The 69,837-nt window shown below is 37.9% G+C and overlaps 8 protein-coding genes across 12 annotated transcripts in view; 2 read left to right on the top strand and 6 right to left on the bottom strand.

The window, feature by feature from the left end:
* LOC146484028 (uncharacterized) overlaps positions 1–2,088 on the bottom strand; it is a 3,977-nt gene extending 1,889 nt beyond the window's left edge. Inside the window, exon 1 of the mRNA XM_085105363.1 lies at positions 2,025–2,088. The gene's annotated coding sequence lies outside the window, so the exon portion shown is untranslated. The remainder of the gene's footprint in view (positions 1–2,024) is intronic.
* Positions 2,089–10,713: 8,625 nt separating this feature from the next.
* LOC146484027 (uncharacterized) lies at positions 10,714–12,496 on the top strand. Its single transcript, XM_085105362.1, has 2 exons — positions 10,714–11,457; positions 12,088–12,496. Exons 1-2 carry the CDS (start codon positions 11,127–11,129, stop codon positions 12,258–12,260), a joined length of 504 nt encoding a protein of 167 aa, XP_084961488.1. The 5' UTR covers positions 10,714–11,126; the 3' UTR covers positions 12,261–12,496.
* A 1,321-nt stretch (positions 12,497–13,817) lies between these two features.
* Positions 13,818–20,298, bottom strand: LOC146484026 (uncharacterized). Its single transcript, XM_085105365.1, has 5 exons — positions 20,079–20,298; positions 17,573–17,648; positions 15,765–15,825; positions 14,667–14,790; positions 13,818–14,422 (listed from the first exon to the last, which is right to left on the bottom strand). The coding sequence occupies exons 3-5, from the start codon at positions 15,823–15,825 to the stop codon at positions 14,203–14,205; spliced, it is 405 nt and encodes a 134-aa protein (XP_084961491.1). The 5' UTR covers positions 17,573–17,648; positions 20,079–20,298; the 3' UTR covers positions 13,818–14,202.
* Positions 20,299–21,022: 724 nt separating this feature from the next.
* Positions 21,023–22,900, bottom strand: LOC146484025 (uncharacterized). The gene has a single exon (XM_085105104.1). The coding sequence runs from the start codon at positions 22,266–22,268 to the stop codon at positions 21,390–21,392; it is 879 nt and encodes a 292-aa protein (XP_084961230.1). The 5' UTR covers positions 22,269–22,900; the 3' UTR covers positions 21,023–21,389.
* A 3,924-nt stretch (positions 22,901–26,824) lies between these two features.
* On the bottom strand, positions 26,825–43,456 carry LOC146484024 (uncharacterized). Of its 4 annotated transcripts, none has more exons than XM_085105101.1 (18): positions 42,915–43,456; positions 41,635–41,800; positions 41,238–41,311; positions 40,386–40,436; positions 39,486–39,542; positions 38,562–38,627; positions 38,419–38,481; positions 38,043–38,105; positions 36,912–36,974; positions 35,284–35,355; positions 32,632–32,682; positions 31,481–31,543; positions 30,503–30,574; positions 29,916–29,966; positions 28,575–28,625; positions 27,705–27,779; positions 27,117–27,203; positions 26,825–26,971 (listed from the first exon to the last, which is right to left on the bottom strand). In XM_085105101.1, the coding sequence occupies exons 1-18, from the start codon at positions 43,111–43,113 to the stop codon at positions 26,898–26,900; spliced, it is 1,398 nt and encodes a 465-aa protein (XP_084961227.1). In that variant the 5' UTR covers positions 43,114–43,456; the 3' UTR covers positions 26,825–26,897. The 4 variants fall into 4 exon arrangements, with proteins under 4 accessions (XP_084961227.1, XP_084961226.1, XP_084961228.1 ...); XM_085105100.1 differs by lacking the exon at positions 38,043–38,105 and adding an exon at positions 37,648–37,710; XM_085105102.1 differs by lacking the exons at positions 31,481–31,543; positions 38,043–38,105 and adding an exon at positions 37,648–37,710.
* A 2,232-nt stretch (positions 43,457–45,688) lies between these two features.
* On the top strand, positions 45,689–48,075 carry LOC146484023 (uncharacterized). Its single transcript, XM_085105099.1, has 2 exons — positions 45,689–46,339; positions 46,461–48,075. Exons 1-2 carry the CDS (start codon positions 46,240–46,242, stop codon positions 46,973–46,975), a joined length of 615 nt encoding a protein of 204 aa, XP_084961225.1. The 5' UTR covers positions 45,689–46,239; the 3' UTR covers positions 46,976–48,075.
* An 11,634-nt stretch (positions 48,076–59,709) lies between these two features.
* On the bottom strand, positions 59,710–61,594 carry LOC146484022 (homeobox protein HMX2-like). The gene is made up of 2 exons (XM_085105098.1): positions 61,241–61,594; positions 59,710–60,919 (listed from the first exon to the last, which is right to left on the bottom strand). The coding sequence occupies exons 1-2, from the start codon at positions 61,362–61,364 to the stop codon at positions 60,423–60,425; spliced, it is 621 nt and encodes a 206-aa protein (XP_084961224.1). The 5' UTR covers positions 61,365–61,594; the 3' UTR covers positions 59,710–60,422.
* A 2,042-nt stretch (positions 61,595–63,636) lies between these two features.
* The window catches only part of LOC146484021 (homeobox protein ceh-19-like), an 8,811-nt gene continuing 2,610 nt past the window's right edge, over positions 63,637–69,837 (bottom strand). The window contains exons 1-3 of one of the 2 annotated variants that reach the window (XM_085105097.1): positions 67,353–67,967; positions 66,413–66,606; positions 63,637–66,033 (exon numbers count right to left, since the gene is read on the bottom strand). In XM_085105097.1, the coding sequence (XP_084961223.1) occupies positions 65,615–66,033; positions 66,413–66,596 (603 nt within the window). In that variant the 5' untranslated portion in view covers positions 66,597–66,606; positions 67,353–67,967 and the 3' untranslated portion in view covers positions 63,637–65,614. Of the gene's footprint in view, positions 66,034–66,412; positions 66,607–67,352; positions 67,968–69,837 lie in introns of those variants that run through there. The other variant, XM_085105096.1, reaches the window with a different exon arrangement.

Here is a 69,837-nt window from a genome sequence, read left to right as displayed (position 1 = left end):
CGAATATCCAGGGATAAAGTTTCCATTCTGTGATTAACATGATTTAAATCGGTCGTCATCCTTTCATGCATGTAGGCACGGAATATCCGGAAGTTAAACCGACGGGTAAATAAAATGTTTAACGCTCACTTTACGGCCAGTTTTTGACATGGAACATCCTTACAAATGTTATAAGGATGACAGCCATGAAAAATGATGGATGATTGGAATTGCATAGGATTTGTGCACGTCGCGCAGAAAATTTAAGTCTATTTAAATAAGTGAGCGATGTCGGAATGGCCTAATATCGGCCCCTGATAAATGCCATAACGTTTTGACGCAGGTATTCTTTTGTAAAGATATATGCGGTCAGGAAAGTCGTATTCGATTCATTTGTGTCTTTTTTGATTCACAAAAGGGTCTCTGCGCAGTCCTTTTTTCCTGCAACAGAAGCACGTTTATAATCACGCACCTGGGGGGCAATAAAAAAAACGCGTTACAAACATGGATAAAGCTATCCAAACTATTTATCTTGCTGCCAGGAAGTAAAGCTTCTTTCGCTCCTTCCCTTCGTCAGTTCCAGCCAAGGTTGGAAAGATCATCCTTAAAATTTTCTTTTATCAAGTTTTCAGGACACAGAAAATGACACTAACAAAGTTTCACGGGTGTATTAGATTGCCTAATTTGAGATCACTTCACTCTCGATTTGAAACAAGTTTCTATGTTGGAAATATCTTTCAAGTAACTGAGAAGTTAGACAGCGGTTACGAACTACCAAGCGGTCGTTTTGGAATTTAGTAACGTAACTTACACGCCCCTCAAGTCACGTGACATAAATTAACTTTTCACTTTCTTGAAAAATGTGCCCCAAAGGAATCGAAAGCTTGTAACACTTCAAATTTTTTGATCCTGAAAGCTAATTTTATTTTTCAATCTCAAATGACAGGAACAATTTATTTTCTCATAGTGTCTTTGTTTTTGACACTTTTACAACGTAATGCCGGAACTTATAGGCCCTATGCAAAAATGGCTGACATTTTAATATTCTTTTGTTTGCATTCAAACTAGCATCACTAACCTCGTTCTTGGGTTCAAAAATCAAGAGAATATTTCGCCGTGAACGAGGCTAGAGAGGCTAATTTGAATGCAGACAAAAGGATATTAGAATGTCAGCCATTTTTGAATAGGGTCTATTTCTAGAAGAGTTTGATGGAGTGGATGGACGACCATTAATCCGTCTAGGAAGTATAGGCAAGTATTGAAAGGATGAAAAGAAAGATCTTAATATTGGCGCTAGCCGCCAGGGCCGGGTTCATGGAAACGCTGGCCAGTTTGAGTGAACCATTCATGAAAAGGGTATTTTGTGACTGCAATAAAGCTCAGTTACACAATGAAACACACAACTTGGATGATAGATCTTAATATTGGCGCTAGCTGCCAGGGCCGCGTTCTTAGGAAAGCTGGGCAGTTTGAGTGAACCATTCAAAATGAAAACTTTCCATCTGAAACCCCTAATTTACCTTCGAGGTATCAAAGAGAAGTGAAATTGAAGAATTGAAATGACAAAATCATGATCATGTTTATAAATATACAAGTTAAGTATAAAAGGGGCATTTCGTGACTGCGATAAACCTGACACAATGAAACACACAACTTGGATGTTGGGCTTATTCTCAGGATAACAGAGATCTTTAGAAATTGCAGTAATACAAAATATCAGATAATACAACGTCCATAGCACAAAAAAGTATTCTATTCTGAGCATGCACTAATTTACGATATCTATTTTTGCTGTTTTTGAGTTTCATCCAAGAATACATGTATACGTTGTTTATACAAAGAGAAAGCTTAGTTGTTTTATTTACATCCAATATTGGGTATGTTGAGCATGCTGTTCTTATAAACGTTTTATCAGATAAAAATCTCTTTTAGAACACTCGTGATGTGTCTCAGTGCTGGTATAATCTGAGGGTATTTTCTGAGTCAATGTCAATTTTGAGTTTCTAAGCCTAAGAAAAAAATTACCTGAAAAACACGAGACTTACCTTCAAAAACGATATTTGACTTGAAGTCTTGTTACTGAAGATGTTGCCCCAACGCGACTGTTTGATAGTGGGAGTTACAAAGTAAGTGGTTGGGCAGTTATACACAAAATATCACCCAATATCACCCGCAAAATATTCACACGATTAAGTCTATGAAATAATGATTACGATGATTATTGACGTTTAATTTCAGAGTAAATTTATTGTCTCACGATGATGCCACATTTTTTACCCTAAAATACATCTAAATGCTGATATTAGATGTGTGAAAAAGGTTTGAATAGACAATAAATGATACCGTGAAATTAAACCTGTTACAGGTAATTTAAATTCGTGATGTATGATTACTTTACGTTTTTCGCATGAACAATTTTCACCCAGTGTTATAAGAAGTATAGTTCTTGGCAATTTAAGAGAACGAATTTTGCAAGGTAGTCCTATCGCCAAATTGGCGACATTTAGTAGATTAAAGTTTGTCAAAACTGTGATAGGTGATGAAGGCAAAGCGCTGTAACAGTTTACATACTGAAATACGTCATTACCAGAAATTCTATTTTTAATCTCAGTTTTGAAAGGTCTGAAACGTTGAAACCTTATCAACATTAAGAGAAAATACATTGGGCTATTTTGCACGAAAAACAACAGGAATAGATAGATTAATTCAATAACAAGCATTCAGTAAGTTAGTATTTATTCAAACATTATTTTATCTTTGCTGCAGTACTGTTGCAGTGCTCGAGTAAAACGACGCAGGTGAGTATCAAAGAACGGTTCGTCTTTAATGTGTGAGTGACGTGCAGACAGCAGTGTTGGTTAAGACAAAACAGACACTCGAATTTGCGTCAAAAGAACTCAGACCAATGCGTGTCAATTTCTAATCCAGTTTCTTTAATTCAAGCAAATTCGCAAAAGGAACACGAGCGGGCTTGGGTTGATTCCACTTTATTAAAGTTTATTTCAGGTATATCAAATAAATCAAAGACTTGGCATATCAGCTGGCCCTTTTAAAATGGATTTTATTGCGGTTTCCCACGCTAAATTATTATACCTACGTTCGTGAAATTTCGTACCTTTACCACAAGACTTAATATTATTGCCCCTTCCTGTGACAAAGAAAATAGGTGATTTTAACGATGACGTAATTTTACTACGTCTACCAGAATCCTCTTCGTTTTTCCTTTCTTATATAAATTTTGTAATCCCAGTGAGCTTTAGATAACAATATCCCTAATTTGCAAAACAAAACAAAAATCTGAAGGATTCTTGAGAATGATGTATTGTTCAGTGAATGACACAGGCATACTCGGAAAAAGGAAATCTGAGTGTTCCTATCAAGAGTCGAAACTAACTACCTTCCGATTACTAGTTCGGTTGCTCTACCACTTAGCTACATGAGACTCGTAGGAGCTAAGGCCATTGACTAGGTTCATGGACAAACATCCTATATACTGCTAGGATTGGAGTGTCAATGTGTGTCAATGACGCCGTCGTGAAAATGACCTATTGAGAATTTAATGAGTATTAAATATAATGGACTTTCTTTGCAGTTAACACAAAAGAGTCAACAGTAACCCAATTAGTACATTACTAAAATAGAGTCATTACATGTTAGAGAAGATGCTTTACAAGATTAATGTTCCGAATATTAATCAAGTAGGAGGAAAAAGAGAACACTAAGCCATTTTAGAACCAGACATTGTAAGGAGGATTTTTTTGTTTTTGTTTTAATCATTTATTAAGGAGGATATAATGTCATTTTATGTCAAGTCATTTCTTTAGACAATAGCCCACAAGATCAAAGTAGCCAGTGCTCTATTCCCTCGCCCAATCAGTGGCTGGGCGTGTCGACCGATAGCATACCGATAGCTACCGTTTGCATCGTACACCGTCACACTGTTCACATCTTCAGGTTTTAATTGAAACTTGCTTGTGATAAAACGCGTCACTTCGGTGATCAAATTCACGCCAACCAGATGTGGACTTATTACTTTAGCAAATTGGTGGCTTAATATAAAAGCCACTTTTGAAAAGCGTGCAGTGCGTCATCTATTGCTAAACAACGTCTCAGCTACGATATTGTTTAAAGAAATACACAAATAGCTTCAGGTAATTATACTTCAGGAAATTATTGTAATTACTTATCATCCCCGTGAAGATGCGATGTAAGCCTGATTACCCATGTCTTGCCATAATATGCACTTAGTGCACTCAAAACATGTTTTGTAACTGAAGAGCCAAACAAGAAAACTTCAGAAGGATTACTGAAATATTATTGAGAACATAAATTGTTTCCTGATCCTGCCATATTGAAGATTGGAAAACAAAATTTGATTTCGGGATCTAAAGAATTTTTTAAGCGTTGCTTGCTTGGCTTGATCACGAATAAGGACCCTGGACAATCGTTCATAAAAAATGTAAGCATTCTGAACAATGAAAGCGATTTGTTGCACTCCGAGAAATAACCATTGCACGCAAAGACGCAATCAAATGGAAGAACAACATAAACATACATGTACATAAGGGAAACTAAATGTGTAATTCGCGAACGCTTCAAAGAACACAGACAAGCTACTAACAATCTCATTTACTCCAACTCCACACTCAGTAGCAGTTCCTACACACTTCATCTTGCCGGGTCACTGTGTTATTTTTATAGACATGAGGTTAATTAATTCCTCTGGAATTTCAACGGCCCAACAACAACGGATCCCGGCGAAAAGCGAGAGGGGATAAAAAACGTTATCACAAGACGGCCTTTTAAAACCAACCAAATGAACTATAGTTATTAATCCTTTCTAGTATTTTGGAACATGCTTCTTCACATGTATCTTATGAACCGTTACATACGCTTTAATGCCATGTACACTAGTTAGTTCACCGTTAACCATTTCCGATCTGTCTACCGTTTATGTAACTCATTGTAACTCTGGCCCTGAAGAAGACTAGTTATACCAGTTGAAATATTTTGGCCCAAATAAATTGCCTTTTGCCGTAGTGTCAGCCCTGCAATCAGTTTGACACGTAACGTGACGTCTGGCACGTGCATTTCTACTACAAGAGATCCGGCAACGGAATGTATTCAGAACAGTTTATTTATGCGTCATGTGGTCCCCTGCATTCAAGTATCGTAGCACAACCTCATATGCATATGGGGGAGGCAGAAAGCACCCACGAATGACTTCAAACATCAAGCAAAAATCATTAAAGTTTATAAGACTCCCTACTTGACTTAATGGCACAACTTGGATGGTATAACACTGGAATAACACGTCACTGTTTCCATGACTTGATGTTTCCATGTCAACCAGAACCGTAGCCAGACTTTCAAGAGACGAGGCGAGACAATGGTTGTGAGCGTCCGGGGCACGAGTCTCTAGGGTGCTCTAAAATCTCTGCTATATTCTGCACTTTTTCATGGATGTTTCTTCAAACAATCAGTCTCACTTAAGCATAAATGGTAACCTTTTTATTGCTTACAAGTCAACATGACTTACACTTACTCATAAGCCGTGTGATACTAATCAGTAGCTGGTTTACTGAGGCTAAAGCTGGAATTGGAGAATTTGATACTGACTGAATAGAGCCCTCTGTTAAATCGTCCCTTGTTTCAGCTAAATGAGCTCAAATGCTTTTGCATAATCCGTTTTATTTTTAATATTGGACCTTTTGTTTTGACTGTTTTTGCGAGAGAAAAAGCGGCACGATTGAGTAGGAGTCATGCAGATTTTTCACCTTTTTTAACAAGAACTTATGGCTGTTACTTTGCGTGACGGCAAAAATGGGACAGGACCGGGTTTAGATGTCTCCGAGCTCATGCACCATTTCGAGCTTGTTTAAGTAATTCCCGCATTCAAGCTGAAGTTGAAGAATTTCCCTTGACGCATGTTTTTTTAAAATTTTCAACAAATTGCCCTCTGGAATCATTTGAATTTTCCCCTAAATTTTCTCACCTTATGAAGGTTAAACTTTCCAGGCCGAATCGCAATTTCTATTTAAGATTATGTTTCACACAACAGTATTATCTTGTAATTTCGGCTAAAACTTAAACGAGGAAAGTGTCTTACGTCGCCTTATGCTAGCTACTGCCCTATTTTGAAAGACATGTTGTTTTACCAGATTTTGAGTTTTGTTTTGTGGTTGCTGTTTTTTATAACAAATATTAAGTTTTTTATTACCTTTTACTGTTTTATATATTTTAACCTTTCTAGCTTGATTTATTAGGATCACTTCTGAATCAAATTGGAGGACGGTTTTTGGACTGGGTATCGACAATTCGAGATGTCAGATCCAAATGGCGCCGTTTCGTCATGTAACGTCGTCATTTCATTTTACTGACCTGAAACTAGAAACAGTTTCCACAAGATAACACAAGACGCACAAGTAAGGTCAATGCATTCTTAATTTTTTTTCTTGGCACACTTTTCAAGTAAATATTGCGTTAGAACACAAATATTGATGGCAAGAATAATTTCACCCAACATGCAAGGGTTTGCCATATCACAGAAAAGCAACTCGACGACGCATTTTATCACGGCAAGAACAAAGACGATGGAAAAAAAGATAAAACAATGCACTTGTAGGGCTGCGACCACTGGATAACTGCGTTCGTGATCATTCTTATCAAAATGTTAATCTTGAGAGTATTTCTTATTGGCCTCTATTTTTTTGCTCATGTACGTGAGAAAAGCACTTGTTGTTGAACGTGCAGAGATTCTCGAAGGAGAAACGTGCCGCCTGGCAGACAACGGCAAATGTAGAACGTTATCACATTTCATTGCCATGGTTATATTTGCCCTTCACATGTTGGCTCCTAAAAATATAGTAAGGTAGCCGACATCGGTTTCTAGCATGCACTTTCCAGCACTTATACTTTGACGGATCAGTAATATTACTCGTTATCAGCTGATGCATTAATAACTGTATCAAACAATTTAAATGCCTAATCATTGAAAAACAAGTTATGGAGTCTTGGCCACGGTATAACCTGTTAAAAACACCTTTAATGTTAGCTTGCTTTTAGTGAATATAACTAAAAAGCGAGCTTTGCATTGTGAAACAAATTTGTTATTATAGACCTATGATTGGCATGTTCAATTACTACTTTTTGCAAAGTGTTAAAAAATATAGGAAGGGATTAAGAGCCACCTTAAATTTAAGAAACGTTAACATTATTGAATTTAATCAACAATGATTTAGATAAACACTTACAGGCAAAAACTAACGAAAGAAATACGTTTCGGCGACATCTTGGCGCCATTGTCAAGGGAAACTAAAATTAAACTAACGATGTATTAAGGGCATTTTGTTACACTTTTCTTCCATAAAAGACCTGATTTATTTGTATGCCGAATATATAACAATTATTCCATGAGCGCACGTTGGATATGAGATGGAAAATAGCCAACGAGGCGCGAAGCGCCGAGTTGGCTATAACCAATCTCATATCCAACAAGCGCGAATGGAATAATTGTTTTATTAAATTCTCCCCGGTTGGATATTGATGTTGAACTTTTAAGAATTTTATTTTAAGTAAAAATTTCTTTTAAATTAAACGACCGGACGTTGAGACAACTTCCGACGAAAGCGCACGAAACTTAATGATCACATGACACGCGCAGCTCATTGCGAACGAAGTTGAATTAAAAATCGAAAGCGAAGTAGATTGGACAAAGCCGGACATCTCAAATTCAAGATACGTTCAAGTGTACAAGTAAAAACCTATCTGAGACAAGTATTTAAGTGCCTTTGAAGTTCCAGCTAATCGAGAAGCGTAATAGTTGAGCACATTCGAGCAAATGTTTTGCTGTGTGGTGCCGAGCGAAGGAAGGGATCAAGGACGGCTTTTTTTATGCTGAACTGAATTCCTCGCAGACGTTTTAAAACACTTAAGGCAAGCCGAGTCCAAGTGTACGAGGTACAACCTCACTGAGGCAAGCATCCAGTACAAGTTTTAAACTTCAAGCTTATCGAGAAGCGTAACTGAGAACTAAGCACATTTGAGCAAATGTTTTGCTGAGTGGTGCCGAGTGACGTAAACGAATATTATGGCCGCCGCTCGTACGGATTTCATGGATGAACTTTTGTAACTGGAGTCCTCGTAAATGCGTAGAAACAGAAAGGCAGGCATTAAACTCTTCTTGAGAAATTTCTTCGATCGGTTTTAACCCATTACCGCCAGGATTTGCAAGCCATCCTGAAATTTTTGGAGGTAACCGGTTGTTATTGTTGTTGTTGTTATGTAATCGTAAAATCGTACAATTTTGAAGATTTTAAAGGAAACTTCGGAGATACGTACCATTAAATAGTGTCATGCCGAACTTTGTGGCTTTTATTGTTGTCATTGTCCGGTATTTCTTTTCTTTTCTTTTCTTTTTCTCCATTTTTCCGAAGAAACTTTCGCTTCCCGCCGAAAAAGTCTTTAGCTTAGCGACACCTCGGGCAATCGTTTTCCATATAAGGTCAAACTACGGTATATGAGCTGATAACCAGGATTTAGTGAACCAATCAGAACGCTAGAAATGCAATATCTGAGTCTGAGAATTTAATAATGGCCCTTAAACCTAGCACACGTAAAAGTAATTTAAAAGAGAAGTAAACATGTTATTTTACACCCTGGCGCGAAAAAAAAAATTGTATTGGGAAGTAATTTAAGGTCGTGCTCAACACTTTGATTTAAGTATTTTCAAGCCAATAATTTTGCTCAGATATAATAAACTCTAAGGCCGTGAATCAAGCATTTGGTTACCAAACCATCGCCTTGTTTCCAAATGGATTGCAAAGCAAAACAGTACCAGGAATTCAGTGGGTTTCGCTCAATGTGAAGGAGACAGTTTGTTAATAATAACGATAATGTATTTGTTGAGTACATTCTCTTTATAAATTCGAATGCGTTTTACATGATTGAAACCAAACTTAGTAAAAAGTATAAAAAATACTTAATGAGATAAATAATTGATTGGTTGAATAAAAGAAAGTATTAAAAGATGATTAAAATTAGAGAACTGCTTGAATGTCACTTAAAAGAACTAATCTCAATATAGAAAAGTTTTAGTTTCGATTTTAAAATGTCATCAGAGCTTGAGCTGTGCAGATCTTGAGGAAGAGCACTCCAGAGCTTTGAAGCAGCACGTGAAAATGCTCTCTCACCAAGTGAGTTGCACACAGGCCACTGCCCCCGTCCACAGACAGCAGAAATAGATGAATAAACGCAGTTGGGGCGTTCATTTGTGTTTAGGACATTAGTTTTTTTCTAACTCGTTTTTCTACCGCTGTCTCCAGGCGAAACGTTTTCGCTTTTTTCGGAAAAACTTAAATTACTTCGTTTAGGCTTTACTTTAGAACTTAACATTACCACAAGCCAGTGATTTCTGCCATGATTGAACACACCCTATAAGCGGCGTATGGGCTAAACAGAAATATTTGAACTTAACAATTTTAATGACGGACAATGACTAAACCAAGTCCATAATCAGTATTTGAAGATAGGGAAGCATTCTTTGCAGGGTGGTGTAAATAGAAAGAAAAGAATTTCTTTAGTAATGATGGTTTGCTTTAAAAAATGTTTTAAGTTTAATTTAGCAACTGAGGAGGGAACGTGTCTCTTTTGTGTGCGAGGTGGCACGTTACACCTCGATTTCACTGATAGCACTGAAAAAATTAGTTCTAGAACTAAACGCAAGTGAGAACACAATATCTAACATCTCAAGATACCCAGTAAATTGCCCGACCCTTTAAGCATTTAAATTGCCGCCACGTTTCTAGTAGAATAAACATTGTTTTTATAATTGTAAAAGGGCCAAAGAACTACTCAACAGTCAACTGGTCTTGAGATTCTTTTTTGTTTGTTCTTTCTTTCTTGTTTCTTTATTGACGTCTTCCGTGTTCAGGTGGGAGTTATCTCACCTTTATCTCTGCTGTGAAATATACCAATCAATATTTTAATGTTTTTAACGTGCACTCACGTTTTAGGTAACGTAACAGTTATAAACTGCAATAAGGACACCATATCTTATCTTTTTGATTAACAAATGAAAAATTTCTGCTTTTTAGCAGGCAATATAACAGATTTTATTGAACGAAGCAAGACAAACTACGAAGGTAAACAGCAGATTGGAATCGAGCGAAATTATTAAAGTAATGGTGCTACAATTCACTGAGACAAAAAAGAGGAAGGAGACGGCTCAACGAAAAAAATGCATATATGAAAAATGTTTATGTATAACTTTTCTGTGAAAACATTTGCTACAGAAAGGTTAGACGATATGTCCCTTATCAATCAATGTGTGTGACAGAAGCTGATAGAGGGCGTTTCAAGTTAACACAGTCAAGTAGTCTTAACTAAAACTGATTTATGTAAAAGGTTTCTATTTTTGATACGTACAGTGGCCCCAAATAATCGTGTGTGGTTTAATTATTGCTTTCTTGTGTTCAGTGAAGTGCTTTTAAATGTCATTTCGCTTAAGTGGCATCAGATGTAACCGATTGCATTGGTTTAAACTGACTGACATAAAAGGAACTCTGCCCTCGCCAAGTTTGCAGAAGAAACATCTCAGCTAGTGAAACGGTTCTTCTACATCTTTGGAACACAAGAATACTTACGCTACTGAGTAAGTGAACCTGATATTTTGAATTCTGTTTCCCGTGTTCCTACCTGTTTTGTAACCAGTTACTTTTTCAACTTTTTGCCAGTTCTCGTATTTTCTTCTTTTGTAGAGCTGGCGAATTGGTTTAACTTAGGGTGTTTGTTTGGAGCTTTCGTGTTTTATATATCTACGTGAAGTAAAAATTACCACGCAATCAGTAAAGTTTTGTTAGGAGAAGATGCAAAGTTGTAACCAACTCCGGACAGTTAAACTTCAGGTTTGGCTCAGTTAGCTGCACAAGTTAACTAATTGTTCACTTTTCTTTACATTTGATTACCTCTCACCGAAAAACCCCATTGCTTAAAGAAATTTGATAGGATTGCAATTACGTTCTCACATATTCTTCACTACTGAGCAGTACAAATCTCAGTCCGCAATACCTTTTTTGTGACAAGTACAGAGTAATTCACTAATCTTGTTTGTTTGTTCTTACACACTGACTTTTTGTAAAACCTAGAAGATGCATTTCTTTGAGATTCTGCTATTCCTGGGTTTCGTCTTGGTTTTTGCAAAGGCTCGAGAGTTAACTGGCGATGAAGCTTTCTCTGATGAGGAACCTGGCATGGCAGTAGAAGGAGAAGCTGTCTTGGAGGATATGAATGAAGAAGAAGACTCCAAAGAATATGAATTCCTCAAACAAGATGATGAAGATATCAAACCAGAAGAATCTGACTCCAAACGCCAATCCCGCAGTCCGCGTCCGAGCTCTGTGACTGTTCCGATCCTCATTCCACCCTATGCAAATGGGGTCACCTTCAGACTGTGTTACTGCTTCAGACGTCGATGCTACGGTAATTAATAGTTTTTTTAATAATATTCAGCCATTTAAACCCCCTAATGAGAAATGTTCAAATTTCTTATCAGTGTAAAGTTTTTTGTTTTCGTTTTCAACTTTATAACTTTAGCTTTTTTACTCATATCTACTTAATTGTATTTGCAATTTTTAAATTGCAACGTCAGTTTCTTAGTTTTTGTAACTTAAGCTATTTTGCTTAAGCTTTGTTATTATCAGGTATAACTGCATCCCTTCTTGTTTTAAATTGTTATACTCTGAAGAAGAAAGGCCATGCCTTTCGAAATATTGGAGCAATATATTTCCCAACTGTGAAATCAGCCTTGCTTTTTCACATTCTTTATTAAACCTCACTGACTTACTCTGATGTCCTTATGCTAATGGCTTTATGTTATATTTACTTTTTTAAGTGGAGTTTTCTACAATTTCTCTTTACCACTCATTTTTATATGAAATATTTAAATCTTTATTTTGAATTTAACCAAGCTATATGACGAAAATACTTTCGAGCAATTTTTTTGTTTTTAAAAATGAATTAACCTGGCATTGTTAATAAACTCCAAACGCTGTGCAATGCACTTCAGAGTGATCCTTTACTCACTCTATGCATTGTTTTTGTTTTTCTTAGTTCCAGGGATGTACAATGGATTTCGTGGATGGGCAACATACTACCAATCTGGTTATATTGTGCATCGTAATTGGCTGTACTATTTCACTATCTGCAAACCTGGTATTGTTCCGACCAGGTCTACACCTTGGCCAACCAGTTCCCGCCTACTACGCGCGGCTTCATCACAGTGAAATGAAAAGCTATTCGAGCTTAACTGGTGTCCTCCATATATAGACACCTTGTGTAACAACAGCAAAACGTAATAAAAATATAAAATAAGTTAACTTTTAAGCCTCAAGAGGCTTATCTTACATCGTTTTATTAAAAGAATTATGTAATATGCACCTGTATGAGGCTTTTGTTAATGAGGAATGATTAAAACCAGTGATTTGCTAATAAAGATCAAGCAATTAAACAGTCAAAACCATATCTTTGTCGTCTAATCACATGCCGAGTTGATATATTACAGTGAATATTTTGCTAATACTAAGATGCCGGTTTGAAGGGATAAAATCGAAAACCCGGCTTTCCAAGTTTTAAATCTCTGAGTTTCACTGAATTGCGTTCAATCACCTACAATTACCTTAGGATTCACTCTATTGAAAAGAACGCTTTTTCCTTCATTGTGTAGTATTAGAGGATCTATTTCAATAAGAAAAATACGTCTATGGAAAACGAAAAAATTAACATTCTTCCTGTAAGCCGCTTTCAAGAGGGGTGGGGAGTGATATTACTTTTATCGATTTGTCCTGATTCTCGTATCTACATGAACTAGGGAATGGCCTGGTGTCCCCTGAAACGTTTTAACACCTTTCACAAAAAAGCGTGGCAATTGGAAAGCGGTCATTTAAAGAACACTGATTTTGCACCTTTACAAACTGATGCGAAAACATGAAAAGTGGAAGACGCGACTTGGAAGAAACAGTGAAATGTTTGTTGTATTGTAATGTTGTAGTCAATATAGCAGTTCAAGATGATTTCTCAAACAATAAACGCCGAACTCAAATTTGGTTTTCTCAGTACATTAGGTAGACAAATAAAGAAGACTGGCGATATTTTTTTTATCGTAAACACTAATAGGCTTAACAAGTTACAGTTGATTTTAGTCTCATTTGTTGATCCTGACTTTGAATGGATTGCCCAGTTTTTTTTTAACTGATAAACTACACTTTTACTCTGTGCAAATGGTGCAAGTGAAACTTCAGTTCCAAATCACCGAAGTCAAATTTATCGCCATATCTCATTTTCAACGGTATAACTCTTATAAAGTTGAAAGAAAATTAATGTTAGGGTTGGTAATCATGCAATTGACAATACTGCATAACAATTTAAGTACTTTTGCTTTTTACCGGACTGTTTGATGTCCAGACTTACACTATACTTTAGAACATGATTTACAATGGTAATTGAACTGAGTGGAGTGCAACTTGGTCTGAAATCATACGCGTGATTTCAAAATCAAACGAGCGCGCAGCGCGAGTTTGATTTGAAATCACAAGTATGATTTCAGACCAAAATTGCACGACACAAAGTTCAATTACCGCTTTATTACACCTATTTTGAAATCACAGAGTATCATTGTCAATATTAATATTCTATTTTTGTTACTTCATTTCCATTTTGATGGGCTAAAGAAAGGATGCGATTTAGAGCAAGAAATGGTGCAATTTGGGAGTAAATCGCACTGTTGAGAGCCAATCAGATTGCAAGGATCACCAGTGATTTCAAAATGGGTGTAATAAATCGAGATATCGTCCTGTCCTGGTTCTAAGCCTTTCTGCCCATAAATCCTTTCCCAATTATAGAGTGCCGCTCAGCGGCTACAAACTTTAAACAGCACTCTTAGCTTAAACCAACAATACACCTTTTTCTTCACATTTTATTGTTTTAACATTCCGATATTACATTTGTTTATTAGTTTGCAGGGCTGAAAAGGATTACCTGTAAATAACTATCCTATTTTCTTGTTTTCTAAGAATTCTACCTTCAGTATTTTACTGATATATAATTTACCGGCAACAGTGAAAACGTTGCGCTGGTTACCATCCTTGGGGCTGTTTCATTTTAAAATTCATGTGTATCAGTACTACTGATATCTTCCCCTTGTTCGGTGTTTGTATTTCCTTAACCAGGTTATTCTTCAGGTTCTTTTTCTCCAGATTCTTCCCCGCTGCCTTTATTTTCCTCTTCATTATTTCCCTCTTCTTTTCCAGTTTCCTTCTCCTCTTCCTTTTCTTTCTTTTTTTCTTTCTTCACACCCTTCTCAAGAAAAGTGATAATATCCAGCAGAATTGCGACTGGGTCCTTACTTTCTTTAACACCCGTCAAAATCTTTCTTATAATCGGTAATAACCTTAATGGAAAAAAAAATACAAAAAGGATTTTTTTAATTCAAAAATGCATTGATCCCTTTGACCACAAACTATTGTATCCTTTTTTAAATGAGAATACTCAATGCTCCAGAAAAGAGAAAATAACCTAGCGATCATTGATTTCAAGCTCTAAATTTGCGTTTTGGCGAGTTCTGAATTAATCCAGTGTTCCGTGTATTGATAAAACGTTTTCCTCAATTAAATTAGGCTAAATTAATTGCTTACCATATTTTGACAAGACCAGGAAGATGCTTTAAAATAGAATGCCAATCGTCTTGCTTCGAGAGCAGGGCGGACACATCCTCTTGGGTGATGGAGGTTTGCACTCGGATATCCTTCGGAAAGCAGGCTAAAATAGATAAAAACCAAAATATAATTTCCATATTCTAAGTTACCGAAGGCAACCAATGTTGTCAGAATGTCAGTGCAATTCACTAGATATACTGTAATCTTCTTTCTATTAAGGTAAACAAATACAATCTTAGATCGTCAGGTACACTGGATATGTCCAAGACTGCTAGGAAGGCGCTGAGCGACGGAGCTTTTGCCACGACAGCTCCGGCAGCTAGACAGCCTCAACGAGTTTAAATGTTACCTATAAAAGTGCATCTTTTCAGCCAGGCGTTTGGCTTATAACCAATTTTATTAAGATCAAGTAATGATTTTATATTATCATGCATATTTTATATAAACATGAATTTTCTCATCGTTAAATTAGTTTTGCAATTGCTTATTATTTCATTTTATATGTTGATATTTGTAAGTAAATTATACATTTTAGTTAAGATGTCATGCGCAATACATCATTGACATGCTTTTTGCACAATATAAGTATAATAAATTATTATTATTATTATTATTATTATTATTATTATTATTAGTTTACACGCCTTTGTGAATTAATAGACCGTTGAGTGCCGTGCCGGGGGCCTCCGGCTTTTAGTTCTTCAATCTGTTCGGCAGCCATTTTGGTCTTGCAAATTCGTTTTTTCTTCTAAAATAAACCGTCTTTTCTTGAACTCTGTGGCACGGAACCACTGCTGTTTTGGCCATTCTACTGTCGAAAACAATTACGTTTATTTACCAGAGAAATGCAGACACCGGCCGTTATAATGTTAAAAAATGAAACTAATATTTCCCCAAATAAAATATTTTTAAATAAAGTGAACGAATAGAAGGCGGGAGCTGCTTGACGGGGGATATGTTCCAAGTGTGGGTACATGGATTATTATGGGAGTAAAGTTCATTGTCCCAAATTTTAAGAACTGATATCATCTCACTACAAGAGGGTCTTGTAAGACAGTTTTTCACTACAGCACTAACCAACTTCGCCAGCTAATATCATCGAACAGATCACCAGAAGTAATCCTCGCTTGGCTTCCATCTATGGTGTGACAAAAAAGAAACTTTTATTGTAGTTGCAACCTTAATAAGCTTAACAACACTCATTCAGGGATAGAGCAATGGTGATAGCACTCGCCTCCCACCAATGCAATGTGGCCCGGGTTCGATTCCCGGACTCGGCGTCATATGTGGGTTGAGTTTGTTGTTGGTTCTCGTCCTTGCTCCGAGATGTTTTTCTCCGGGTACTCCGGTTTTCCCCTCTCCTCAAAAACCAATATTTCTTAATTCTAATTCGATCCTGAAAGCGTACCCAATTAGTGCTCTGCGCTAAATACGAGATTGGCACTTAAAAAGAGTGATTTTTTACTCCGCCCACCGTTTATAACCGTTTTGTAACGACTTGGTGATACAATTTGCAGAGCTGCAACTCGCTAAATAAACGTTTTGTTGTGAAATCAAAGCGCCATGAGGATTATCTGTCTAACGCACGGAGGATCGGGGATTCACATGTGACGGCTATCTTCCTGTGAGAAACTTACTTAATTTACGTTAAATTTTTTAACGTAAAGTTCTGCCCTCACAAACTTTAATAATTAACAAGTTAAAAAGCAATCATTTTGAAATCCAGGAATGGCGGGGATCGATCACTACCTACAGTGAAGCAACCGACCAGCGGTTATTTGTTAGAATGACAAATTTCCTACTTGAGTAAATTAAGGTTTGTCAAACGAAAAATGTTGTTTGACTGGAATCTTCTTTCCAATTACTAACTTTGTTTTAGGTTTATGAAAAAGCATAATAGTTGAATAGTTAAGGAGACGCTCCCTTGCGAAATGTCAATGCTGTTAAAAACGCATCATTCTTAATTTGGACGTGGGCGGGAAATAAACCAACAAAGGAACACTAGAAAGAAATATTAATTTGCCGGCTAGCTTTGGGTTTAGCTAAGAAGAACCCTTCCTTGGCATTTAGCCTCTGTCTGATATATTCGCTATTTTGCGAAAAAAAAAATGGTGTCTGCTTCGCTCGTTTGGGACTTTTACCAGATGTTGTCCACACACAACTGGATATTAGTTACTGCGTTATCGTTTATTTTCGAGCTAACCGTAGAAGTAGGATTCCAGTTGACTAAACATATTTCTATACTCTTTTGTGTGTTCATGCCACGCTACTTGCAAAAATTAAAATTAGTATTTTTTGATCATCGTTGGGCAAAGAACAGAATCAAACAACTTGAACTGAATGCGAGATTTACTAGAATTAAAAGAGTTGCCAGGCACCTTCGTAAGAAAAAAAACTAACCTTCCTGACCACAGGTTTATCTTGCCGCTGATAAAAAATGTTTTGTTTAGACGAAATATTAAGTTCTTGTTTAACTATATGTTTGCTGTTGGACCACCGTCTTACAAGCTCTTTCATTAAGTCCATTATTGAGCCTAACTTTCATGAAGATTCAACTACAAATTGTCTCTGTTTCTTAAAGTGGTCCTTGCAAAGATCAGGCCCCAGTTGTTCAAAGCCCGATTAGACTAATCCTGGGTTAACGTGAACTTTAATTCGAGTTTAATTACTAATCAATTAAGATTTTACCAAAACATTTTTGTCCTTCATTTTTTACTTCTACTTTTCTTTGGTATTAGCTAAATATTAGATTTTAAAGACATATTCAACCTCGATTAACTTTTAATCGAGGATTAGCGTTAACTGGCTTTCGAACAACCCGGCCCAGAAGAGACAGAGAACAGTGTGCTTATTTCAAATAATAGTTAAATAAGTTTGATACTCACCTTTACAGTGACAAAGCTTTCAGGAGGGCTAATTGACTGAGATTGATTGATTGAGGGCTTCTTCTAACCTTTTAGACTAAACATTTGCAATTGATAAATAATTGATATGCAACTGTAAGCCACCCGCCAGAAGACAGATGGTGCTCTCATGGGTGAAACTATGAGTAAAAATACAATTTAGGTTAAACAATATTTTCCCCGTTGGGTGGCTTTTTAAGTTAAAATGGAACCATTTAATTGTTGTGAGATGAAAAAAATAAAAAACTATTTGCCAGTGTTTCGTCGGCGGATCGGGGATTCCAATTTGACGGCCATGTGAGAAACGGGAACTTAATTCTTTTTTAACGAAGTAAAGTTCTGCTCTCACAAACTTTAATAATTAACAAGTTAAAAAGCAATCATTTTGAAATCCCGGAATGGCGGGGATCGATCACAACTTACAGTGAAGTAACCGACCAGCGGTTATTTTTTGGATTACAATTTCCAACTGGAGTAAAGTTTTGTTCAACGAGAAAAAGTAATTCACAGTAAGCTTCTTTCCAGTCACTAACTTCATTAAGTTAAAGTTTTTTGCCAGTTTATGAAAATACTTATTGGTTGAATAGTTAAGGTAATGCTCACTCGAGAAATGAATAAGGCGAATAGATTCCATTTCGAAGTGGGTCTGTTCTGTTATGCATAGTAGCCTAGACGTCAAAATTTGATAACAACATCGGTACCGGTCTCCTATTGTAACGGCTCGTTTGCCACCTTCTTATTCTTATATACTGAGGTGGCTGAACACAGTTTAGTAGAACACACGTCTCATTTGTAATAGGCCATTTACGAGTTGCTGTGAACCTCACTATGAAAGCGAGGCTAAGAGAAAACTTTTCATATGAAAACTACTTTTCATAACAAAAACTTTGCACTTCACCTCGCTTTCATAACGAGGTTCAAAGCAACTCAGAAATGATCTATTACTTTCAAGCTGCACAGTTCTGAGCGTTCAAATTGGCAAATGTAAGTTAAAACTGATGGCACTGTTATTTTTGTAGTTAACCCTATCTAGACCGGGCTTTCTTTGTCTTCTGGGGCCAGGAGGGATGTACAACAACAACAGAGACATCTTGGGCAATTTCTGTATTTAGTGTTTTCGTGTTAAATTCCTAATAATTACAATTTTTTCTATTAAATTCAAAGGTTTTTAATTAGAACACTTCCATGTTTTCTGAAGTATTCTTCTGTGTAAATTTAGAAAATTCTGTTTTTCGACAAAATAGCGCCCTTATATAAAAATAATATAAATGCTTCTAAGTTTTTTTTAACTGCGCATGCGCTGGTTTAGACTGATCTCAGGGACACAACGGCAAAATGAGTGCGCATGCTCCGGAGATTTGTGATTCAATGCTCCACTTCAATGGCAAAATTCACACCTGTTACTATGATATTTTTTTGTTTAATAATTAAGATATGTGATGGAGGAATTTCGAAGGAACCTTTCCTGAAAGCGACAACCTTATCTGTCTTGATTTGGGGTTATCCACGCGAAATGAGAACAAGCAATAGGAATTTTAAAAATGCTGCCATTTTGCCGAGAAAGATTGCTCACGCGTGACGAGCATGCGCACTCATTTTGCCGCTGTGTCGATCTCAGGGCAACAAGGTTGGGTTTCTTGCGACGTGACTGTCTCTTAAATGTTGGTCTTACAGATGAATTCGTAAACTACATGCACAGCCTCAGGGAATTTAGGAATTTATCTACAGGTAACGCAGGGAACAAAGACTGTTTTATCCGCGCCATATTTACTTTTCTCACTTCTTGAGCAACAACAAGTGTCATAAGCAACAACAAGTGTCATCAGCTTTCAATCACAGAACGCGCGCAAAAAAAAAAATACAGCCATCTTAACAGAATTTGACATCATCTGTGTTCTATAACTGAACAGATGCACAACAAAATGGAATCAATTTTTAAATATTAATCATAGTACGCAGTGGAAAGTAAGCTAGGGAAATAAATGAACGGACAAACAGCGTTAATGACAGCATCTCAGAAATTATTTTTCTAGCAAAGTTAAAAACGCACCATTCTTAATTTGGACGAAAGTAAATCAACTAAGGAACACTACAAAGAAGTATTTATGACATTTGCTATAGCTTTCGGTTCATCGTTTGGAAAAGAACAGAATCAACAAATTGAACTGGATGCGAGGCTTATCTTCTACAATTAAATGCGTTTGCCCAGTGTATTGGTAAAAATGTTTGGGAAAAAAAACACTAATCTTTCTTACCATGGGTTTTCTTGCCCCTGGTAACAAAAAGTTTTGTTTAGCTGAAATTTTAAGTATTTTAAAAAATGCGTTTGCCGTTGGGCCAGCGTTCTCGTCTTACAAGGTGTTTTATTTAGTCCATTCAGCGATAAATTACCCACTGTTTATTGAAGTGATTCTTGCAACTGATGATTACAGGAGTCAGAGAACACTATTCTTGTTGTAAATAGTAAATGAATAAGTTTGATACTCACCTTTTCAGTGACAACTCTGTCAGAAGGGCTTACTGACTCAATAACTCAAAATGAAGCTTCTTCAAACCTTTTAGACTCAACATTTTATAATTAATGGACATTCGACAGTAAGCCACCCGTCAGATGGCAAACTTGAATGTGTTGGGGGCACTACGCGTAAAAATATAATTTAGTTTAAATGATGTTCTTCCCCGGTGGATGGCTAGCTCAATTATTTGATACATTTGATACAATTTGGATGCATATTTTTCTTTTTTAAACATCAAAATAGGGTTTTGTTTCTCTCTTAACCCAGCAAATCTCATATGATGCACTCCATTGCCCTCGGGGTAATGAACTTGTGACCTATTTGGGTCACAAGCCGTCACTGATGATAGAATAGAAAACAGTTAGCCATCATGATCTAAAATGAATACTGTAACGGACAACCATTCGATTCCCTCATGAAATCACCGCCTTGAGTCAAGTGACAAATCCTATCAAATCCTGCATGTGCATGAGAGAATCGAAAACTTGTCCGTTGCAAAATCCATTTTGGATTCTGACAACTAACTGGAACACCAGTTGGAACATCAACTTTCGAAACTCCATTTTCCCAATCCTCCAAGCAATAAAATTACTTAATTTCCCGCTTCTTTCGGCGCGTGCTGATGATTTTAAAACTGGTAAATGCCGTTGAAAAAGTAAAGACCCGTAGTCAAATTTCTTTCTTTCAAGGTGGTACAGTCAGTCAATTCATGTACAATGCTTACCCCACTCTACCACTCTTATTTAGCCTGTAAACAGGCTCCCAAGTGGAGCTGCATAGGGTGAAAGTGTGAGGCGAGAATGTAAACGCCATAGCATGTACTATTGAGTGATGGGTGCATGCGGGAGGTTGCTAAGCACGAAAGAAGCGTAAGAGTCGCACGAGGCGATAGCCGAGTGCTACTTTAGCTTCTTGAGTGCTTAGCAAACCTCCCAAGTGCATCCGTCACTCAATAGTACACGCTATGGCGTTTACCATTTGTTTTATAACATAACACTGAGACATTGGGACAACAGAGCTGCTTTAATTGAGGTACATCGCAAAAAATGTTGGTTTAGTCTTACATGACAGGAGAAAATAAGCGCTCGAAAATTCATTCATGACAAGCGACTGCACACCAGCAACTCGATAAAGTTTAATCACGTTTCCTGAAATATCGATCAAAATCCTCTTTCTAAGGTCTGTATCCAACAACCGGTGAAATAGTTCAATAGAATTATGAACAAACTCAGGGGAAAAAGTAGACAACCGCCCAAAGTTATTAAAACACGAAAGACTGAATTTCACATCGATTCAGAGAATGAACCGTTGAAAACAATTTTCACATTTTGAATGGTGCATTCGCTGAAGAGCGATTTCGTTGCCACTTGTTTGGCCTGGAACGACGTGGATTGCCGAGAAGTTTCTGATGGCTGACTGTGATTGTTGGCAGAAGGAGAACTAAAGGCTCTCGACAAGACTTGGCTACAGTTATGGAGCTGTGAGGTCGAAGGCCGCGAATTGTAGCTTACCAGAGACTGCTCACTGCGGTGTCCAGAAATGGCCATTATGTGGCGGTTTGAAATCCCGACGTTGGACCAGAGAGTGATGGCAGTGGCTCTTACACAATGGTTTGTGTAGACTTTGGATAAACGTGCTTCTTCGCTGATGGTCTTCATCATTTTAACGAGGCTGTTAATTCCAAGCGGTCGTGCTTCGTACCAAACGGCATCTAGAGCCATGGTATTTTTCTTGGGATATTGAAAAAACGCAGTACACTTTGGATTGACCCTCTGGAGATACAATTTGAGGGCCATGTAGCCGTCACCTTGGTCTTCGGTCTCATACATTCTGGCTTCTTTTTCCGTGCTTTCAACGTCCTTAAGCCCTCCGGGATGATTCTTTGATAATTCATCGTGACTCATGGTTGCGTAATTTCTTCCAGCCGCATCGGTTTCGAACTTGAAGCAATTCGTTGTCAAGCTTCTTTGCCCTTCAAGGCCCCTTCTGCAGAAAAACAGGACGACATGAAACCAAATGTTTCTCAGCAAGGAAAGCGGTGACGAAAAGGACAACACTTCACTTGATTTCAGCTTCTGGAGGTCTTCTTCCTCGATAACAGGTTTGTGCGAGACATTTTCTTTGCTGCTTCGTTTTAGATTTTTTATTTGCGCATCTAGCATGAGGTTTGATCTTGCAAATCTTGGGTCAGTTGAAATTTGTAGGCCTCTGCTAAATGGCGGGGCATTGAGGAATCTTTCTATCGAATGGCGAAATCCCAGCAAGGTAGATTAACTGTAATCTTCGCCCTTTTTCGTTCTCGCTTCTGCATAAAATCTGCGAAGGTTTTGATCCAGCTGACCTATTTTCATCGCTTGAAGCGGGGTTTGAATTTGTTTTTCTGCACACCATGCTAAATATAAAACAAAAGGAAACGGACTATCAAAATTTGGTTTGTAATTGAACTTAACTCTTTAATAGTTTTTCATCTGTTATCAAAGTAAGCGCTTTTCAAAATCGTGACGTAAAAACAACAAATTGAAAATGTAATTTCGTCGACATTGTCAGCGTATAAGCATTTTATTGGGTTTATACATATCTTAACAGAAACAATTTCTTTAATAAGTCGTTTTGTCTTTATCGTAAAGCCTATTAATGAGTTCCAACTAAGCTTTAATAACCTGCTGTTTACCTTTAAATGTGGACACAGACCAGTTTGTGACTTCTTTCGTCTTTTTTGAGTGTCGTTCACTTATAAGGTCGTCAAGATCGCTTTCGCTTAAACTTGCGAATCTCTTTGCAGGTGGCTCGGCAAAAATACTCCCAAATAGGGCGAAGGATGAATATTCTGTTTCTTCTTCAGACAACTGAGAGGACAGTTAAGCATTTTTGGCAGAAGGGATGTCAGCCATTATTTTGGAAACAATCTCTGTAAAAATATTTGCTTTATAAACATTTGCACACACGTCAGCAGCATACACCCATGGGGAAATAGTAGATGCTGAATTGACCAGTCAGAGCGCGCGCTTTGTTTTAGTTATGTTATAATACGTATAGGACCTCCAATTCCCTAGCCCTTCACCAGATGAGTACAATGCTTCCAACACCATTGACTGAACGCTCACAGCAAAAGGTCGAAACAGACTGGACTCCAAGTACAACAGGATATCACAGCTCTCAAGAGGATGTCAGCTTGTTAACTCCTCTGCAAACTGACCAAGCTTTAGTTAGTATAAACGAAAGCTTAGACGTATTGGAAACATGTTCAGGTGAAGGAACAGAAGAACCGTTAATGTGTCAGATACAAACAAAGTGGGAGAGAGTGAGTCAGGAGGAGAAAACATTTTTTGTAAGAAAGGCAACAGAAGCCTGCAAGATAGTCTGTTCAGCCATTGCCCCGGAAGATGGAGAAACGTTGCTCAAAGCTGTTTGCAAGGCTGACAGCCCTGATATCGAGAATGAGCTCCAGCCTCTCCTAGAAGCATATAGGGATGCACCTTACAAGGACACGAACACTCAGATTTTAAGTATTTATGCAAACAGGTATCCTGCTAAGAAGCTAAAAAATGCGTTAATTGTACGAACCGATAACAGAATGGGAATTGGGTATTAAAGCTAAGCTTCACGCTAATAACAAAGGTGCCGGTGCCTCACTGGAAACGCCATTTTATCACAGGGTCAGACTTGATACAGTCACAGTCAACCATTTTTTGGAATTCATAAACAGACCGTATTTCTATCAAGACGTTTCCTACGAAACACGCACACTTAAGCTTGGTAGCGGAGAAAAGCTTGTAATGCCGAACGTCATCCGAACAGTAGCTAGGTCCACAATGGTTGCTCAATACTGGCAACTTTTCCAAGAAGAGGAGTTTGACTCTCTGAGTCGTGCAACTCTCTATCGTATTCTTGAAGTGCGCGAAGCGTCTCAAAGGAAAGCTCTCAAAGGTCTTGATGATGTAGCCGTGGATGGGACGGCAGCTTTTGAAACACTTGAGAGAGTAGGTGAGGAGCTCCAAAAGGCTGGCGCAAGTCCGGAATGGGGTGATAATATCAAAGAGAAGCTTAGTCAAGCCAAGAGGTATCTAAAAACAGACTATAAAGTTCATTGCAAAGAAGAGTCTAGTCCATGTACAGATCATTGTAGGGTGTTTGCCCTAAGCGATGCGAACGACGAAACGTTTAAAAAGGAATGTGACCACCCGCACAGTCTGCAGTGTGACATGTGCGAGAACCTGAAATCAGTCTTAGAATAGATTGAAGTTTCCTTAAAGAATGAAAGCCAAACAATTTGCTTTTACAGCCAAGAACAGCAAGAACTTTGAGTTTGAGCTTCAAGGAATTCGTTTCCGTAAAGCTTATTCTGTGGGGCAGGGTAAAACTGTAAATTACAGTAACATAGTTCGTACACCTCAGGGTCCCACGTCGATGGTAATCAAGGACGATCAGAGTTTTTTTTATATTTCTGTAAAGAGAAATTTGATGGGCAAACGATTAACCTAGTGGCAGACTTCAGCATTGTTTCCATGTCCACAGGAAGGCTGAAACTCCAGCTTTGAAACTTTTGACTCCCTGCAACGTCACCTTGATTGTGGTCAACATGAAAATAAAACAAGCCAAGAATCCGTCTATGATCAGTTGCGACGTGACTGGGTGGCAAGGTTTTCCACTCTTGTTCCCGAAAACCGCCCTAGGCCGAAATCAGACGTTTCCTCAATGGCCAGTTCTTCGCTTCCAATAGGTTGGGCATTCCAAAAGCCAAGAGGAGGTGGAACAAGGTACTCTTCTCAAGTGAAGGATTATTTGAAAGCAAGATTTGATGCTGGCCAAGATTCGGGATATAAAGCTGATCCTTCGCAAGTTGCTATCGACTTGAGAAATACCCGGACGGAAGATAACAACGAATGTTCTCGAGAGATGAGTGGTTGTCAAGAAACCAAGGACAGTCCTACTTTTCAAGACTATCTGTGCTAAAGAGAGAGCAAACCAACACGTCAAGCAACTATAGATGACTTGGAAGACGTGGTGCACGAAGAAAATTAGTTGCAGCAGGTGGATGAGGTCTACGAAAACTTATCTCTCCAGCATCCAATCTATTACGATGCTTATAATCTTTGTGACTTGCGTCACAAAAATAAGCTTGATTCCTTCATGGATCCTAGAAAGACTTTCTAGGATGATGGATCCATGGTTCCTTCAATATGGAAATGTTGAAATCAATCTGCAATCATTTTGAAATTTCCTTCAAGTCAAAAAACAGAATATACATACTGATCAAAAAACTGGAAAACATGGCCGAGTGTTCTTGCTGCAAAACTTAAACATACCGTCCGTGAGCCGACTAAAAACTGGCCAGCGGTTTAGGAAAACATGGCGGAATGCAAATTTCCTTCGCCGATAACAGATATATCTTGCTTTATGACTGCTTTAATGAAACTCCTCCAGCGATTCTATTCCGATGAAATTGGCTGGGAAACTTTGATCTTCGTGCCTGGAGAAACTATATGGTGATGAAAAACGTATTTCGTGTTTTATTACTGACATTCGTTTACCAAGTGTCCGATGGAAATATGGCCGTGTTAGCTGAGTAGCACAAGTTCAGCCCTCACTCGGGACCAACTAGTGGATGACAGCCAAATGTTTTCACAGATTTTAGTAGCCGATGAATGGAACTTTCCACTAATATACAGGAAAGCCTGTGAGTACGAGCCACTTTTGTGATTTTTTCCTCTGAATTTGGGTCAAATCGCATGTTTCGATAAGTGCCCAAAATGGATAAACTTTGTATCCTTGGTTTTATTATACTAATTAGTGATTATGATAACAATTTATCTGATTATTAAGATAAAGGGTCATAGTTTATAACAGGCGAATTTGATGGTTTCAAGTGAGCGATTTTGTCCAGAACGAATAGCTGTAATGTTGGTAAAATTCACGATCTCGTCACTGAGTTTCGAAGCCAGTAGGAGGAGCAGAAAGTTTGCGGTAGAAAATTTTTGTAAAGCAGAATTGCTCCGATCTAATTTCATATTTGTGACTTACTTGCCAATAGAAGTTAATAGAAAAATTATAAGCGGAATCTATTTCAGGAGCGAAAATTAATATGAGGATCTAAAGGAGACTGCGTCTTAAATATTAAATCCATATCGATCATCCAGGCGCCATATCTTGAGTCAATCCTTTCCCGAGAAGATTTATTTTTAGAACTGCTTTTCAGGTGAAAAGGTATGACGTATAACAATTTAAGCAATGTTTAAATACGAGCAGCAGTGTTTTATCGGGATTTAAAACCACGAGGCGCAGCCGAGTGGTTTAAGACTCGATAAAACACGCGCTGTTAGTTTTTTGAACGGCTTCAAAAACATTCCTGGAAAAGCATATGTCAAGAGAGTTCATAACAATGATGCTTTTGTGAACGTTGGAAATTAGCATACGAGAAAAACATTAAACACAGCATACTAATAAGGAAGAGGTTTTATCGGGTTTTAAAAACACTTCACGTGATGTTTTATCGACCATTTGAAAGGCCAATGGGCTTATGAATTATTAATGAGTTTTTGAATGATCATTGCTCTTCTTTGATTGGCTATTTAAACTGTGAGGGTTCTAAAGGTCCCCTGAAACCCGTTTTTAAAATAAATCTGCTCGGCGTTAGCATGAGAGATAGAGGTTCCTGATGATATGCTTTTCTTGGACACATTTTGCAAAGGAAACAAAGTGACTCATACAACATGAAGAATCCGGTTTCACCAAAGCATTGTTTATTACTTACACCGTGCAATACTTTAAAGAAACGTGTTTATAGAAAGAAATTACATGGCTGGTAAGCCATATTTTCTCAAGGGTTTTTCTGCTCCTTTTTGAAGACCAACAGAACCGCCTTTACCTGTAAGGGAAATTAAATAAATTCTAAGTATCAGTTTATTCATTTATTTATTTATTTATTTATTTTTTGTTTATTTATTTATTTAAGTATTTGTTTTTTATGCATTTACTTATTTATTTAATAGGAAAGAACATGGAAAACAAACCAAATGTGTTTTCCAAGGTCTGCTCGTAACTGTCTTCTTCGTTTTCAACATTCATTTCCTCTCCCAAAGTCTGAGGAACCTGTAGGCCTATGAATCATTTCAAATCCATGATTATTCAAAGCTTTCACACAGTTAAGAAAATCACAAAACAGCAGAGCTAAGGATTTTCAAGTGGTTCAAAACGACAAGGGTTTATACTGCTGGGGAAAAAATGGAAAAATCCATGTAGTATGTACTGCTGTATGTAGCATGTAGTCTATGCCAGTTTGTCCCACGAAATCAGCCTTAGAAAGGAAACTGCTTTCGCTAAACTGTTATCCCAAAATTGCTTCGCCGTTTAGACTTAAAGTTTGGCGTGTTCAAGGTTTCTTTTAATGTGATCTTTGGGCTGTTAAAAAAATGTATAATTTATAATGGTCAGGTTATCCTTCATAGCCACCTTAAGTTAACAGAGCGTTCTTGTGTGAACAAATCATCTGGTTTACATCTGTGCTTTGTTTCATTGATAAGGTATATAATAAAAGACCCCCTCCCCTCCTCTACATTCATAATATATTCGCAAATTTATATGCTATCCCGTCTTTTTACCTTTGTGAGTTAAGCTTGCCACTTCCTGTGCTTCCTCGTTGCCTAGCGTGTTGAGTGCTTCCGAGACTGTGTGGGCTGTATGTAAAGGTAAAAGAGAACTTTACACAGAGCTACCTGTTTCCATATTACTAACGGCCATGGCCTGTGTCCTTATATGGTGTTAAACTGATGGCAATGGTAATTAATTTTATGTGGCGCCTGCTTATACCAGTATGTCCTGGCTGTATGACATTTTTGGTCATGGTAATGATCATTAATATCTTGTTAAAGGATTTAAAACCTTTACTCTTGAAATAAATTGTTAAATTGTTGAAAATACAATCTAATTTCGTTGGAAAACATGGAAATAATATTTCCGTGTCGAACAAAACATGTTTTAATTATCGCCTAGTTTCGCACTTAAACATCTCGAACGCTGCCAGTTTAGATTTCATGACGTCATACGAGTGCCCAAAGAACTTATGCTCCTCTTCCTGCTCCGTATGACGTCAAAAAATCAAAAATGGTGGCGCGCGGGAATTCGAAAGCGAAAATAGGCGATAATCATATGATATTTTTAATACACTTGAATGCTATTCACTTTTCAAAATAAAATTTAGAATTTAGACAGTATTTCAAACAATTTTATGTCAATTTGTTTCAGAGTTGAGGTTCCCTTAAAACGTTTCGTTTTAATCCTTCTGTTAGCGAGTCTTCGGGATGATGACTTGAAGGCGACCCTTGCTCTAAGACAGACATTGAATTTTTTTGACAAAATTATTTATGCATTTACGGGGAGTCTGCACAAGTGAGTGTCGGGGCCAACTACACTACTTTCATTCACAAATTATCCAAACTTATCTAAACGACAAAAGAACTTGTCTATCGTACCAATCCCTTGTCCTCCTGCATTCTCGATAAATCTGTCTTGCGGTGTTGGTTCTGTAAAAAAATCAGTCAGAAGATAAAAGATCTGAGTCTCGAGATACGTGATATCAACCTTGCCTGCGCCTGCGCCAGCTGATCGAAATTATCTGCATTTTGGTTGTGATAACGTACCTAGTCATTAAAATCATCGTCATCCAGTTTGTCATCATCACCCTTATCGTTTTTAACATCACCATCATCATAGTCCACGTCAATATTATTATCATTATTATCATGATGACGTGCCCAACCATTAAAATCATCATCATCCAGTTTGTCATCATCACCCTTATCGTTTTTAACATCACCATCATCACAGTCCACATCAATATTATCATCATTATTATCATGATGACGTGCCCAACCATTAAAATCATCATCATCCAGTTTGTTATCATCACCCTTATCGTTTAGAACATCACCATCATCACAGTCAACATCAATATTATCAGCATTATTATCATGATGATCATGATCATCTCATCGCGCGAGCACCAATCATCAAGTGTTGACCGCACATCAGAAGATCACAGTCCTTGTTCAGCCAGGTTTGAGGTTAGATTCTACAAGGACAGAACTGTTTTTTCCAGAGAAATTAAAAAGTAAAGCATTTTTATCTTATCTTATCTCATCTCATCTCATCTCATCTCATCTCATCTCATCTTATCTTATCTTACCTTATCGTATCTAAGATCTGTTACATCCGACAACGTTTTAATGAAGTTTTATAACTTTTAGCAACAAATATCTGAAACAATTTTGATAAAAGTCCTTAAATTTATGACAACTTAGTCTCGAATGTGTCGGGCCTTAAACTTGGCTAATTTGCAAACTTCGTGCAGGTATTTCCATCGCTGGTATTTTTTAAGTTATAACCAATAACATTACAAATAACGTGACCCCGGATACAATTGGCCTCTTCGCAAACACAGAAGATATCAGATGGAAGGTCGCTAAAACACATAACGATCTCACTTGATGAAAATTAAAATAGCAAAATAAACTAAATCACTTAATTTAGGTGTCAATGTATTTAGAGCAGAGTACTTATTGTGGACACTTTCTAGATCGAATTGGAACTTAGAAATGTTGTTTATGAGGAGATCTTGAGGGAAAACTGGAATATTCGGAGAAAAACCTCCGGGAGCAAGGACGAGAACCAACAACAAACTCGACCCACATACTGAACGTTAAGTCCGAAAATCGAAGCCCAACTTGGCGTCCTGCAAATGCTGGTTTCTCCCCTCATAGCCTGCAAACTCAACTCACGCAAGGTAATCAAATTTATATGCGGGCAGCGATTACCTTGTGTGTAGGCTTGTCCCTCCGGGGCTGCATTGGTGACGTATCCAGTGTCTACCAAATAGTGTCAGACTAATTAGTTATGTTTGACGTCAGTGTCGAGATAATAGGAAACTTAAGCAAGGACGACGGTGACAGCAACGAGAACGCCGTAAAACGAATGTATAAATAAATACATACATACATACATACATACATACATACATACATACATACATACATACATACATACATACATAAATAAATAAATAAATAAATAAATAAATAAATAAATAAATAAATAAGGTGATTTGGTCACCGTAAAGAGGTTGGAGTACTGACGTTTGCCTGGATACCACAAGACCACGAAACGCCTTGTGTGAGCAGGGTAAAAAATAACTTTGGCTGCAGCCTTACGTACATCAAACAATCATTTTTTCTACTCTGTTCAGGTGACTATTCTACCAGCCAAGGGTGAATGTACAACACAATAATCTTACGTGGGATAAATATAGAAATCATAGATTTAGTCGGGGTATCCACTTAACACTTGAATGCGAGCTCCGAGCACATACATGATGCTGAAACCAATGATTTTAACGGCATAATACCTAAGGTTGGGAAATCGTTTTCTTCTTGCGGTCCTTGACGGTTAGCAGGTTCGTGAAGAACTGGCGTGATGACTGAAAAAAAGATAAAATGGAGCTAAGATTTTGTTTTTACTCTTCCTTAAAAAATTCCTCTAAACTGTGATAATTCATGATCATTTCATGTTATCCAATTTATTTAAGCTTATTTTACGGCCCCTAAATCTTGGTAGCACATAGCGTGTGTTCTGCAGTGTCCAAGAGGGAGGCTCTTTAATACATGTGACATAGTGGACAGAGTGTAAATTGTGACTAATCAAAATAGCAGTTCAACTAAATGTTTATGAAAAAGCAGTACTTTAAAGTGCCCCTGAGACGAAAATTTCATTTTCCATCTTTTTGCATTTTCGTATAGAATATGACCTTCTTACTCATGTTACCAAATTTCAATCCTTTACGGCGATTGGAAGTATTTTTTTTTAGCTTTTTATTCGAGATTTCACGGCCGCCATTACTTGGCCTTGTTCCGGAAGTTAAGGCTCAAATTACAGGAAGTGACGTCATTGGCTCAACACGAAAAATTCCACATGGCTAATTTTCATATGGATTCTACTTCATAAACTGTATTCTGCTGTTGCGAACTAAATAACAGCAGAATACAGTTTATGAAGTAGAATCCATATGAAAATTAGCCATGTGGAATTTTTCGTGTTGAGCCAATGACGTCACTTCCTGTAATTTGAGCCTTAACTTCCGGAACAAGGCCAAGTAATGGCGGCCGTGAGAAAAAAAATACTTCCAATCGCCGTAAAGGATTGAAATTTGGTAACATGAGTAAGAAGGTCATATTGTACACGAAAATGCAAAAAGATGGAAAATGAAATTTTCGTCTCAGGGGCACTTTAATGTGTTGATTGGCGTTTGTTTGTTTGTTGTTTGTTTGTTTTCTTCATAGTTTCGAGTTGGACGCTCTCAAAACAAGTTTAGTTTATCGGTTCTTACCGTTACTGTCAGGAAGTGGGGGAGCGTTAGCTAATCCAGTTGACGAGAATAGCTTTTGCATCTCTAAAAAACATGCTGATATTAATATTAGCTATGTCCACAGTTTTAAAGGAAATTAAAATTAACCAGTAACAATGAAATTTTCAATAGATCGTGAGTACAGGCATCTATAGCTAATCTCACTCCTAGCCTTTTTCAGAAAAACCATAATTTCGAGCAGCAAATAGCCTTTTCTTTCCGCACTAGGGCCGAATCGTCTAAAACGTATTTTGCAGTGGAGAAAGTAAGGCCCGGTTCAGACACCGAACTTTTCATGAGCCGAACCTAATACCTCGAATTAAATTCATGAAAAGTTCGGCGTCTGAATCAGTTGAGAACGGCTGTTTCAATTTGGAACGGCTCAGCCGTTCTTCCCGCCTGGTCCAGCCGGGAATTTTGGCTTTGGAACGGCTTTGATTCAGACTCCGAACTTTTCATGAGCCGAGCCTAATGCATAAATTATTATAACGTATTACAAATAAAAAAATAAAAAAAAAAAACGCTTATATTTCGATTGGTTTTGCTTCAAGTAAATTAAGTTCGGCTAATTAAGTTCGGCGTCTGAATCAAAAGGCGGGATTTTCGTGATTTGGGCCGACCTTAATTTGAATTAAGTTCGGTTCATGAAAAGTTCGGCGTCTGAACTTGGCCTAAGCGTTTTTTTCCATTAAGAGCCATTTCTGAGGCAACTTATTTCGGGCATGCGCATAGCTAAAAAATTTGAGAGTTTTTGGATGAAGAAAACAGTTATCAGAACGACTGTTCGAGTTAGTTGTCCAGTCCGGTTTTCGCTAATTTATTTTTCTCACACTTTGCTGGCGTCTTAGCCATTGAGCAGACTTTCCATGTGGTGAAAAGGTTTGGACCCTGTCAGTACAAGCGCCTCGATGCCCACTGCTTTGGGCGTACGCCAGCAGAGAGCATCTATGGTTGATTATTTAAGGCATTGTTAAACCTTTCGTTTTTTTAATTACTTCTATTCTCGAGGCTCGTGATGTGAAAAACCAAGAAGAGGAACTTTCAAGTAGGTTTCGAGGACAGCTACATTGCTTTCTTTCACAAATTATCAAAATTTATCTGTGTTAAGAGCAAAAACAACTGATTTATCTCACCAAAGCGTTGCTTTCCTGCATCCTCAGTTAATTTGGCTTGCTTTCTTGTCACTGTAAAGAATCAGTAGATAAAAGATCTTTTGCCGAGTCTCGGGATACGGGAAACGAACCTTTCCCTTCTCGTTTTGTGCTACGGACACAAAGCTCTCTGAATTTTGGTTGTAATAAATAAAAATCATCTTTTTCCAATTTGTCACATTATAATAATCATCATCAACAACATTATCACCATTATCATAAAGATCATCATCGTTTTCAGCATAATGATCATATATAATCATCATCATAATCATCGCCAACGTCATCAACGACAACCGTCAACAATTTCATCATCATTATCACCTTTGTCGCGCCTCATCAGCACACCACTATCATTAAGTGATGACTGTGACGATATTCCGTATCACAATGTAAAGTGTTTGCTGTGTGTTTCTGTTTTATACCCGACTGTAAGCGTACTTTGTGATCATTCATTACATTCCTGTTCCTTCGAGCTATGTAGTGTCGCTTTGCTAAGCCGTCGTCAGTTTATGATTATTTTGTGCCCAGGACTTGTCATCAAAGGGCCACAGTCCTTGTTTAGTCAGCTTAGTTTAGATTTTACAGAGGCAGAAATGTTCTTTTTCAACCTTTGTGGAGAGAAATGGAAACAATTTTATCTTATCCTATCTTGTTTTGTCTAAGACCTGTTATATCAAAGAATTGAAATTTTGTACTTTTTAAACAGCCAAACAGCTGATAAAAAATGGAATTTATGACAACCCAGACTCGAACGTGAGGGGCCTTAACCTTTGGAAATTTGCAAACTTTGTCCAGAATAGCTATTATTGTGGATTCTTCTCTCTTAACCAACAAACACCACTGGTACTCACGCAAAGTAATCAAATTGTTATGGGTGCGCAGGCGGTGATTATCTTGTGTGTTGGCTTGACCCTCCGAGGCTGCTTTGGTGATGTATCTCGTGTCTATCAATTGGTGTCAGACTTATCAGTTATGTTCAACGTGTTTAGTCTCTTTTTAATGCATTGTCGTAATTTCTAATAAAGGCTATTATCGATTTTTATAAATCAGCTCCAAACTAACCTTTTGGGAGTAACGAATAAATGTATCATGTTGTAACTCAGTGCCGAGATGATAGGAAACTAAAGCAAGGACGACGGCGACTGCAACGAAAACGTCGCAAAACAAAATGGATGGGACATCCAAAGAGTTGCCCTTTGTCCACTGTTCAGTCTGGTCAAATTGGAATTTAGAAACGTTGGGTGCTTATTATTTGGCCAAAACATCCGGAATTTTCGGTTTGAAGTCAAATGGTAAGGTCATTTTCCGGAACTTCCGTTCGGAAATTGTGGAGTGCCTTCAAAGGTATTCTCTTTTTCCATTCGGAACGGAACGGCGGAAAATTTCTCACCATTTGAATGCATCCTTTGTTTCCAGGCTTTTTCCGGCAAGAGCGGGACGAAACGTCTGATAGATAAATGGTAAGCTCAATCTCCTCCAGTTGGTCGGTCGAATTCGGAAAATCCCCTACTAGTTTGCAACGGTTACACTCACTGGATTTTTCCTACAAACGGTAAGTACCCGTTGTCTTTGGTAAACCGAAGTACCGGAATAAATCACTCGGAGCAAGAACCAGCAACAAAGACAAACATTAATGACTTCGGGAATCGAGTGTCCTGACCATTGCGCTATCCATGCTACACTTAAGTCTATTGAGTAAAGACAATCGCCATGCACGTGTGTTATATTTTGTACATTTCTCTGCTGTCCTCCGCAAAACAACAGCATGAAACGACCGCATGCAAGGTTTTTGAAGAACGGTGAAGTTTTCATTCTCCTCCTTAGTTTGTCCGCCGTCTCTACTGATTTGACTCCTTAATAGTTCGGCCATATTGTACAAGTAGATCAAGTATAATCGTGAAATAGATCCAATGAGTAAACGCGAACTGATATTTTAAAGCGACGTTTTCGTTGGCGTTTTTGTCGTTGTTGCTTCAGGCCCGCCCTATTATGTTAAAATTACCACAACATGACCTCAAACGTACGACAAAAAATTTTTTTTTCCTCCATTATTGGCCTTCATTTTGCCCCTAGTTTCCACAAGACGTAGAAGTGCCTTGTACGAAAATGGTATTAAAGGAAGTAACTTACGAAACACTGAGATGCAGCGTAACGTTAATACTTGCCAGCAGCTCGAAAAACTCAGTTTTTCTACGCTATATTATCAGCTAAGGGTGAATGTAGACTTCAGAATGCCCAAGCGGACGTTAGTAGGAGTCAAAGTCTTACCCAGGCTATAAATATCGATATCATCTTGGGCCAGTTATTTAAACAGATGAGTCTCACTTAGGCTCTGGCTTAAGACAATCAGCAGGCCTCCAAATCTGTTTATAAGTGGTTTATTTTAAGTAGATAAATAGTTTTATAGTCTGGATGCGTTCTTGTTACCGTCGGCATCAGACAATGTTTAGAAATGATTGTTGGCAAAATTGAAAATGTCTTAGAGCGTGGTTTTGTTAAACACTGTCTAAACAGTGTCTTTTAATAACTGACCCAATGGGTTTAGTCAGGGTCGTGCACTCAACTGTTACATTCATTTGCGAGTTCCGAGCACACATGATGCAAAACAACTAAATTAAACAGCATAATAACCTGAAGATGGAAAACCGTTTTCCTGTTGAGGCTCTTGGATGCTAGGATATTCATGTACAACTGGCGTCACCACTGAAAGAAAGAAAAACAAAAGTGGAGCCAAAAGTTTGTTTTTACTCTTCCTTCAAACAGCAAGTGAAACTGTTTATTATGCTGTACGCATCTTTCAGTAACTTCTGAGAAGAATATAGACCGGGGGGGGGGGGGGGGGGATGGAAAGATTGTGTCCACAGCAACTTAAAATCTGAATAAGTTTTTTTCGTATTTAAGAAAACGCCGTGATCGATTAGTTTTCATTGAATTTGATGTTACCATAGCAACCAAATTTGACAGGCAGGTTTTTCAGAAAATGGAATATTTCTGTTTTAAATGAAATGAATTTACTTCCTTTTATGTATTGAGCTCCTTTTAGCGTTTTTCTTTTGATTATGATTATTTTTCGTCAAATTTTGCCGGTTTAGAGGAAATCCAGAAATCCAAGATGGCCGCCGTTTGGCAATTATGACGTATAGCGTTATGTGGATGACGTAGTAAGGTCATATGTCGTCATCACGTCTCGTTGCTTACCTCAAAGAAAACATCCCTGAACCTACCATTTATCCTCCAAGTGTCGTGGTCATAACATAATTAGTCTCGTTCACGTTTTCGTTCGAGAAACAGCCCGGTCTAGTCGAATCTAAGGGACTACCGTGAAGGAGATTTCGAAATATAGTCGAAGCTCTAGATAAAGTTAGCGACCACCCCGGGAATTGTAAAAAGTGGTCGTAACTAGAGTTGGTCGCTTACGAGAATGCAATCTAGTAAGCTACCAAAAGCCGAAAAGATAGAAGCTGGCTACTTACCAAAGCTTTTAGCATAAAGTTTTCTACCTCGGTCTCAGGGTAACACTCTTGATCCAGCCGTAAATCATGCTGAATTTTAGATTCGAGATCTTAATCTACGAAAATTATTAGGCGGTGCTATATTACTGTGAATGTGATCACGAAGTGTATACTTTTATTTTAATAAAAGACGTATCAGAATCTTGAGAGAGCTTAAAAACAAAGGAGAAGACCAGTTGGTAATTCCCAAAAGTAATCGCGGCCGCTTATGAGAGTGGTCGTAACTAGAGTTGGTCGCTTACGAGAGAGGTTGCAAGGAGAGCTTCGACTGTATGATCTTGATAATTATAAAATTTAGAGAACTTTGGCTTTGAATTTCTCTAAGAAATAAAAATGGTTGAGAGGCTTTATTGAATTCTCTAGAAAAATGTTTCATCCGATTTCCAAACACCGCGAAGTAGGTTAAACAAATTCGGCTGCACCTCGAGATCGTTTTATCAGCCCACTCCTCGGTGTTTGGAAATCACATGAAACACACCTCGTGTTTGATAGATTGCTTTCATGTTATCCAATTTATTTCAGCTTATTTTTACAGCCCACAGCACATAAAAAGCATGCATGTGTTCTGGTGTTCCCAAGATAGCGGCTTACATGCAAAGCAACCTCTTGCCCATAAGGCTTCAAGGTTGTGCCACACGTTGCATTGTGTACGTGACTAATCAATTGATGATATGAAAGCAGTACTTCAATGTGTTGATTAGTTTCGCATTGAACGCTCTCAAAAGAAGTTTAGTATATAGTTCTTACCGTTACTGTCAGGAAGCGGGGGAACGTTAGCTAATCCAGTTGAGGAGAAAAACTTTTCCAGCTCTAGAAAAACAAGGCAAAATCAGCTATGTCCATACTTCTTATAATAATTTAATATTAATTAGTAAGAATAAAAAGAGATTCTTATTAAAATCTTCAGTTGATAATGAGAGCATCCATTTATTGCTAATCTCCGATTTGAAGCATTTCAGTTAACCCATTCACTCACAGCCGTTTTCGGAGAAACCATATTTTCGAGTAGCAAATGACATTTTCTGCCGGCTTGCCACTTCAGCAAATTAGGGCCAAATCGTCTAAAACACGTTTTATAGTCTAGAAATTAAACGGTTTTTTCAATTAAGCACAATGAAAAAATTTGAGAGTTTTTTGGATGAAATAAACAGTAAAGAAAACGACTTCTCAATTTTTTGTGCTGTCCCGTTGTTTTCGTTCGATTTTTTTTTTCACGTTTTACTGACATCTTAGCAATTAAGCAGCATACCTATTTATCTTATTTTACCACAAAATTTACAAAGCTTCGCTTTTTGCTATTTTACAGGACACATCTGTCGAGCATTTTTCTTCCTTTAATACTCATAAGAATAATTTTCCGTTTACCTTTGCTTGGTTTTAGGGGCTAGTGACAGAGAACGACAACAGATTTATATGCTGTAACTAAAACAAACCAACTCAGTAGTATGTTCACAGTCAAGGGTTACTTTGCAGAAAGACATACCTCGTCCTTCCTCAGGCTTCTTAGGCAAATGGCTGACCAATGAGGCATGCTCAAATATAGTTGCTGAATAACATCAAGTGTACAAACCATCGGTTTGTAGTAAATATTGTAGGCTTAAGCACGGTATGGTGTTACCCGGGTTGATGCCAAATTATTGTGTTCATAGTTTTTTGGTTATATAATTTGTTCGTTTTAACAACAAGTTAATCGATTTTGGTCAATGTTGCGGTGGCTGGGAAGAGGCTAAGCTTCTGGCACACGTTTGAATGCTATAAAGCCAGACCATCAGACGTGAGAACCAAAAACTGTCTACAACACAGCTGTAAAAATTAAGTAATGGGAGTTGTCTTGAAAAGTAACAGAAAAATATAGAGTTGCGCGCAGTTGCTACTCACGAGAATCGTCTTTATCCTGTTGATCATTAAGGAACTGTATTAAGCCACTACGTCTTCTTTTTTCTGAATAAACCGAATACTTAAGATTACGCAAGCAATTTGAAAATAAGATAGAGAATTTTAGCTCAAACATCTTTACAATCCAAAGAATACCCTTTCACAAAATTGCCGTTTCTTTAATTTTATACTTTAATTACATTCCTTTTGAGCATTTTCTTTCACAATTCTTTGGTGTCCGACACCTTTTGAAACAAGGGTATTAATCCACCAAATTCAGTCAAACTGCATCATCAAGGCTTAAACAAATTAAATAACACAGACAATAATTATGCTCCGTTAATGAGTTTTCAGGTCTTAATTGTTACGCAAGTTGTACCTTCGGGAGCTGAAAGAATTCGTTCATTGCGTATGCCATTCTCACTTCTGTCCGGTATTTCAACTGCAACAAAGTTACATTAATAAGTTTCCTTGAATGTCGGAGGAACGTTAAATTTATCATAATTTTCACGTAACTTGTACCTTCAGAGGCAGGAATGATTCGTTCATCGCTGCCGATGCCATTTCCACTCCTTTGTTCAGCTTTAACTGCAACAATTTGCATATTAACATATTTACTTGAATAATAGAAGAACATTGCACTTGCGCTGTCAGTGTTACAGAAGTATTAAGGTCCAGAAGATTAAGGAATCGCATAGTTATACTGAAGAGGGAGCAGGGGGAGCAGGGGGAGCAGGGATGGCGCAGTGGTGAGAGCACTCGCCTCTCACCAATGTGGCCCAGGTTTGAATCCCGGACTCGGCGTCATATGTGGGTTGAGTTTGTTGTTGGTTCTCTTCCTTGCTCCGAGAGGTTTTTCTCCGGGTACTCCGGTTTTCCCCTCTCCTCAAAAACCATCACTTCTAAATTCCAATTTGATCTGGAAAGTGTCCCCAATTAGTCCTCTGTGCTAAATACATTGACACTTAAATAAAGTGATTTATTTATTTATTTATTTATTTATTTATTTATTTATTATTTAATACTTATCTCAATGCAAATAACGGTTTGTAAATATTAAGAAGGATTTTATGCACAACTGTCATACAAGGTTTCTTCCCGCCCTAGAGTCCATTTCTCAAAACTTGTCAACAATGTACGGACCCGAAAAGTGTCTTTCCGATCAAATCAGTGTTTGTCGATTGATGATTGATGATAGTTTCTCGTGAAAACTAGCCCAATATTTTTCTTAATTTTGTAAAGTTTTCCATGCTTTATCTTTCAAAATTATTAACAGTCAAATTTCTGGCAATAAACATGCATTGTGCTCATAAAGAAGTTTTTCTGCCAGAAATATTTTAGGGACTTCTTGGAAAAGTGGACTTGGAATCGAAATTTTCAATACAACAGCACATCAGTTTGAGAGAACGGAGAAATAGGGTGAGCCGTTATTTTCTACCAACTAACCACTGTCGTCTGGTGGATTCCGATCTTTGTGTGCTCTCTTGTCAGCAAAAACTGGAGCTAAAAAATAACACAAATTAAACTGTTGGGAACACAAACAAAACATGATGTTGAGGCTATTCCTCAACAATAGTCGCGGATCCGCTCCGTTCCAAGTTTTTTGTAGTTGCGTAAGAGCATAATGCCTCGGTAGCGTGTCCTTTGTTCCCTAAGCATGTGGTCAAGCGCTCGTGAATAATGTGTTCGGGTTGTGATTTCTTACCGCTTACCGTGTCGTCTCAATCATATGGTAAGGTTGTTAGCTTGTTTTATGTTATCAGAATTTTGCTTTCAGAGGGTGATTTTAGCTTGTATTTTGGGTAGGTTATTAGGGCTTGCCATAAGCTTGTAATCCAGGATGAAATTCGGCTAGGTTTGTTTTGCTGTAGTGAGCAAGTGACATTAAACTCGTTGTGTTCCGTTTGAGGACTTGTTTTTTCGCTGTGGATCCATCGCTTTATATGTCCGACCCGCACAAATGATTTTTCCCTTCAGTGTCAGACAGCAGCAAACACGTTGTAGCTTTCTAGTAACTTTACCACTTCCTGTTATTTTCTTCATTGCGCTTGTAAATATTGGTTTTCAAAAAGGTTTTTTGGGGGTATTTAGAGAATTAGTATTATTGCTGCCTAGCTATCTCTTAAAAATGCGTGGTTACCCCCAATTTCGTTTTTGGATCTTCAACAGCTTTTGCAAGATATGAGCTCTTCCTGAATAGTCATAAACCGTGAAAAAATACCTTTGTATTGGGAAGCACCGTTCCCAAAGAGGATCATTGGAAACATTGATCACTGGATAGAACAGAGAAAATTAACAAAAACACAGCGGTTATTTGGGACTGACTTAATTTTCAGCAAGACATACCTATAAAAAGCCCCTTTTGATGTGTAAAAAAATTCTTGTTCTTTGCATGTTCTGGAATGAAAGGAAATTTGTGTACTAAGCAAGTAAAATCCACGGAATGATGAGTATTAACTACCCTATTCAGCCTGGGGGAGTCACAAAGTTCTCGCGCTGAGTTTGAAAAACCTCGGTTAACTTTTAATCATGGATTAGCGTTAATCGGCTTTCGAACAACCCGGCCTCCTGGACGCTAAAATAAGCAAGTTTTCATGCATGCCTTTAGGAAATAAGTTTGAATAATTTACGTTGTTTGTTTCGTTCGTTTTCCATCATCATGTGCGTTTACATCTAAGTTGATGGACGTTGCAGAACTTGGTCAAGTTGATGTTTTATCAGAATGACAAGGGAGCTGCTTTTCAACGAGACTCTTTTCTTTTTCGTCTTTTTCACAAGCGGAAGCTACATCATTTCTTAATACACCTAGACTGTCAGAATAACGAGAAAAAAAGGCCCTTTGCACATGCAGGTCTCCAACCTACGGTACAAACGTACAAGAAAAAAGGAAAATATGTTTCCAATTAAACCTTGTAGTCCTGAGTCGCTATCATTGTTATGCTGGTTTCCTCACGAACCAGTTTCTTTTGATCTTGTATATCTTTTGATCTGCGCTTATCGCAAAACGTCAACACAGGCTTAGCAGCCAAACTTTGTAACTGTATCTTAAATAATAAAATAATAAAATAATATTTTCTAAACTATAAAACCTTTTGATTCCTTTATTCAGTAACTCGCGATGCACTCACCGAGTTTATGAACTGCCTACCTCCAATAAGACGAAAAACATCCTGGTGAAATGAATTCAATTTATCTTACCAGTTAAAACACAATCTTCAATGTAAGTAACCAGGTTCCCATCCTGATCTTTGTAGAGCTTTGTTTCCTTGGGCCTACCAATAATACCAGCACGTTACAAAAACTCAAAAGTTGTTCTTTCCAACACAGAATATAAATTTTATTATCTAGACCATAGGTTTCCTCGTAAAACAAATATTGGAAAATGTGACGAAAAACCAATAATTTTGTTACACTAGAAATGGTATTGATTTATGCCAGGGAGTCTCTGCTTCTTGAAAGTATGTCCAAAATTTAATGGAATTGAAAACCATCACCATACATAAATCCTCGAAATTTAAGATATATGCATTATTTCATCAAAATATGACGTTAATACATCAGATGATAGACTATTTAAAGTGGTATGTTTACTTACAAACGAAACCTTTTCTTGGCCCTGACAAACTTGTGCAGCACTTTCATCGAGTGTTGTGTACGGATGTGTCTCCACAGCCCTTCCGTTCTTTCCTTTTTCAAATGTAGGTTATGGTTGATTATAAATTTAACTGGACGGCATTTAAAAACGGCTGGTCTCTGGCGTCCTAAAGTAATATGAAAAGCTCTATTGTTAGAGCCGCTTAAAATAAAGAGGAAAATTTTTACTAAAGATAGATGATAAGACAATGATTAAATTGAAGTGATTTTTTTTCTTTCAAAAAAATTATTAAATATCGTACCAGACAGTGACTAAAGTGTTTCCGTCGTGTTGCGATGAAATTCACTTTATAAATTGGCTACTTCTTTGATCATTGTGAGAGTAATAACTATAATAATAATGAATAATAATAATAATAATAAGAAGAAGAAGAAGAAGAAGAAGAACAACAACAACAACAACAACAACAACAACAACAACAACAATAGCAATAACAATAAGTGGCTGAAGGATGAAAGTGAAATGGATAAAAAACTCCAAACTATGTAAAAACTGAAAATATTAATAAGATTTAAACAAACTTATTGACACGGAAAAATAGTTATCTAATGGCAAGTGGCCCTCGACTTTAGGAATAAATATTAAAATGAACTAAAATATCAATTGCAAAACTTACGAAAGTACGCTAATCTTGAAAACTAACTCAGAGGCACCCAACGGTTCATTTCGGTTCTGTTCGGATGGCCGGCCTTAATCGCCTCAGATATTCGGATTTAGTTTTAAACAAAATCTCCAGTTTTCTTCGGCAAATTGTCAGCTAAAAATTTCTTAACACTGAAAGAATTAATTTCCGTTAAGCCAGCAAGAACAGGGACACATGGGAACATAGGAGACAACAGTTTACAGACGAATTTTGTTTAAATGATCTCGTTGGGTGCCTTTGATACCTGCACGCTGAGTCAAAATTTGTTGAAACACTTCATTGGGACCACAGATAAATCACATCTCGCCCATATAGTACATACTCCCCCTCCCCTCTCCTTCAATGTTGCGTTCACAGAGTTTCTTTCATGCACTCCCGCTTGCTAAAACAAACAAATTTAATTTTGGAGGGGAGAGGGCGAAAGAAAGAAGGGGACCGTTTCAACATTTGTGACTGAGCGTGTTAATCGGATCTCGTTAGCAGAAAAATATACATTCATGTTACACCTGGCACTTAAAAGGATAAGAGGAAATTATACTAATACTGTAATAAATTGTTACTTTGATATTCAACGGACCTCTAAATGGTAGCTGATGGTGCTGAATCACCTTTCTGTGCCTCTTATGATGGTGACTGAAGTGCTTCATATTAAGAAACTGGACGTGCTTGTTATAGAAGTCCTTTTGCTTCTTTCGTCTTCCATACTGTTTACCCCAAACAGAGGTTATCATTATTGCAAGTAAAACAAAGGAGCTAGGAATAAAATAGCACTTCATTGTCTTGTATTACAATGTGTTCAAACGTTTTGTCTGGAGCCCAACTCATGCAGATGTTAGGTAAGGTCAGGGTCACTGAGGTTAGAATGGTAACGATATAACTTAGCTGGTGTGAGATCTTTCACTTGACAAATTCAAATATTCACTTCATCCAGCTTTTCACCTAGAATGAATAATCAACGATATTTTACTCCAGTTATGAATTAGTAATGTACAGATGGTTGCCACCAACATTTTTAAGAAGTAACAAGACATGTTCCGACATTCGTATGTCATCTGCAGTTGAAAAGGTTCGTTGAATCGAATAATAACAGTATTTAACCTCGGAAAAGACTAGCGCCTGTTAGGCCCTTAGCTAAAATAATAGCTAATTTTGCGTGGCAAAAACAAAAACTTACTGAAAAATACGTTCAGTGCTAACAAATTAAACTAATCATACAATTTGAATTTCCAACTGCGCTAGAATAAAGCACCAACAGTACCGTTTTTGAAGGTTTTAAAAGGAAAGCTTAATAGAGAATTGCGGTTTTCGGTACAGGTTACATTGTTTGCGTCCGTTGGCTTTCATGAATGGGAGTTATGCTATCATAGTGGGCGTGTCTTTTGACCAAGCTCCCCAGGTACCAGACATTCACTTTGACAAGTTTAACCTGATTGGTGGAGAGTGCCGCGGATATGAAATGGACAGGGCAGAAAATAACATATCTTGCATGACCAACCGCGAGCGCCATATTGTAGTCTACAGCATTAGACTTCCTCGCTGTGACTGGTTGAAGAACATCCACCATAATGTTGAGGGATTTTTCTTAATAGAAGACAATAGGGAAAAAAACCTTTCTTGTTGCTATAGGGTTAGTGAATACGCAACTTACGCTCCTGAATGGCACAACTTGAAGAAGTTGTGTGTGCTTCTTTTTTTACAGTAAGTCTGACATAGGGAGAAACTCGGTCTTCATATACCGTGTCCAGAACGACGTCATGGAAACCATTCTTTATTTCCAATTTGAAAGGAGCGACGAGAACATATTTCCGTGGGCTATGCTAGTTTTAAGATAGTATTTCTTTTACAAGAGTGGAGATCCCCTCACATCGCATGTCATTCTGCAAAAAAGTAGAAAATAAAGATTTATAATATGGGTGACCATTGAGAAAGCAAGATAATGAACGGTTCTCCGTGGGATGAAAGGGTTTTAATCCAGTTCGGAATTCTGTTTTCGTTATGCTTGGGCAAAACTGACGCTTGTAGAGCTTACTAGTTCCAAACATTAATTACATGTACAACTGCGTCATATTGGAATGGGTTTAGGAGAAAATACCGTGTAGCATGAAAATTTTGCGGGTTTTAATTTTTGCGGATTTTGCGGATTGAGCTCTATTCGCAAAAATTAGTTGCCGCAGAAAAAAAAAATCCTCAAAATAAAACGCCGCAAAAATTAACTCCCTTCAGTCCAATTAAAAACTTCGCTCCACTGGGACGAAAAACATTGGACCGTAAACAAGAACATTATTTAAAGATGATTTTCTATTGCAAACAGCAACCCGGCACGGAGCTTAGGTACTGAAGTTCGGTAGCCTGTATCAAGTCTGTATTATTAAACCGTATTAATGAAACAGTGTTTTGTTGTGCATGGTACTGGTAGGTTATTTGTTTTGTTTTGTTGTTGTCCAGTCTCTGCGCATGCAGTAAGGTATTACAGTGTATTACGTAAGTAGAGAGAACTGTGCCTCAACACACCATACAATTAAAGTTGAAAATATTAAGGTTTCTTCAACTTAAATGTTCTGCTGCTTGAACAGAGAATCGCAAAAATAGTTCCCAGCAGTAATTTCAGTCATCTCGAACCCCAAAAACTTGTTCCTAAGAACCACAAAATCCAATCCGCAAAATTTTCGTGCTACACGGTGGCTTCCCTCCGCGCAAATCTGGCTCGTGCATCATTGGAATCCATCAAGCTCCTGTAGAGATGAATTGATCTGCTGACTGATGTGATAAATTATCCTCAATCGAACATTTTCCCACTCAGCGTGTGTTTTATTGTTATTGCTTCCAGACAGTTTGGTTGGTCAAAAAGCAGAGAGAAAATTGTTTCAATCAGCGACCTAAATATAACATGTTACAATATACATATATATATGCTGCCGCTTGTTTGCGTATGCACTTTGGCCAAGATTGGTATGGAAAACGTGAGTTTCCTTTCATCGAAATTCACAGAGCGGTTTTGATTGCAGGTGTAAAAGTACCTTTACTAGGGACATTGAGTTTACTAACGTGTATTGGTAAATGCTAGGCGGGGTGCATGTACCTCCCAACAGCAACTGGCCGGCAGACACGCTGGAAAATTGTTGGCGAAAGATAAAACGAGTCTTTCAGGATTCTTGCCAACTTATTCAACTACAGTCGACTCCCGATAACTCGAACCCTCGCTAACTCGAACTTCGCGCTAACCCGAACCAATCTTCCTTTTCTTTTCAGGTCATTTTCTTCATAATTTCACCCTCGATAACTCGAACTCCCGATAACTCGAACCTTTTTCAATTTGCCTTGAAGGTTCGAGTTATCGGGAGTCGATCATGCAGTATTTGTCGTGCGAACGTTTTGCCAAACTTTTTAACGCCAAAGAAAAGGGTGCAGAAATAATTTCATCCAACAATGATGAATTTCAACGTGGATTTCTCTTGGTCAAAAACAAATTTGTCAACTTTCTGAAGTTCGTAACTGTCGTTCATGATGCAAGGCTAAGTCTTGAGCAATGAATGCTTTTTTGTCTTGAATCTCCTAACATGCGTTTGGAGAACTTACGTTTTTGTGCATGAAACTGCACCTATAGGCCTATGCATTTTTGGCCATGGCGAGCCAATAAGCTCCGGTGATCTAATTATCGCTCTTTCATTTCCCTTTAAGATATATTTACAGTGAGTTGGCGGTTTCTCTGTTTATAAATGATTTCATGTGGAGATGCGGCTATTTGAAACCAAACATATTATCTATGACAATGTGATATCATAGGGAACAATTTATCACCTCACAGTGAGTAAAATATGCATTCACGGTTATAAAACAGCACCCAACCTATATGCAGACAAATCTGAAGAAACTAAAACAGCAGTTAGGCCATTTTGAACAAGATGTCTTCTTTTACCATCGACGCAATATTGGGACAACAGCAAGCAGTTAAGAGTGGCAGAAATGGTGTCAGCGATTCAAGGAGATTGGATGAGGAAAAAGGTATGAAGAGAATTGTTAAGTTAAACTGGTGTTAACCGGGTATGTAAACTCCAGTAAACTGAAGGGAAATCAAGCTAAGTAAAGAATTATTTGTGGTTTTCTTATGTTCATCGTTTCCTAGGATATGCCAAGGAAAAAAGAAGTTCAGCGGAAGAAAATAAAAACCTTGAAAAACTAGTTGCAGAGGCAGGTCAGTCTTCAAAGAAAGTGGATTCCTCCTTCTCCCGTAAAATAAGGCGTAAACGCACGGCATTTACAAGCGCTCAGCTAAAGTCATTAGAGTATAGATTCAGTGAAAAGAAGTACTTGTCTGTTAGCGAAAGAAAAAGCTTGGCTAAGAATCTCAAATTGAATGACGCTCAAGTGAAGACCTGGTTCCAGAACAGGCGGACCAAGTGGAAGAGGCAGATTTCATCTGAGACAACAACAAGCATGCAGATGGACGACTCCAATTCATCTTTTTTTGGTCAACAATCTGCATCTTGTTTATCAAGAGATCACCTCAGCCAAAACTTATCCGTGATCATGAAAGCAGAACCGTGGCCTTACGCGTTAGAGGACTGGCACCAGATGAGTAATTTACAAGTCATGTATTCAAACATGACGTTATACAACTACATGTTGCCATACCAGTGACTTTGACAATTGGCGAGTGTTATGAAAACGGCATTGTGTAGATTTGTATATGCCACGAAAATGTTCTCCAGTAAACTTTCAGTTTTTTCCACATTGACTACTAAAAAAATAAGTAACTTGGCGTTCAGAAGACAAAACTGAAAAATTAAAATTATTATATAAAACAATACAGGTATGAGAGCCAACATGATTGCACAGCAAGCCATGTCACAGGACCGCCGCTGTATGTTAAAAGACCTCTGGTGAGAGAATTCTCCTTTAGCCATAGCCCCTGGTAGGACATCGATTCGTGCACAGCATCAGATAGACTTGTCAATAGCACTTAGAAGATTCCCCGGTGCTTAGTTTACATATTATTTAACCCCCTCACTCTAAAAAACAATCACCTCGGATCATATCATGTGGTTCTCATTTCTGAGTTCACGGACGATTCCTACGGTGTGGCAATTAAAATGAAAGCTCTCCAACAGTACGTTCCCGTGGCGCTGTTTGTTTTCTTTTTGTTTATTTGTCTTTTTCAAATTGTCTGGAATCCAAGGCAAGTTTGGATATTGATCATGATTGAATATGGGTGTTTAAGGAATACTTAGCTCTTAATGGGATAAGCCAAAAGTTGCGTTTGCCGCTTGAATGTTCTGAGATACGTGCCGGATTGATTGACTACATCTGGTGGGTACTCAGTGACAGTCGTTATCACCTCAAACCAAATTCAGCGCAAAACAAATTGAATACGTCCTGTTCATATCAGTTCCATTCTAATACAGTGTTTTATGTTAAGGTAGACAATCCAGGTACCGCCTTCCCCCTTCGGTTGAATACAACTCCTTATAACTTATATGGGTAATAAACGAATGAATCCCATCATTATGGGTAAATTCTCTTCCAGCATGTCAAACCACAGAAGGATTCGTTTCGTTGTTGCTAAAGCAAAATCAAAGAGCAGTTTATTTATGACTCAGTTGTTATTCAGGTTCATCAATAAGTTGTCCGTGAGCTGTTTATCATTGTTTATGTGATTAACTTTTTTTCTTGGCAAATTTACACGTACGTAAATTCCGTTATTTCAGGTTATTAAAGCAACATGTGGATATTGATATGAACTAACAGTGAGCTAATACCAGATGTGATCTTCAGCTCTCAGATTCCCATGGCAAATTTTGTTGTCCACTCCTCTCTGCACAGGCAGCCCAAGCTCAAGTCACTTGACAGTGTATAATAATTAATTACTAGTAGACGATAACCTTGATTCTTGTGCGTTTGGGGCTTATTTTACCGTTTGGGGCATTCTTTGAAATCACCATCATTCCCTTCATAAGACGTCTTATGACGGTGATTCCAAAGAATGCCCGAAACGGTAAAATAAACCTTAAACTTACAAGAGTGAGTCAGTTTTATTCATTTTATTGAAAAATTTGGCGGTTTTTAAGCTTCAGAATCGACAGTATTATTATATTTTCCATACAAAGTCTTATAACGCGTTTAAATTCTCAACGGCTGGCTGTGCTCCAATACCGCTTGCACTCAAAGGTCATCGTCCCACTAGTGATTATTATTACACGCTTTCTAGCGACGCGAGCTTGGGTTGTCTGTGGTCTCAGGTACCGTATTCTCCTGACCCGCCCCTCTCTCTAGTTTCAAGAGGAATTGGCAACAAAACTAGCCTGCGTAGCTTGCGGTTTTGTTCGCGCGGGATCAAACGTTTTCCGCCAGCTACGCAGGCTAAAACAAAACCACAGGACCATGAAACATTTAAGTTGGTGTGAGAGCAGTTTCCTATATTAATGACGACTCATAAGAGGTGCTTCGTGGGGGTTAAAAAAACATCTCCTGATATGAACGTGCTTTAAATACAAATACGTTCTAACATTTATTTTCGTCAGAGGCAAAAGTTTCGTTCCATTTCTGACATTTAATATTTGATATTTTTGTGACACAAAGTTATCTAGGGTTGCTTCAGTGGGTATAATACATGACAGAAGTCAGGAACGTGCTCAATTCCATGACAAAGGTCTCAAGGGTGCTTCAAAGAGGATAAGCCAGATTTATCGTGACATAAACGGTTCGCTAATAATACGATTACTGATAATTGTAAATAACTGTAACAGGGACAGAAACCAGCTCCCGCACATCCTCATACCGAACCATAACTTATTGTATATCTCGTCTGTAAACCTCCTTGCTTGGCTCATACATAGACGTTGTCAAAAACCATCGATTACCACAGTTTTGTAGTTTAAACTCACCCATTTGTCCGGTATAGTATTCCATGGGGAGGATTAGAGTATTTTAAGCACTATGGAACAGTTTAACAAGTCGCTGACTTCCTGATCTCCCTCATTTCCTATTCAGTAGGTCAAGCTCTTCGCACATACTATTTTCTCTGACTTATCCTTTACAGTACTAATCAGTCATTGCACAATGTATCACTTTTAGAGGTAGTATTCATATGCTTTATTACCGATAATCCCTATGAATATAGAATTAACGGTACAGAAAGCACGCGCCACCCTAAGAATTCAGCCTTCTGCAGCTCATAACGCCTGCTGAGTGAGTCGATACTGGGAACCGGCACAATAAAGCGCGGGCAAGATGCCCATGTCTGCCTGTTGTAAAAGGATAAAGGGTGTGGTGGAAACGGACGGGTTTAAAATGAAGGCCTAACGTCAAAGAGGTCGAAGGGTGGGATTGAGACTGTCAGTGCTTCCATTTCACAGGTTGTAAATTTTTTAGCCTAATCCCTAAAGGCTTAATTCAAACTTTTGTGTTTAACCTCATCAACCAGTCAAGAGCCCACTCGGAAAAATAATTTTGGCATTAATTAGATTTATGCCACTTTTAAGGCAGAGAACTTGCACGTCTTCACGTGCAAAAACACTAAATCTGGCAAAGCCCAACATTCTGTAGAGTTGCGCACCCAAAAATGTACTAAAACTAGAATTCTAGAAAAAATTCAAGGGCAATGAAATGAGCAGTTTAGGCTCCAATGTAAAATTTTAAACAAGGCCAAGTTATAATGTCTTGAAAACCAAGTCGCGTGGGTGTCATTCGCTGGGGGATGGAAAGGCATCTTCTGAGGGAATATTGACCTTAATTATAGAACAAGAAATAGGTCTTAAGTTGTCTGGAGCTACTGAAGGTAATTCGTATTCAGTGGGAGGCGAAAAAATATTTTGGGAACGTCGCAGGAAGTACTTGAAATATCATTAAATATTGTTCCTCGTGTGCCATGACGTTTCCATCACTCTCCATCTAATTGTATTAAATACTTAAAGAATATGAAACACTAAAAAGATGGAAGATAGGCATGGAGTACGTGAGTGTCATGACGAAATTCCTTTAAGGAAAAATCACCTTAAACTGCTCTAAAGTAACCCAAGTTAAACTTTCCTAAAATCATCGTATCTTCTTTGCAGCTTTTGACTTTAAACATTTTTTACGTAAGAGTATTTTTATAGATTGCTTATCGACATTTTTGGCGTTTGGTGGCGTGGTCTGAACTGGCGCACTCCTGTGAGAGGTTACCTACTGAATGCTCTTCGTCAAAGAGTAAAATTTTCCTCCTCCTGAGGACTATGCCTTTTCTTTTTTTAGAATGATGCTAAACTGATACTCAGTATGCTGTGCAGTGACTCTAAATTGTATGTACTTAAAAAAAGAGCACAGCCAAACCAAACTGAAATAAATAAAATTAAGAAGAAATTCTCTCGGTCGATATGTGCTCTGCACTTCAAAACAACTGCTTAAAGTTGTGAAAGAGCATTCAGGAAAAATGAATGATCCGAAAGGTTGTCGTTGTATTTGTCCTGGAATTTAAAACACAGCGTACGCTGGAATAAAAGTATTGCTTACAATCAAGTCTCGTAACTTTAATCAGAGAGCACCTTCCTCACTACTTGTATGAGCTGTCCCAAACACTACTAACTATTGTAAGGCGTTGACATTCATGTTAATTTTAAGCTGTTCCAAGTGCACCTTCACAGCTGTTTCGGAATAGAGCCAAGTGCACCAAAGACAACAGGGATTACTTAGTTCGGCTTGGTCTTCAACTTCCATGTTCTCCGCTATATTTGATCCCCGAGTAGATCTCTCCCTTCTCAAATTTCTTCACGTTGATGTTTTGACACCTCGGGATGGCTACATCTACAATGGAACGCAATAGACGCTTAACTGTCTAATCTACAGTGTCGGAATTCACCTATCGGTGTGGACATGTAAATTCCAATCGATCATGGCGTTTTTAAACTCGTTTATCGTTAGTCTGAAACCTGAGGTTAATTTAGAGTGCGGCGTGCCGATTCGTCAGACAGTCTGCTATGCCAAAAACGGACTTTCTTGACGTATAGAATTCCGTTGTATGTTATTATCTTATATAATTTTCTATAAGTGAACCCGCAGTCTTTTATTTATTTATTTATTTATTTTTCTTTTTTGGCCACCAAATGTAATTTACAGAATCGTAAACTAAATAAAGGAAAATGGCGAGGAAGCCCAAAGAAACCATGAGGCTTATGCAGCATGGGCTTCCTCAACTTATGATGAAATTCAAAAATTAATAACAATTCGGTGATAATATAAAATAACAAAAGGGAAAGAAAAAGGGAAGCCTAAATAAAAAGTAATAATAAAAGGGAGCTAGAATGAGGGGAGGGTTAGAAATTAAGTAAGAGTGTATTTCTTCAACTTGTTTTTAAAAGTTGCAACACTTGCAACACTTGAATTTTGAATGTCTGGGCAAAAGACCCCGGTACCGGAAGGAAGAAAGACATGTTGATTCTACACTTAGGAACATGAAAAGAACTGCCATTTCTAGTGTTATAACCATGAGTTTGATACCCTAATGTGAACGTGTTGTTAAAGATGTTTGGTAACAATCCAACCTTATGCTGATACATAATCTTACCTAGCTCTGCTAAATACATATTATGTAGCAGTAAAATACAAAATCCTTAAATATTGGATCAGTATGAGCATCATAACATCGTTCATGACCAGGGTCGTTCAGCCTTCCACCGTTTTCATAGAGCTAGTTGAACCGCCAGTACCCTTACATCAAGCCCAGGACAGTCACTCCAGTTTGACATTCTTTTTACTTGCTCTTTCACATCCTTCTCTCTGTTAGCAAGAGAGGATGAAGGTAAGAGAGGTAATCTCCCATATAGGCCCTATTCCCATCGTAATCCCTCTGAAGTTATTTTTAGATCTCCCGCGAGATCCAGTGTCCCAAGAGGGTTAGGTGATAGCCAATCATATATCCTGAATTTTACCCACGTTGACAGCTGAGCCGATTCCCACGCAATGCTACGCGTCTTTCGCGAATTGATCTAAAAAGAAAATGGCGGAACATGCATACAGAAAGCGGTGCCTGTATATGTTTTGTGGACGAATGCGAGTTTAAAGTGGTTGTATTTGGACAACGCAGATTGGAAAAGAATCGCTCTGGCATGATTTTTTTTAGAGTCCAGCTGTGCGAAAATTATGCAAGAATATTACAATACAATTAGCTGGCGAAAATTGAAACAGACAAATGCAAACATCTCAACCTAGGCACGAATTTCGATATTTTTATCGCAGTGAGTACAAAATCCCTACAGTCATTAAAATCTACGTTTTATTTACTTTCTAATCACGTATGTAGTGAAGAGATTCGTTGGAAGAAACGCAAGAACAAATATTTTTTCATGCAAGAGTATTACATTTAGCTGTCGAAACATTGAAACCCGCGATTGAACAGACGAGTATAAACATCACAACCTCCGGCAAGAATTTCGACATTTTTATCTTAGTGAGTTCAAAATCCCTTTGGTCATTGAAATCTACATTCCATTAGCTTTCTAATTACGCATGTAGTGAAGAGATTCGTTGGAAAAAACGCGAGAAACAAATCTTTTTTCATGCAAGCGTGTTACATTTTAATAGCTGTCGAAACATTGAAAGCCACGATTGAACAGACGAGTATAAACATCACAAACTCCGGCAAGAATTTTGATATTTTTGTCGCAGTGAGTACAAAATTTCTTCAGTCATTGAAATCTACGTTCTATTTACTTTTAAATCACGTTTGTAGTAAAGAGATTCGTTGTAAGAAACGCGAGAAATAAATCTTTTTTCATGCAAGAGTGTTACATTTAGCGGTCAAAACCGCGATTAAACAGACGAGTATACACATCACAACCTCGGCACGAATTTTAACATTTTTATCCCACTGAGTTCAAATCCCTTTAGTCATTGAAATCTACATTCCATTAGCTTTCCAATCATGCATGTAGCCAAGAGATTCTTTAAAAGAAAGGCGAGAAACAAATCTTAGCTTTATTATGCAAGAGTGTTATATTATATTTGAATTGAAGCCGCGATTGAACAGACGAGTATAAATATCACAACCGCGGCACGAAAATTTTGATATTTTTCTCACAGTGAGTTTAATATCTCTTCGGACATTCAAATCTACATTCTATTAGCTTTCAAATCACATGTATTTCTTAGAGATTCGTTGGAAGTAAGGTGAGAAACAATTTCTTTTATGGAAGTGTATGATTGTGATTAGCCGTTGTAAAATTAAAAACGGTGAAAGACACGTAACGCCCGAGGTAACATTATCCGCGAGAAAATCGATACCTTCTAAAAATAACTTCAGAGGGATTACGATGGGAATAGGGCCTATATGAGGGATTACCTCTCTTACCTTTATCCTCTCTTGCTGTTAGTGATGTTCTCTTGTCTTGATACCAACAGTAATGCATTTAATTAGTTCTAAGCATTCCCTTATCCTCCTTATCCTCTCTGTACTGTTATTGTACGAGCCAGGTTTCGCAATAGGTTATTCCAAAATTGTGTTGCTTATTCGGGATCCGAGAGGGGAAGTTTCTGCCGCTCCTTGCTTGTATTATAATTGTCTTTCATTCACGGAAAATTAACAACCGATTCTCTTTACAGAAAGCTATCCTGCTCTCCTTTCTCCTGGGTTTAGCACTTTTAGCAGTTAATATTTACTTGCATTCTTCCATCACCGTCTGGAGTCCTTTCGATTTGAACTGATTATAGTCCTTGTTTGGCGCTTCTTTTTCCTTGTCTTAGATGGCACGTCAGCCACTTGCCATTCCACCAGCTTTTTATTATTCATAAACCTACTTACTTATCTTATCCTTCCTCAAGCGTTTGTTGTCTTCTTTGAGTTTCGTTTCCGCTATGGTTTCTCTCTTTCTTTCCTTCTTGTGAAGGCGAAGGGTGCGTAAGTGACACAAGTGACAAATGATTGTATGAGAATTGGCTGAAATAGAACCCCAGCATCAGTTGCCTCTGTCCATTGACTTGCTTACAATCTGTAACACTGTTACAGATTGTAAGAAAGCACCGAAATATCGGGGCAATCTTCGTCTCGTCACTGTCTGATGGATCATATTAGAGCATCCTATAAATCTGCGCTCCATCTAAGAAAAATAGCTCGCATAGTTTTACGTTTATATTTAACCCAAGAATCCAGAGAAACTCTGATACACCCATTTGTGATCTCCAGGATAGCTTTCTGCGACTCCCTTTTGTATGGCGCTCCTAATCAACTAATTCAGCCAGGTTGGACATTACATGCATCTGTTCAGTCTTAGGACAACCGCATTGATTACCCGTAGAGTTCAGCATTCAATACAAGATTACATTGCTGAACTTTAAATGTCTTAAAGACACTGCTCCAATCTACCTTAAAGATCTTAATCCACCAGTCCTCTTCCTTTCTCTCTTTTTTCTCCTTTATTTTGCTTTAGCTCAAACTTTCTTCCCCACAACAAACTTCAGCGGCACTAATGAGCTTCTCTGGTTATGTATTTTTCCTAGCAGGAATGTGTTGAGGCAGGGCAATCCTCTTAAGGACGGTGCCTAGTAATATCGAAGTATTTTTACCCGGTTTAGGACTATGCGAGAAACTCAGATCTTAGCAAGGCTATTGGAATCCAAAAAGAAAATTGGGGGCAACCAAGCATTTTTTCAAAGATAATTAATCAACAATAATTCAAAAAAGCAGTAAAATACAAAGCAATGTATCACGTTTTTTTTTTCCATATTGAAGCTTTATTATCTCTGAAAAATCCATTGTTACCCCTAATTTTCATGTTGAATACTAAGAGCACTTGCTGAGTTCTACTTTCTCCGCTTAGTTTTAAACCTCGCAAAAATATCCCTGTATTGGTAGACACCACCCATAAGAAACCCGAGTATCTTGATATGCGCAGAACCTATGCGCAGTAGCAAAAGTAGGCACCGTCCTTAACACATGTACACTCGCGTCACCTCGATACGATGGTAGCTTGGAAGGTTTAGTGGGAAACTAGCAGGTGGTGAATGTAACTACTGACATGAGAAGGAGTTAGACATGTATACGAGCGGTTAGAATGTTCAACTTATTTCTGATACCTCTTTTGTTTTATTTTGTTTTGTTTTGTTTTTCTGCTGGTTTGTCTTATTTTACTTCTTTAGGTGCGCTAATTTTTTAAAAAGACTTCTCAGTAACAGACCTAGTAAAATCCCAACTTTTGGGTTATTTTATCTTCCTAGTTGAATTTTTATCCTCTTTGGCCTCTGGTACATTCCAAAATTATTTCCGCTCAATTTTATTCCCCCTGTTCTAGAATTTAGTTTCCCCGGAGGTGCCGGGTTTGCTGCCCACGGAAAAACAAAAATACTGGATTAAAAACTGTGTATACATTCCCTGTTCTCACTTTCTATCACTTTGCAAGTATTGTCTACCGAATGAAATCGACCGTTTGGTACTGTGCAATAACGTGGAAAGGGCCAATGAAAAATCGTATACATTTTGCATATACGTTAGGAATTTGGCTCCTAGATTAAACGCTGGAAGTGGCATTTTTTTCGAGCTCATAAATTCAAAACTTCCCAGTGTAGTACGCCCCCACACCGCCCCAGAAAATAAGCACCTTCGGTGCTCCCAAATCGTACGCGTAGCAGGAAACAAATTTAGACAAGCCGCTGGTGAGCAATGTTCAAAAGATACGTTATGGATATGGGCTCTGAAAGATGATACAGGGAAAGTAAAAGTTCATAATTTGAATATTAACTGTTTTTAGACCAATTACGCTGTCTTATACTTATAGTTACTGTGTGAAAGACAAGAAATACTCATGCAACTTTACTTTATATTTGTCGAATTGCTGGCGAGCATCCAGACTTGAAAGTTACCAGGTTTGCTGCAGATAGGTGTTTTAAAGAACGTTTCGTTCTGAGTTACCTCTCCGAAATTCGCCAATTGACATGACGAAAAAAATTGAAGGAACTATAAGGAAGTTAAATTATAAGCGACGGTATTTCGGGCACTTGAAGAGGGAGGCAAAACTGTATCCTGACCATATCGTAATTCAAATAGTAACCAGGCACATAAGTTATAATAACTGTCACAAGGGTAGAAAAGTGAGCTCCTGTTCACGCGTAATTCCGGACCGGTATCACGTTTTTCCCTGTCGGATATAGACGTCCTTGCGCTTGGTGCTAGGCAGGTTAAATTCCACTAAAAGAATTGTTGATTACCGGCAGGCCCTTGGTTGTAATATTCGATCCTTAAGAATGTTTAGATTAATAACTGTAAGGAACAGCTTAAACGAATATAAACAATCACTGGCCCGTGAAGTTTTAGACTGCCTGAGCCTTCTTTCAAGATTAAGGCAAAATGTTTGTTGATACTGAAGCATTAACATTAATTTTAATTCTATTAATTAAGATCTGGGGATGCATTGTCAGTTTCGGTCTATAGACTGTCACTGGAGACAAACCGCTTGAACAGGGAAATGACGATTTGAAACTGAGTCAACATTAAAGAGTAGTATTTGTTTAGGTCAGTTCTTTTCCAGGTTCACACACGGCTTTAGTTATTAGAAATGGTGCTAATTTCAGGCATTTCTCGTTGGAATTCACAGCAACGCAAGTGCAAGTTTGTCGTGACCTATGCTTGTTGTAAAGGGATGAGTGGTGTATTGGAAATCAAGAGAGGATTAAAAGGCCAAGACCTGATTTTAATAACATCAATGAAGTTGAAAGTTTCCATTTAGGTTGTCAATGCGTTTATTTCCAAGTTATGGGGTTGTTTTCTTTTTAATCCTTCAGGATTTACGTAGAACTGTTGTCCTTAACCTCATTAGCCATCCAAGGACTTACAACGAAAATAGTTTGGTTATCGATTGGATTCGTGCCATTGCTATTTCGGCAGATGCCAGCGTGCATCCTTCCACGAAACCAATAAATCCAAAATCATGGTTCTGCGATGTTAAATATTACTCTAAAAATTTTCTGAATTTATAAACAATTGCCTCTGACTACGCTAACCAGAATAGGATTACAAAAACCAAGGTCTTCCCTTTTGCCTTGGAAAAATCGTTAAACTGATTACAAGTTGTTGTCCCTTCTATAAAATCACTTAAGACCTTTCTGTTGGTGTTCCAAGGGCTTTCCGTGCAGTAGGAAACTCCTTAATTTCAGTTTCAGCACAATTTTGACCCCAAAACATTAAAAATTCACCTCACGTAGGTTGCCCCTTTCATGATTAAAATCACGTCGCGTGCGTGTCATTTGCTGGGCGGATGCCACGTCCTTTCATGGAAACCAGCCTTTCGTGGAAACTAGTTCTCGTCAACGTCATAAAAAGGGATATTTTTTTTATCATTTTACCAAAGGGATCGACGCTAATATATCGTGTCTTTCATACAAGAATAGATATTTCTAATTCCTAGAGGAAGCTTTTTCAAGGCCAGCCGTGCCGCGAGCGCTGCACAGGAGGTCCTCGTAATATCGTTTTTTTTTTTTCTTTTGGAGTGTCACCTTTTCCTTCACTCCCTACAACCACAACGCTTGAAAAAGAAGAGGCTATTCTTGGCACGAAAATGTCAACTATACTAAAAACCTTTCTGCTAAACCTCGTTAACACGAGAGTAAAATCACTCTTCTTAATTAACTGGTAAATATTGTTTGGTTTTCTGACTGGCTCCACTGCCCTGTTAAGTAAGTCAGTTATTTTGCTGAAAGGCATTTAATAGTATTAAAGGCTAATCGAATAGAAGCGATGAACGCTAGACTACAACACGCAAGTCAAATGGGAAAAGCTGAGTAGTATGAAAAAATTCCTTTGGGGAAAAATAACCTCAAAGTCTCCCGAGTTAAAGTCAAAGGATCGTATCAGTTTTTTACTTTTTTGTGCTTCTAGGCTTGTATAAGTTACTTTATTGACGACAAGCACATCACAAAGGTTATATATCTACATCTCAGTTTATGATGCTAATCGATGTCCTTTTTAAGTGTCTTAGTAGTTCGTACAAAGCGAATTTTGGGGTTGACCTGCACCATTTGCGACGTCTTGGTTGGTTGGTCGAGAGGACAAAAGAACAGGCAACAGAACAATGCTCCCAAACCTAAGAAACAATGCAGCTGCAGATTGTCAGGGCCCAGTGAATTAGTATAGAGCTTTTGAAAATCTTAGTACAATTCCGTATCAAATAAGACGAAGATATCTGTTTAAAATGCCAGAACCAAACCACGAAAAAAAGCTAAATTTAGGAAAAAACATCTTCCGGATTCAAATAATCCGTGGCATCATTTCAAACTTAATTTTGGACGACCACATGAGCAAAAAATAAGCTTAGACCTGAAATCCTTCAGTTACTGACTTCCTTAATTCATTTACTGTCACTCCAAGATAGCTAACTCCCGTCGAAGCTAGACGTGAAGATGGCAAGAGAACTGTTTGCCTAAATGTCCAGTTATGACCTTCACACATCAGTCAGTCAGTTGGTTTGATGCAATCGTTTTCTGATTTTTGCCAAGCTCTTAAAAAAGAGGAAGAATGTTCATTTCAGAATGACAAAGTCTCTTATTCAGATTATCTCAGTCGGCCATTAGGTTCTCCATTCCATCAACAAAAACAAATCTTCCATTTCCTATAGCTATTTTGGCGGCTTTCTGACAAATTGCCAAACAGAGACTAATCATAATATTTACAACGTATATCTGGGAGAATGAAGCCTGGTTTTGGAACTTTTCAAATCTCAATGCCTACTATTAATTAGCTAACCGGAGTTTGTTATGTCTGCCTAACAAGGCACTTAACGTATCAACTTTACCTAGCTCGATACTTGAACAATTGGATATTTCTTTAGCAGCAGAGTTACGAGCCCATGTTCGAACAATGGGAACACGGGAGATACACGTCGGCCAGATGCATGGCAGAGCTGACATCCATATATGAACAAGACAGTACACCTAACCTTCCGGTCCATAATAACTGCATTTGCAAGGAATATATTTTCAATCCCTGAACTCAAGCTATATCTCTTACCCTTAGCTGGATACAAAACAAATCCTGTTCTTTGCTTGAGAGGCGTCGCATGTGAAATTTCTTGCCCCAGATCAGCACTGAAAATCGCGAGTCTCAGTAATGCCGCGAGCATGATCGTGGCTAGTCATATCGAGCCAAAGCAAAGAACAATACGTATATAGATCAGTTACATAGCTGACAAGTGCTTTTTTCTGGTTTATCCTCGTATGTTTGGAGAAAAAAATGGAAAAGGTATAAAAAATTTGGCAACCTTTGATGTAGCTACATAGAAATTGTGAAAAATCGGATGTTCCGTGTTATACAGTCAGAAACAGAAAACAGCTCCCTCCTCCAAAGTTCCCATTTTCTATAAGTTTCAGGAATTTAACTGAATACAACTCAATGAAAGTGGATTGAAACAAACTTATGAATGTAACAATGATTTATTATCTCTTATATTATTTAACAACTTTAAGACTATATTTACAGAGCAGCTTTAAATATTTGTGGAGATCTTAATTTTCTGCAAACGGGATGCTGTGGCTTGAGAACTTTCTGCGGTTGTCTAAAAATGCGTCAGCATTACAGGCTGATGACAAGTTTTTCAAATTGTTATTATCGTGACAGACTATTTCGCGTTACTTACATAACACAATGAATTATAACAACACAGGGAAACTAGCTTTCAATATATACATGTATATAAAAATGGTCAACTTTTTTTTACATAAATGAAGTTATATTCTCAAAACTACAATTTAGGATATCGAATTAATAAGATAGCCAAGATGATATTAAATGAAACCTACGTTAATTTTTATTCTAAACTATTTCTTAAAGATTCGCAGTACAAAACGTTGTCAAATTCCAATAACTTTGTTGCCGTCTACTTTGGGCTTTCGCTCCACCCCATTCCTCGATAAGAAAAAAAAGTAGGCAAACGACGGACCACCACTTTTAGAGTACCTCTTATCCTCGTCAAGTTTAACAGTTGTCGCCTACCTTGTACGCCATTAAAATCACGACCTTTTTACAATTTTATTTCCTCCGATCTGTCTCGAATGAAAAGATTCTTGATCATACGTTAGTTTGGGAATGAGTTTGTTCCAAATCCGCGATTAAAATCCCCTCAAATATGAGTTTTCAGTGACTCGTGCCATACAGTCCGTGGGGTGGCACGAAAGGATGCAATGACAAGTTTGAGGGGAGTACTTGGAGATTTGATGAAGGACAAAATCGTGGAATAACATTCAAATTGTACGGTAATGGAGGCGTTAGTTGTCCATAACAAGGAACTCGCACTGTCTGTATCGGACAAAACATGGGGTTCATTTCTTCCCACCGCAAGCTCGCCTCAAAATCAGGCGCCATTTGCTTTTTCCATTTAGTTCTGCGGTTCTGGAACCATGTTTTGACTTGAGTGTCTGTAAGACGAAGACTTGCAGCCAAGCTGTTTCTCTCGGTGATAGTTAGATATTTCTTATCACGAAACTTTTGCTCTAAAGATTTTAACTGGCTGCTGGTGAAAGCAGTTCTCCTTCTTCTCGCCTTGTTCATGTGGATACCTTGTCTTGGCAGCTCTGTTTCATCAGCGATGTCTTCGTCTTCCTCAAACATCTCTACAGATTTTGCAGAGTGTTCTGCCGATCAGAAAAGTATATATTTAATTCTGAGCTTTTGCGCAAGACAAAGAAATGGAAATTTGCTGTACGTTTTTAGTCGGGTAAAATGCCACGAGTGCAAGATGCCGCTGAAAGATTTCTTTGGAGGTTTAATGATGAAATTTAAGTAGGGTTGGTAAATGCATGAAATTCGGGAATAAGCAAAGAAGACAAATACCAAGTCAAAGCTGAACGTGTTCCATTTCTTTCAAGGTAACCCAAAGCTACAAATCAAACAAGTTACTCCCATGACATTGTACTTCCCTTGAAAAAATAAATGCTTTAAAATAGTGAACAAACCTGTGATCTGTGCTTCCTCTCTTCTACAGTCATTTCTATAATGCCTTTGCTGCACGACATCTGTTGTTTCCTCTGGTATTTGCGTTGTTTTCCCCAAGATTGCGTTTATACTAAAAGATGCCATGAACTGCCCGTGATGTCCACATGTAGAGACAAGCGCCCTTACTGAAGCGGGCAACAGCTATTTGTAATTGCTAAATATTATTATAGCGGTATCCGGACTATAATAATCTGTTTGACAGCCAATTAAGATAGAGTCTGCTTACCTTCACATTTGACCACTTTACGACACAAAGAGCCGGTAAATGCCCGGACTTTACTGTAAACAGACAACTAATCGCTTGTCACTCGATATGACTCGAGGCTAATGAGATCATCGAATGCTTGGTCGGCTAAAAGATCTATTATACATTCGTAGCAGTAAGTTGATCATCGCTCAAATTTTTCTTTCCGGTTCTAAACTTTCATGAAAACCAAACAACTTCAATTATAGCTTACAAAACTTTAGGTAAAAACGTGCTAAATATGAGTCTAGAAAGCTGATAGGTTCTTCTCAGTTATAACAACGTTAATACGCGATAACAAGAAGACATCCCCATAAGATTTATCAATTTTAATGGTTGCGTGATCGAGGCGGTTAATACCTTGAATGCGCAAAGGAACTTGGAATTATCAGTTCAGCGAATGCCATACCCGCATCGCTAGACAATTGTCTTATCTCTGTGATTATCAGGTTGCACCTCCGACGTTTTCCGGAGCTGTTTAACAACACAACCAAGTAACTTTCCTTTAACAGTTTAATTGTAATTGCTATTCTTTTGATCAAGATCATGGGTGATAAGAATAAGCTACTGGGTGGTTGCTAACATTAGTATTTAGACCACCAGTTAAATTAGGAGACAGAACCAATATACCTAGAGACACACTTGCTAAGTACTTTCGTCTGATGCACAGGGGATGTGGCGCAGCCTGAAAAAATTAGTGCCTATGAAAAAACATGCAATCACGTTTTTTTGAGAAGAATACCCGGTTATTGACAATCGCCGGAAAAATGAACAAGGATTCTAAATAGCGGAAAGAAATATAAAACAAGTAAATCCCGTCTTTTTGCACTTGATGAAAGACGCCTGTTTGAAGATACAGACCCCCCTCCCCCGCTAAGAGTTTAATTGGAAAGTTATCATCATGATCGCTGAAATCAGTTTGCACTTTCCTTTTGCCGCGCCATCTTGAAGCTTGACTTTTACTTAGACTTAAGATAACTCAACACATTGAAAAAGGTACTTTTAAAAGATCTAAGCAAAGCTTTTACAATAGAGTGTTTTTGCTGAGAGATCGAGACATGATTTCTCTTGCTCAAACGCATCTCCTTCATGTTGAAATGTTGAAACGTCGCGTGTCAGCAGCCGAATAACCGCTTCGAACAATCATAATGCATAAAACATCCTTTTTTGCTTAGATGTGTAGATTATCTCCATTTCCAGTCTGATTGGTCTACGTGTTCAATCTGGAGGCCTAAACTAAATGAGATGTGCGCCAACGTTACCGAAAGCCGTTTAGATTTTAATCTCATAAGGCGATAAGCCATATCTCGGTCTGATCTTGTATTTGTTTATAATCGTTTATTACTCTCGAGATAGTGGTTTATTATGAGGTGATTAAAGCTTTTAAGAGTGGAAATTGACATTAGCCAGGTAATCCTTAATCACCGGTCAAGAAGAAGTTCTTTAGCGAGGAAGAACGCGCTACATTACTGCGATATGATCTGCTGAAAATCAGTGGGCAATTATGGCATTGGGTTCAAATTATGAACCGAAGCAAACTGATGTGCTTTGGCACGCCTGTCATGCAATGAAGACTGCACGCTGTTTGATCAGCTTATGAAAATAATCAAGCTATGTTAGAGATTCTGAACTTAGCTCATGAATGTGAACCAAAAGGGGAATTATGATAGTGACAAAATTCGTGATTGGCTACCTTAAGGTCGGTAATAATATGATACATACAGACAAACGTTTTGGCTTCATGAAATGCTCGTATGTATGGACCAAAGTAATTACGAATTACGCCATTATCTAAACGCCGAACCAAAAGCGTCCATCAGATAACTCATTTTTGATGGGAAAAGTCATGAAGCATAGTTTCCCCTCTGCTAGCTCGCCACAGTTCGTTTCTTTACCTCATCCCCCCTCGGCTATTTAAAAAATGACTGCTCAGTCAGTTGTTTACACTTCTTCCCGGGACTTCTTGAACGTTTGCCAGATGAGCGTGCAAGAGAGTAAAAGTGAGGCAATTTTCAAGACTTTTCACTTGCTTAAAAACTGACGTTACAAATAAAAAACAAACAACACCAATGGAAAATGCTATCACAGCTGCACTGTACCTTTATTTGAATGATGCAACCGCCTGATTCGCGTTAGACTATGGAGATTTGCATTACATGACTATGGCCTTGATTCCAAATCAGTACATCAATCACTAACGTAACATCAAAGGTCCAGAAAAATGCATCTCTGTGATTTGTATAGCGAAACTACCCGTGGAGAAGCTGGCCAATAATAGCTGGCCACCATAATTGGTTAAGCTGTTGTGGTCTCACTGTCTACACGCCAGGTTTTATTTTTTTTTTTCTTTCTTTTCCTGTGTCTGTAGGCGAAGCAAAATAATACAAAAATAGCTGTCCAAGGCTGGCGCATGTGTAATATTCTGGCCAAACCACAGAGATGCCTCATAAACATATACATCCTTATTTGTTTTGAATAATGTTGTGCATTACCAGGGCCTCATTAGCCCGGGGTGGAAAGGGGGGGGGGGGGGGGTTACTCCTTAGCACCTGGCATCACAACATATTCACAGATAACAGTAGCTGATCTAGGAGGGCCATGTCTTTGGACTGAAAAAATACTAAAATGTAGCAGTTGATTGAGCTGTAAACGGAATGTGTTATTTTCAAAACGTAAATGAAATTTAATTGAATTATTGAGAGGGATTACTCAAAATTGCCAAATGATGAGACATTAGCTAGACATTGAAGATCTTTGAATTTCAATGTCATTTAGAGTTGTGTTTTTGTGGTTCTCCTCTGTTACACCTGTACTGTTAACGTTGAATTGATGTTTGTTAAATAGAGCCTTAACATTCATACTCTGGAAAAAACGTTTTTTGAAGCCTACGTTTTCGAACATTGCTACTGTTAATCAGCAGATCAAGATGTAGCGCTCCAGCAGAGGATGAACACTCAAAAGGCGATTACTTCAATTAAGGAAGCCGGTGCAGGAAATACAGGACGAGGCCATGCACGCGCGAAAGAAAGTGTTTCATCCAACGCTTGAGGTATCAAATACACATGCCAGTAACAAGAGAAAAGACTGTATCAAATATAGGAAATGTTTAGTGTATGAATTAAGTGAGTTTTAGAAACCAGTGGACCTGGTTGCTCTAAGAGCCTGGGGTGACTTTATCCAATGGATTAGCTCCTATGCAGGGGATAAAATGTATCTATTTTAAAGCCAAACGTGTTCATTTGAATTACGTTTATCCGCTTCAAACAGATTTATCCACGGGATACGTAGCTTATCCAATCAGCTTTGAACAACTGTGGTTTGGCCTAGTGAATTTAATTAAGGTTATCAATTATTTCTGAATGGGGATTTTATGACCGAAATATCTTTTTTCAGACGATTTGCAAAAATAAGATTACAATTAAAATTGTTACATCGAAGGAAATGGCTAGATACTGTGTAACGTTATTGACTGCACGGTCCTCAAAAAGCTGGTACTACCGTCACGCAACTGATCAGAATTTGTATGGCAAAATTCGTTTTGAGATTTAACTGTATTTTAGTTAACTATTGCCACATGTGTTTTTGTTCTCATGTGCTTTTAATAATTTTCGAAACTAGAAGACTATATTAAAAGGAAGAACTATTTGATCTTATACTCATAACTGGGACCATTTCAACTGAGCAGGAAGCAAGTAAACTTATCAGTAAAGTGTTCACCTGCATGAGTGTTAGGAACACACTGAGGCAAGTCATCAGTTTATAGAAAAATGAATCTTTATTTAAAAGATTTATTGGTTTGCCGTGAAGCAGGCTTCATTTGCGACATCGGAAGCCGATAAGGTTATTCTATGACAGTTGTTAATAAACTTAATGAACTATTTGTCAAAAGGAATAATAACACCCTGGCAGAGCTGTTTAACACACCAAAGCTGATCGTTCAAATAAGTTTCTACGAAAATTAACGTTTAATATACAATAAAAAAACTTCAGTCTTTTTTACAACATGTTGTTGGTTCTTGTGTGGGCGCGTCAAAAGCTTTTCTAGAGAAATCTCAAAAGCGGCGGCGCTTCTTTGCGTCATCTACTGATGTTATTGAGCTCCGTGAGGTGGAATAAAGGCTGGCGTAGGACAAGAATACATTGTGTTCATTCTATACACTGGCGGGGGTGGTGGGCAATGACAAATAGGCACCCAAGGGGGGTGGTAAGGTCCAATGCTACTTCTCTGTATTTCATAAGCCAAATGAATAGCTTCTCCAACATTTTCTCTCTTCCACTTGGTGCGACGATTTTGAAACCAAGTCTTTACTTGTTTATTACTGAGTTGAAGTGACTTTGCTAACATATCTCTTTCAGCGATGGTGAGATACTTGTTCATCATGAATTTTTCCTCCAGACATTTCAACTGGAAACTAGTGAACGCAGTTCTCTTTCTTCTCGTTTTAGCTGACTTCCTTGTGGTTTTTGAGTCTCGAATATCCTCTTCTTTGGCTGTCTCATTTCGGTTATCTGAAAATATCGATACAAACAAAGCATTAATCGCTCTCAGCCTCGAAATTAAATTAATTAGCTTGGACGACAAAAGATTACTCCAGAAGCAAAGAGGACAAATGGGAGAACATTCAACGAAAAATTTAAAATAATTGTAATCACCAGTGATAGAAAATGTGTATCATAGGCATAGTCGTTTATCGAAAAAAGGAAATGTCTCTGTTCACTCCATATTCTAAGCCGAAAGATCCATCCTCTTACACCCATGCATTAATCAGTTGGACTTACAGTTTCCAGGATAAACAGAAAAAAATGCATAGTTTATTTAGGTGGACATCTGACCCAACACTTCTTGCCATTGAGACACATCGATCAGTCCAAATGTTTTTATTTTTACCTTGGAGTCGCGATTCCTGGTCATCTTCCTCATCGCTTTCCATCATACAAGGAAGACTGCCTCGTTCCCCTCCATGAAGACTATTTTGAAATACAGCAGTATCTCTGACCAACTCTTGCTGAGGCCTTGCTGAGCCCAACAATGCAGCAATGGTAAAATTTGCAGAATTAGCCTGTTCCATCATTTTATTACAGCTAGAAAATAAGTTATTAGGTTCAGGTTAGACATTCGTATCCGCCCAGATGGATGGCATCTACTAAACATTATATGAGTGAAACTCGACTTAAAAAGACTGGTTTAATTGAACACAAATGTAAAATGAAAGCCGTAGAATACCTAACATTTTCCGACTCTATTCATAAGTGAAAATGTTATTTTCCTCTGGATAGAAATCTAACCATTACATAGCGCTGGCGTGTTCAATTAAGCCAAGTTGGAAAGTTAACGGTTATTTTTGGACAATCATCGCCGTCGTCCACCAATGGATTAGTCGTTTAGATTTATCTCATCATGATCTATAAACAGTAAAGCCTATATTGACACGGACACACACATAAACAGATCGCTCGAGCTGATAACAGTTGGTTTCTTGACCCTTTTGAAATCCATAGACAATCTTGTACACTCTGTCAGTGATTTTATATCACTGAAGCTTTATCCCTTTGGTTTAAATCCTAAAGTGTTCTTAGCCGTTCAAGTAAAACAGAGAACATGCAGTGGTTGTTTCTGCGTATTTTGGAGGCAGTTTTGGTTTGGGGTCGCTCCTGAAAATGCGAGTCAAGACCAAGAACCTCTGTCTGATTGACGACCGCGTATTGTTGACGACAACTTTAATTCTTAGTTTCAGAGATGATGACCAAAATATGTCGTTTGATATTAAATGAGGGGATATGATAAGTTCTTTCCCATTTACACTGATCATCCGCCTTTTGTCTCTTACCTGGTTTCTCCTCGCAGCCAAACTGCGCTGAACACTGTCTAATGTGGGAAGTGGCAGCTACAGGAAAATCTTGGACTGAGTTGGCCGCTTAAGTCAGTGGATTAATTGAATGCACATTGTAACAAATAAAAATATATACGCCAACTAGTGCCATGAAAAATATCTTGCTGTGAAAGTATTCACTATATTTATGCCCAATTATGTCCTAAAGCGAAAAGACTGTCAAAGCTGCAAGAAGCATTGGCGGGTAAAGCATTGTTAAATAGATGCATTGGAAGGTATGGGTTTGTACACATTTCCAACAAATCTCTACCAGTAAACACTCGTTTTCTATCTAAAAGAGCCACTTGTTAGAACATTCCGGTGAGGATGGACATTATCCAAACATAACCATAAACAGCGATTTCTATTAGCCTCAGGGCCCATCTTTCATGAGACATCCGCCCGTAAGCCACATGTTCTAATTACACCAAAACCCGAAACAAACGATCAAATAAAGAGCAGTTAAAACGTCTTTCCATCAACTGCGTTTTAACAATTCAAAAGTATACATCAGTGATGAACCCAGACATGGGTGGTTGAAGTTGGATTTAAAATTGCCTTCAATATTGAATTTCAATGATTTGACGATGATTTTGCCTAAGCGGCGTTCATACCACGATAAGCCTATCTAATTACAATGCGCTATTGTGGTGACCAACTTGGTTGCTCTGACAAATGGCCCTAAGTGCTGAAAGTTTAATCTACATTGAAACTAAAATGTGCTATTAATTTATTTGCGGAAATACCTAAATGGCTCCTATTGAGAAATCGTCTTATTTTTCCATTCATTAATAAAACGTCGGCACTTAAGCAAAGGCTAGTACCTAATTTTGCTTAAGGAGAGGAGCATTTTAAGAGGGCTATATATTATACTGGTCATACGATTCAACGTGACAGATGTAAAAAAAAAAAAAAAAAAAGAAACCCCTCAACAGTGTTTTCTTTGTATGTTAAGCCAAAACGTCAGCAAAATGGTTCAAAAGCTCGTCGTCTACGTCTTGTTTGTTGGAAAGTTAACAAGGAGCACCAAACAATGACAATTTAACAAATTTACAACTTTTGAGACAAATGCTTTTCTCCGAACTTTGATCAGTATACTAACAAGGTTATTTTTTTCCCAATCTTGCCAAAAAAAAGGCTTTGACGATATTTAATCCTTCATATTTATAACATTCAGTGAACATTTTATAGAACACAAGTTCAACAAATGACTAAACTATGCGAAGAATCATAATGGATAAAGCATATTTCTAGAAAAAAAAATTGGTTGCAAGACTTAAAACCTGTTGTACAAATGGTCTATTTTATTATTTTATCCTGCTAAGCAGCTTTCTAAAAACTAACGGGGATAACATTATACTTAAGATCGCGCTTCCGTAATATATTTAACGACAATCAGAAAACTCAAACGTTCGCCTTAAAAAAACAAACATGGCACTTTTTAGTTTCTATACTTTTCAAGCAAGGTGTTTTGTTTTTATGCCGCAAGGGTTAAATTCTAATAGTTCTTTGTCTTTCTTCCATAACAACGGTTAGTATATTTTAAATTTTAGTCATCTGAAAGTCGGCAAACAGCAATTTCTTTTATCTCTTGGGATGCAAATTCCTGAGTCCTTTGATTAAGCTCTAGTTACGTAAACCACCTGGGACGCGAGCACAGTGCCATCTCTTTCAAAGGACTTTATTTGCTGTTATACAGCAATTTTACTAATATGTTTTCAATTATCGTAAATTCCCAATGTTTTTACAGTGAGAGTTCTGCTCAGAGCAAGAATAAAGGGTGGGACTGTTTCAATGGTTACAGAATGTTCCTGTTTTGTTGAAAACGGAAAGATGAAAGCTTTCCCGGCCCCAAAAAAGACGATTTATTCGTAATTGGTCAGGCAGGCAGATTTTTTGAATTCGTACAGTGCCTTAAGCACTGTCCCTTTGGTTTATCTCAGCGGAGGAGGTTTCTGTTCTTATTTAAAGTGAACCGTCTCCAACTCCCTACATAATGCACTGCAACACACAGACAGTGAATGTCGCACGCTCAGTCCGTTTGTTCAAACTATAGTAAAGTGTTACCAATATCTCCATGCAGTTAGAAGGCTGGCATTTTTTATGCCCTTCGTGCATCAGTGATGAGCGCAACGGATTCTCCTCTCTTTGGGGCCACGGTAAGTGGCTTGTAGTGACTTCTATCTTCTTTCTCTCTTCATCTTCTTCATCTTCTTCTCCTTCGTCTTCTTTTGCTTTGCTTGCAGTCTTGGTAAATATGTTTGCTTTAGAAGCAATTTTATTCGCTCATACTTTTAGGGAGTGTTAAATTAGTAACCTTAAATAACTAAGCAAAATTTTTAGGCCATAGAGGTCCTCCTGACGTAATTATCGCGATAAAATACCTTTTCGTTAAGGTTCAGTATGTTTGCACATGTCCGCCAAGATGGCGTAACGCGGGGTT

This window comes from Pavona decussata, unplaced genomic scaffold (genome assembly GCF_977016875.1).
Source record: "Pavona decussata unplaced genomic scaffold, jaPavDecu1.1 SCAFFOLD_37, whole genome shotgun sequence".
Classification (NCBI taxonomy): Eukaryota; Metazoa; Cnidaria; class Anthozoa; order Scleractinia; family Agariciidae; genus Pavona; species Pavona decussata.
The sequence above is the reverse complement of the archived record's forward strand: the minus strand, read 5'-3'. Positions and strand labels throughout refer to the sequence as shown.

Excerpts from the sequence above, each read along its gene's own strand:
- LOC146484027 (XM_085105362.1), top strand. The coding sequence starts at position 11,127 with ATGCATTTCTTTGAGATTCTGCTATTCCTGGGTTTCGTCTTGGTTTTT. Across the intron at positions 11,458-12,087 it reads CTTCAGACGTCGATGCTACG|TTCCAGGGATGTACAATGGA; the intron begins GTAATTAATAGT and ends TGTTTTTCTTAG.
- LOC146484026 (XM_085105365.1), bottom strand. The coding sequence starts at position 15,825 with ATGGAAGCCAAGCGAGGATTACTTCTGGTGATCTGTTCGATGATATTA. Across the intron at positions 14,791-15,764 it reads GATATTAGCTGGCGAAGTTG|CCTGCTTTCCGAAGGATATC; the intron begins GTTAGTGCTGTA and ends TATCTATTTTAG. Across the intron at positions 14,423-14,666 it reads CCTGGTCTTGTCAAAATATG|GTTATTACCGATTATAAGAA; the intron begins GTAAGCAATTAA and ends TTTTCCATTAAG.
- LOC146484025 (XM_085105104.1), bottom strand. The coding sequence starts at position 22,268 with ATGCTAGATGCGCAAATAAAAAATCTAAAACGAAGCAGCAAAGAAAAT.
- LOC146484024 (XM_085105101.1), bottom strand. The coding sequence starts at position 43,113 with ATGAAGTGCTATTTTATTCCTAGCTCCTTTGTTTTACTTGCAATAATG. Across the intron at positions 38,482-38,561 it reads AATCATTCCTGCCTCTGAAG|TTGAAATACCGGACAGAAGT; the intron begins GTACAAGTTACG and ends ACTTTGTTGCAG. Across the intron at positions 26,972-27,116 it reads GACCTTGGAAAACACATTTG|GTAAAGGCGGTTCTGTTGGT; the intron begins GTTTGTTTTCCA and ends TTTCCCTTACAG.
- LOC146484023 (XM_085105099.1), top strand. The coding sequence starts at position 46,240 with ATGTCTTCTTTTACCATCGACGCAATATTGGGACAACAGCAAGCAGTT. Across the intron at positions 46,340-46,460 it reads GAGATTGGATGAGGAAAAAG|GATATGCCAAGGAAAAAAGA; the intron begins GTATGAAGAGAA and ends ATCGTTTCCTAG.
- LOC146484022 (XM_085105098.1), bottom strand. The coding sequence starts at position 61,364 with ATGGCATCTTTTAGTATAAACGCAATCTTGGGGAAAACAACGCAAATA. Across the intron at positions 60,920-61,240 it reads AGAGGAAGCACAGATCACAG|AACACTCTGCAAAATCTGTA; the intron begins GTTTGTTCACTA and ends TCTGATCGGCAG.